This window comes from Megalobrama amblycephala, linkage group LG1, assembly GCF_018812025.1.
Source record: "Megalobrama amblycephala isolate DHTTF-2021 linkage group LG1, ASM1881202v1, whole genome shotgun sequence".
In the NCBI taxonomy this organism is placed as follows: domain Eukaryota; kingdom Metazoa; phylum Chordata; class Actinopteri; order Cypriniformes; family Xenocyprididae; genus Megalobrama; species Megalobrama amblycephala.
Genome location: NC_063044.1, coordinates 25,611,801 through 25,683,889, shown reverse-complemented (window position 1 = coordinate 25,683,889; position 72,089 = coordinate 25,611,801). Strand labels below are relative to the sequence as shown.

Here is a 72,089-nt window from a genome sequence, read left to right as displayed (position 1 = left end):
TGAATATTATAGTGGAAAAGCCCATTGAAATGCTTGTGAATGGGGATTAATACAAACTGAACATGCACAAAACTACACATAAATATGTATTCGTAGTAGGCCTATAATTTGTTCTTATCAAAGAAGTGAATGGCAGGAGGTTTGCGTTATTTGAATCAGAATGCGATGCAGTAATGTTTTTTTTTTTTATTAAATGCTTAAAAGAAAAGGAAAAAACAGTAAAAACAATTAGCATCATATAACAAATCATAATAACAGCAAAATAACAAATCATATAACAGCGATGCAGTAATGTGGTTCTGAGAGAATTAAGCTTCAGACGTCACAGATCACATGGTTATGGCAAAACCAACGAATCCAGCACCATTACCGAATGTCATCTCTCTGTCATAATGCTCTACACAGAATACAGTGATAACACACTAATACAATGAAGCAATTTAACGTTACTTCATTAGTAGTTCTGAGGTAATGTTTTAGAATTAGTAACGCATCTGTTAAACTGTAAACTTGAATGTGTGGCGGAAGGAAATAGGCCTAGTTCTGCACAAAAGAGGGTATTAAAGACACTCCGTTGTTATTTCTTATTTATTTACACACTCGTGCCGTCAAAATGTTGAATCACAATATCAAATATCAGCACTCTGTGATTCACGTCAGCACGTAAACATGGTTTATGAGGACAGTTCCTGTATCGTAAACTGAGTGGCTTAAAAAACATACTAAAGAGTGTTTTGAAATTCAAAAACGCATACATTTTCCTGTGATGGATAGGTTTAGGGGTTGTGTAGGGCGATATAATGTACAGTTTTTACAGTATAAAAACCATTACGCCTATGGAGAGTCCCCGTAAACCACATATACAAGTATATGTGTGTCATGGTGTGGTTTGAGGACAAAAACACACACTCACCTCTGAATACCAGCTCTGCTCACAGTCATCACTGGTTTGATTCAGTATATTAGACTGAAGTCTGTATTCAAACCCTTCTTCAGTCTGAATCTCTCCACATGTTTTATTGATTGTGTTCATGTTTTAGTGCTGAAAACAGAATAGAAATGTTTTAACCAAAGAACCAAATGACTGCAGTATATTAATATTGAATGACAAATGTTGAAGAACAAACATTTAAACAAATGTGGATAAGCTGTAGTGATGTCCATTTAAACCAGTGAAAATAACTCTTAAAATATGATGTTTTCAACAAATAACCTCAATTTTAATCTTTTCCTTACAAAGCATCACATTTTAGATTAAAGTACGTTTATATGTTTGACACAAGAGGGCGCTGTAACTATGAAATAATGAAAGTTAAAGTATAGATCTCTACTGCAAAATCTGGAAAACTTTAACAACAACAACAACAAACAAACAATAAAAATACAAATCCATTTGTGCTACAAATGAGTCAACCTTAATTATTCTAAACAGAACCTTCATAATAGTCAGCAAAAAAAAAAAAAAAAATGGATACAGTAGAAAAATTAGTTTGGGAGGAAACGAGGATGTTAAAATGTAAAATGTTTCAGAAAAACAATGTGTGAGTAAATCAGCTCAGATCTCACTGACTGACTGAAACTCGATTTATTCACATCGTTATTAGAATATTTCCATACTAACTTCCAAATATCATAATCCATTTAAACAATTCTTAAGTCTTGTAATATCCTATCCTTTATGGCGCAAAACTATCAAAGTGTGAAAAACTAATGCTGAGCATAAAAGTGCAAAAACTTTATAACAGTTATAACTTTGCTAAAACTTTATAACTTCACGACTATCGTATCACCATTTGAATAGACTGAATCGATGGATCCTTAGTCAAAATAAGTAACGAGAGCAGAAAACTGAAATATTTTCTTCCGGAAACACGCTGGACTTCAGCTCGTGTTTTCATTTTGGCACAGGGGAGACCTAAAGCGCCGCTGCACAGACCGATCGTAGTATGACATCAAAGTACCGCGAGAGTGATTACAGAACAGACGCTCCGTATGCTTTTGCTCTCGCGGTACTTTGATGTCATACACCGATCAGTCTGTGCAGCGCTGGATCAAGTCCAACAATTACGTAGCATTTCTGGAAATGATATGCTCGATGACGTCTGCTTGAAATGAAACGCATAAACACAATCTGCGAACACACTTCACTGTGATTGGTTGAAGTAAATCGAAAGTTTACGCTGCACACACACACACACACACACACACACACACACACACACACACACACACGGGTAAAGCGCTGAGTGTTAACCCTTTGACTGTCAGTGTTGGCACGGGTATCTGCCGATCCCAATAAAAAAATCACAATAAAAAACTTACTTTAAAAACATAACATTTTTGCATAAAAGTGTGTAAACGTTTCGTTTAATGTAAAGCATATTGTGCCCAGACTTTGATGTAAATAATACAATTTTATTTGCACGAAACCACGAGATTATGAATTATTTGAGAGGATACGGAAATTTCAAACGTTTTGAACCATTTAAGATATTTTAGACTTTTACGTCCTCGCGCTTTAAAAAATTTAAAGTCATTATTTTAAGGACAGATCTACAGATCCTGGTTTACAGCAGACAAAAATACTGACACATATATTACTCTAATAAAAACCATGATTTTCTGACAGAGGAGTTAAATATTGCGCATAATCAGAGCCGCATCGAGTCAAAGAAGGCACACGAAAACATTTTACACGTGAACTTAAGAAATATAATCATTTGACAATATAACAAGTCATAAAACAGTTGACAATGAAACTGTTGCCTATTAAAACGGATATCAGCTACTGAACATGTGTCATACCTTAAGCGAACTGCTGGGACAAATTTGATAAGAGCAGAAAGAAATTCCTCTTGCACCGCTTGTTTGGTATATGAGCCAATGTGGGCAAAGAGAGGGGAACCCAAACACACGAGAAACATTGCGTAATAAGCTGATAGCCAATGAGAAGAGACACACGAGAAACAACGTAAGCTGATAGCCAATGAGAAGAGACACACGAGAAACAACGTAATAAACTGATAGCCAATGAGAAGAGAGGAGCGCTGTGTGTGACTGTCCCTGCGTTCCATTCGGAAGGGCTCATCCCTATGCCCTAATCCCTTCAAAGGGTTTACCCTCCGGAGTGAGAGCTTCGAAGGGATGAAGGGTGTAGGGGTAAAAAAACTCTTCTTTTGGAACGCACTTCTGCGTCATCTTAACGAGGCAATCAAGGAGGAGTAGATTGTGCAAGCTGCGCCGTTTGTTTAACGTCAGTTTATTTATTTATTTATTTTAGGTTTATCGCATGTAGGCTATATTGTATCTATGTATTTTAAACATTTGAATGGACTGATAAAGGGAGCTGTAAAGTATTTTTGTTGAAGTACAATGTCGTTTTGACCATAATAATGTACCAAATCTAACTCGTATAAATATTCAGTAGTATAGAAAAATACTATACATACATAGTTAAACTCTGAGTTACATAGTTAAACTCTGAGCCTCCTGTACCCATTCTGTGATGTCAAACTTCCCTGTGCAAAGGATCATGGGTGCCCGAAGTGTCCATCAGTTGTTCCCTTCGAAATCCTTCATTCCGAAGGGCCCTTTGAAGTGGCCAGTTTTGAGCACTTCGGTTTGGAACGACCCTTCAATATGGCGGCCATGATTATTTTCACTCCGAAGTGCCCTTTGGAGGGCGATATATCCCGTTTGGAACGCACCGTTTGATCGTGTTGTGCTTTCACTTCACACTGTTTCCTGGTTTCACATGATCTAGTCAGCTAGCTATTTTAATCTTACTGAAAATATTCTTGATCATCGTCATAACAACACGGGCTGTTTAAAGTGACTCCATGACTGACCCATCAGATCCACAATACTTGAATACTTGCACTAAATGCAGTGTGACATTATTTCTCAATTTATTTTATCAGAAGCAACTTTAAAGAACGTCATTGGTCAACTCCACCATGTGCTGGAGTTTTTAATCAAGAAGATCAAATTAAACAAAGCTGTATCAGGACAGATGTGTAAAAATAATTCCGCTCCATCTCGCGCACAGTTGGGCGCGCGAGCCTAACAAAGTAGCCTTTATATTAAACGTGCGCGCTGTCTAGTGGATTTTCAAGCGCTCGAGTCACTTGCGCATGCGCTGTTGTACGCGCACCCTCTGCGGTCTCAAAAATTGGGCTTATACTTTGTATAGTATCAGCATTTGTAAAGTATACTTGGGCTTTACACCATCATTCACCAGCTCTACTGATAGTTAGCGAAGGATGAACAAACTATATATGTTTCAGTATTGCAATAGTAACTTTGAAACTTTCTCACATCTGTCGGCTAATACACCTGATGTTGTTGTGGTTAATGAGGAGTAGGGCTGCACGATTAATCGCATGCTATTCTCACGCGCATTTCGTCAGTAAAGCCGGTTCCCTGATTACCGCTAAATCGCCATCACCTGTTTTTAAACGCAGCGCCTTTTAATAGACGGAGCCGTAGTTCACGGACAAGCCACGCAATATCGCGTTCATTATCGCAGGCGATTCATCTGCGATATGAACGCGATATTGCGTGGCTTTTCAGTGACCTACGGCTCTGTCTATTAAATGCCGCTTCATTTGAAAGCAGGTGATGGCGATTTAGCGGTAATCAGGGAACCGGCTTTACTGACGAAATGCGCGTGAGAATAGCATGCGATTAATCGTGCAGCCCTAATGAGGAGTCTAGAGAAGTGTTCATTTCGGAGGTTGCTTGCACTTTTGACTCCAGTATGGAGGAAGCCTTTATGACTAAAGCTGTTAAATACCAACCACTTTTAAACATCATTTCAGAGATAGGTTATCGGGCTCGATTTCTTGTTTTCATATTTGGCAGCTTAGGACATACACAGAGGCTGGTAGTAAAGGGGCTTCAACAGCTTGGGATGCCCAAAAAAGGGCTAAACGGTTAGCAAGGTATTGTGCTCTGTCTGCTATTATAGGTGTTGCTATTTATACCCATAAAAACTGAGAGTTATGCTTAATATTGTGATGATCTTTGGAATTCACTGGTTTTCTGCATTAATTGTCAGGAAATGTCATCTGATCAAAGTCACACAATCATAATCATATTGTCTTTATTGAACACACACATATATTCGCAGAGCTGCAGGAAAGGGAAGTGATATCTGTGAATGACGTAACTGCTGTTGTTATTGTGACAAACTGTTTTGTTATGAGTGTTCATGAGTGAGTTAAACTGATCACTGTTCTTCAGAAAAATACTATCCTCAGATTTCCCAGCATCAACATTGACTGTGAAAGTCCTTGATAATGTCTGTGAAATCATAGTTTTGGAGAATGTTGTCCTCAATAATACACATTAAGAGTGACAGTCACTAAATCAACGGTGACGTAGATTCACATGTGAAACCACGTTTAACCAGTCACACTCAGACCACCAAAGTTCACACCTTCAGATGTGAGTTAAGTGTTTTGTGTGATTGTGAAACATGGGTTATTCCTGAAATCCAGTGTCTCCTGTCTTAGTCATAAATATCCTCATTTGAACTCTACGCATATTGAAGTTGATTTAGAAAACATTTGAAGCACCATATATCAGATTTCCCCCTGTTCTCCATTATGTGTCTGTATGTGTGAATCCACAGAGACTTGCTGCTTCTAGAGAGACGATCTGAGATGAGCTTCAACAGAACAGAGTCTTGTTTTACTTGTTCAGCTGTTAGCATCACTGCTAGTGCTAATGAAGGATTGACTCGTGATTGTGTTTATTGTCCTGATGAACTGCAGCTCAAATTATTCATATTTAAACACAGCCTGAGCAAATGAAAGACAATCATGTTTTGAGGACAGAAACACACTCGCCTCTGAAAGAAAACAACAGAGAAAACAGGAAGCCTCTTAAACCAATTACTGCATGAGAAGTGTTTTCTAAAAATAAACATTCACTCATTTTCTCAAAGCCACATTTTTAGACTACATTCACAAAACCCCTGACACCATACATCCCAAACCATATCAGCTGTTCTCAAAATCAATCGAAGCTTTCAGATCATACACACATCAGTCAATATCAGCACTATACAGATCATTCTTTAGACTTTCTAGTCCTCCTCCTACACAAACCTGAGTTCACTGTCAGATTATAAATGTTTAAATCTGTCACTGGGACTGGGATCCTTTATAAAGGTATTAATATGTGCACTTTTGGTACCATCTAACATGCACTCTTAATGTACCTTTAGAAAGAGTATCAGTGACATAATCAATGTGAAAGAGCATGAATCTGCACTGCTGTTATAGCTATAAGATGGGTGTGTCTACGGAAGTTCAGTTCATATATGGTCATTCAGGGTTTCCCTGCAGAAAAGCTTCTGTGTCTGTAATAATATCATCTGTCATGATTCTTGAAACAATATATGTCCAGGTTTGCAAACGTGTTACTGCTTTCTTTTGAGAGACAATAACTTTATTGTACACTTTCAACTGAATGTTTTTATTCACAGACATCAATATACATTATATTATCATATATCACACACTGCATGAAAGGGAATATTAAAAAAACAAAATGAGGCACTTTATGGGGTCGTCCACCTGCATTGGCTTTTCATCATTTTTGCATTGAAGATTTCTTAAAAAAAGTTAAAATCTCATCTCATGAATTCATTATCTTGAATATATTTTAGAGACCAGTGAAATATTCACAATTCCCATTTCCATTTCTGTTACTACAGCGTAAACTACTATCCTAGGAAGTTCAGACATGGTAACCTATATTAGTCAATGGTTACCGTCAACTGTCTGCTTACTGACATTCTTCAACATCTTCTCATTTTTGGGGTGAACTATCCCTTTAATTTAAAACAACAAATCTAATGTGGTCAGTTGGTTCTTTTCTATTATTTTGACAGTAAATGATAAAAAAGTACAAATGTTAAAAGAGTGCATTCATACGACAACAACAATATATTAAAGACAGAAAAGTTTTCTCGTGTACAGTTATCAGATGATTCCTGCTCACACAGATCCGCAGAAACGACTAAAAGCGCTGTATTATGTTGCCAGACAAGTAATGACAGGATGATCCTCTGGACACGAGCCGTTGATCTGCTCAGATTCAGAATGATTCAGTGAATCAGATTCATCAGATCTGAGCTTCATTTGGACAGCAGATTCAGGATCAGATTCAGGATCCCTGAGGCCGAGAACAGACTCTGGCTCCAGAACATGAACCATTCTGGTGGAAAAGAGCCACCTGAAGAGCCAGTCTGAAACCTGAATGATCATGTGATTCAGTCAAACCCACTTTCTTTCTCTCACTTTGATTCACTCACCTGATTTCTGAATCACTCCGCTGAATGTTCTAAGCCTCATTAGAGTACACGCTGAAAAAGGACAAAAAGCATACAGCACAATTACACATAATGCCACGCATATGTCCCATGACATCCAGAACCAATTCATATCTCTAATGAGTAAGATTGTCACAGAGCACATTGTGAAGGAGATTGGTGATTCGTGGTACACCCTTAAAGTAGATGGAACGAAAGTCCCAACTGGGTGTGAAAACATTTAGTTTATACTGAGATTTGTTGATGACAGTTGTCGTGTGTGATTGCTGAAAATGACTACAAGCAAACAATGTGACATCTTGACCATAACTGAACTAGTTATCTCTGAAATATCTAATGTTGTCCTTAGCCTTGAAGAGATTTTAAGTCAGTGTTACGACGGTGCCAATGATATGTCTGGAAAACATGGTGGAAAGCAAAAATTACTTCAAGACAAATTAAATTGTGAAGTGCCATATGTGCACTGCTTTAATCACCAGTTGCATTTAGTGGAGCTTAATGCACTGTCGTCTGAGAGGCGATAGAGGACTTTTTCAATGAGTGCAATTCCCTTTACACATTTTTTTTCAGAAACCCACTGTGTCAGCACAATACACTGGTGAAAAACTGAAAAGACTGCTTGTTCAGAGATGGACTGGGCACCTCGCTACAGTGTCAGTCATTGTGAAATCGAGATCGAATCCACTCACTCATAACCGGATGTGAGACTTGAGCAACAGGCTTACTTAAAGCCACAACCGAGCCAAGCTTCAGGTTCATAGCTTATATGAGCCATAAAATCCTGGGCCTCCTCGATCCTTCAAATAAACTGTTGCAATCTGAGGCTGCTGATCTGTACACCAGTGTCCAGCTAGTCCGCAGCACCTTTGAGTGTATTGAACATCTACGATGTGATGCAGAGTTTGAAAACCTGTGGAGTGAATGTGAATATCACCAGGTTTCAAGCACTCTTGCCACACCAACACGCGAACGACAAAGACTCAAATGAACAAATTAACAAAACCATGCAGGATTATGTGGTTGAAAGCACAGTGGGTCTACATGATGGAGACAAAAGAGAGTGCAAACGCATATTCTTTAGCACTTTGGATGTCGTGCTGAAGGAAATCTCATCACCATTAGCGAAAGAAATACCCAGCTGGTAGAGGCTCTGTGTGTCATGAATGCTGACAGCTCCATTTCTCTGGACGTGAACAAGATCAAGCCGCTGTTGCAATTAACCAAAACTGAACCGGTGGAATCGGAGTTCACTGTAGCTCGCAAATTTTTCCTGAATGGGTGTAAAGGTGTAAATCCGCAATCTTTATCAGGAAACTCAGGCTTGCAGAGACATCCCAAGGCCACAGGCACCACAGGCCATAAAGAAACAACCTCCAGGAAGATAAAAAATGATTAGTGTAAGATGTACCATATTTGAACTAGGGAAATTAATTTCTTTAAAGTGCCGACCAAAAGCCATAACGTTTGAGAACAAAGGACCAGGTGGACATGCTAATCACACGCGAGACACCAGAGAGTTGGGCGTAGGACCCGCCCAAAACCATATCTGATTGGTTAAAACACTCGGAAGGGTGGAGCTAACAGACCTGTTTAAAAACAAATGTCATGTATTTTAGCATTGCCTTGACGTGTGCGGACAGACCATCATCCTGCCTGCACATGAGACCTCTTCAAGAGCTCACTAAAACCCATCAACTTCCCTGCAAGAACCTTCACTGAACTTCACTGACTCGATCAAAGTCCTTTGTTTCCAGCATCGAGACGCAGAGAAACAAAGCGTAACCGGAAACGGACTATATGGTTGAATTGCTAGTATATTAATTTCTCTTAGGTTGTGGTTAAAGAATATTGTTTAAAGCTACAATTGGGGACTCCATTCACCTTCCAATAACAATCTCACAAATTTCCCTTTAACTGTATGAATGTGTGTGTGTTTTCTTTAGATTAGTTTGTGTGTATTAGAGTAGTTCAATAAAGTCTTGTTTTGATTTTTCACATATATCAGTGTCTTGTGCTGTGCTTACCAAATTACTGCCTTAAACTTCGATTTTGTTACCTGCTCATATCAGTAATCAGAACTTTATTCAATTCAATTCACATTTATTTGTATAGCGCTTTCTATGATACATATCGTTTCAAAGCAGCTTTACAGAGAATGCATGTCAGCATTACAATTTAAAGACTGCAGTTAGCTAATAATGTAATAATTTAGGCAATTAATTTACAATCACTGTTAGCAATTTAACTGAAGGTAGACGCAATGAGCTCCTGGAAATAATGAATTACATATTAACAATAATTGGGATATATAGAAATTTGGGAATGTGCATGTTGATCCAGAAATTGCATTTAATTCGGTTTAATTCGGTTCTTATTAACTGTAATTTAATTACCTTTGAGTTTTCTATTGATCCGAGTTCCCTTACACACTCTGGAAAGATATTACGAGGTTTTGACTGACTCTCTCTCTCTCTGCCCTGCTGGAGTTGTTGGCCTGGCCCTCTGATCTGATCTGATCTTCTGTTTCATTAATAAAGTTTGATTTGCTGCTATTTATCCCCGCTTTTGGGTCTTTTCCTGACAAAGTTATAGGCCACGATGATATAGTGATTGACATTTCAGCACAGTGAAAAGACAGCAATATTAATAGCTCTTAGCGCATACTTGCACACGCTTAGAGCTTGTGTGAAATGCACTAAGAAAAGGAAGTTAAGGTTAAGGAAGTTAACCCCCTTGGTGCTGAGCCTGATGTGTGTGTGTGTGTGTGTGTGTGTGTGTGTGTAACAGTCACCTCTGTATACCAGCTCTGCTCACAGTCAGGATCATTGAGTGTTTGATTCAGAATCACAGGCAGAATCACGAACACAAACCCCACAGCGCTCTCAATCTCTCCACACGACACACTGATGTTGTACATCTTTCAACTCAATGAAGAACCTGTTTTAAAATCACAGAACAAATTACTACATTATATTTCTATTGCATTACAAGGGTTTTCACTGAATAAACATTTAAACGTTTCTGGAAAGGGTAATTTAACAGTGAAAATGTTAAGAGAATCACCTTCTATAATTTATCATTACATTGACATTTGGGGCATCGACTGCAATATGCAAAAATTCTTTGTCCAAGCTGAACCAAGTTTTCAGTGGACACAGACACAGTATGCTATACGAGAAGAAAACTCATCTGGAAGGCGGTCTAGCGGACGCTAGATATTTTACTTCATAATATTTTTTTACACAAACTCATCGCTTCGCTTCAGAAGTCCTTTATTAACCCCCGGAGCTGTGTGGAGCACGTTTATGATGGATGAATGTGGATGGAGACACTTTCTTCAGCTCATACTCTTTGGTCACACTCACTGCCATTATAAAGCTCGGATGCGTCAGGATATTTATTAATATATCTCAGATTGTGTTCATCAAAAAGAAAAAAAGTCATATACACCTAGGATGGCTTGAGGGCGAGTAAAGCTTGGGCTAATTTTCATTAATTTTCAAGTGAACTAACCCCTTAAGTGGATTAACTACATCAAATGTTGTGAAGACTGTAGCAGATATATATATATATATATATATATGCTACAGTCTTCACAACATTTGATTATATATAAAGTCTAGTTAAGTAGCTGTTGATAAGAAATAGTTAAATGGCCACTTTCTGTTGAGATGATTAAGTACGGGATAATGTACATCCAGCCAATTGTTATCTCAGAATAAACTCCTCAGGAGGGATCAGTCTTTCATCAGGGGTTTATTCTGCAATAACAACCGGCTGGATGTACATTATCACCGCTAATTACACGGCTACTTGCCACTTGAGTAAATAATTAGACACAAAATACTTGATCTGAGTCTAAATATTTTATTAGCTCTTTAAACGCAAAGCTTCCGCGGAGAGAGCAGTTGCTAGTGCGGCAAGTTCAAACTAGACGGACATTTAACGGGAGACGGTACAGTCACACCACTTATTAAACAACATTTGACCACATGAATAGTTATGGGGATAAGAGATATTGATCTGAGATTAAACATTTTAAAAATCATACCTGAAATCGAACCTGTTTGTTTTCTTATAATCCAACAGTGTACAAAACAATAGTTGCAAAATGTCAGCAGCTGCGTTTTGTATGAAACGAGAGAGAGAGAGATCCACGACACTACTGGATGACATAATTAAATAACTGAACACAAAATATGGATTTGACAGAGTTTTAATATTTTATTAGCTCACCTAACACAAAACTTTGATGAAGAACAACCTATCAGGCATATAGCACTGCTGACTTCAGTTACCCGGATGAGCCTGTGATTATCTGTTTTCAGCGGAGGTTATCAGGGAATAACACACTGCTGGATGAACCGATAGATGTCTGGCAGGACTGAATAAAGCGCTTTACAAATCAACTTTATCAATAATCATTTATCTTTACCATTTAGTGAAAAATATAAGAAGAGAAAGAACAATCTTTGCAGAGAACCAGGCTCTTATTTTTCAATAAATCTTGAAATAACTGATCAAAGGAAGGACCTCATGGAAAAATAAGACATTAGTTCTGTAACGTTTTTTTTCTGTAAAGCTGCTTAGGGCAGGTGTTGTGCCGAATTTCGAAATGCCTTGCCAAATTTCATTACATGGCCCTCGTTTATAGTCGCTTGACTGATTGCCTCATCCTAACCCCACCCCTATTCCTAACCCCTCCCCACTGGGTAATCCTAAACCTAGTCCGATACTTGAGGCAGGGTAATAACAGTTGGCTCAATAAATAGGAAGTTCGGCACCATCACTTGTCGGCATAGGCGTAAAACTGAATTTTATGGCAGTTGCCTATAGGGCATTAAATGACTAGGCTATTTCAACAGATAAAAAGGACTGGATTGTTTGACACAAAGCAAGTAAATAGGCTTCTGTCTCGGATAGAGCGCCCTCATTGTGATTAATCGTGTGCTCGATTACAGCCAATATATTACGGCAAATTACTGACAATTAACAATTTTAGTACTGAATCAGTTATCAAGAAAACTGATTAAAATGCTATTAGCACGTGACACATTACCACGGACACTGTGATGTTTATACAGTATTTGCAGGTTATGGCCGGTTGATCATGATAGAAGCATCTGTAGAATGTGTAGAAACAGGGGCGATACCCTTTAAACATGCTGCGCGCGCTCCGGCGGACGGCAGTCAATTCAATTTTCGGCACGACACCTCTGGTGCTCATTTATGCGCCTTTCACACAGGACGCGGCATGCGCTGCTGCTCGCCGCTGGGTTCAGCGCAGCCCTTCAGATACAAAGCACTGCTAGGCGGGGTTTTCACCAAACATGTAGGCCCTAGCGGAATGTCTTTATGACATAGTCATTTGATTGGTTCCACCTTTCGGTCAGCAGTAAAGTATATATCCTGGGCATTCGTGAATTAAGAAGTGAATTTAAGTATGCCAATTTTCCACTGCTATGTACAGAAGAGAGCAGCTCTTGACAGTGTCTGTCATGTCTCCATGACACTAGCTTTTCTCCCGATGTCACTATACGAATCTAGCAAACTTGTATTGTACTAGCTCTGGATATGTACAACACAGTAAATAGCTGTTCATCCATTTGTTGTCTGTTCCAGACTATGTTTAGGCATGCCCCGTTGCTATTGGTCGCGCGGGTAATCGTCACAGAGCGCAGCGGCAAAAGTTGAACCTGATGGTCTGCTTTGGTCCCACGCAGTCCTCGCGCGGCTTTCAAGCCATTAGAAACAAATGGGTATTTATAGCGCAGCGCATACCGCGTCCTGTGTGAAAGGGCTCATTATAGAAAGATAGTAGCAGAAGAGTAGTAGCGGGAGCGCGCACAGGGAAGCGGCGATTTTCATCAAAATAAAAACGCACTCTTGACTAATAAATAAACTCATACACTCCTCGTTGTTTTGGGGTCTTAAACTAATCAAACTTCTTAAAGATTTAAACTCGACATATTTTACTGTAATTCTGTCTATGTTAGATCTGTTTCTTAAATATTAGTTCATTTTTGTCTATTTCATCGCTTAATTGTGATCGTTTTGTTTTACAGTTATGTGTCTGAAGTTGAATCCGTCAATTCAAACAGCGACGAGATAAAAACACTTTTTTTTTTAGTTATACTTTCATTAGATTAAACTGACAAGTGAAGTTTCTATTTCTGTTATATTTGTCCTTTCTGAAATTCCTCATTCATCAGCCTAAATCCTCCCCGGATAATAAAAAAAAATGATTCAACTTAATAACTATAACCATGCTAATCATAAAAACATTAATCTACAAAAAACGGTTCACGGTCAACCGTAATTAAATGTATTTTTTTTTTTTAAATGTCATACCTTAAATCGGGTCCTCCCTCAAAGTAAGTGCAGGAATCCTACGACAGGTCTGTTTTTGCACAAGCCATTTATCCCAGACGTTCGTGTGACGTGACGTCATCTTGCTTCAGGTTCCGCGGGCGCGCACACTTCTGAAAGCAGAATGCTTCACGATCACGCGCACGCGGAGGCCATTGTTGTCTACCAGTTCGCAGGTGTATAATGAAATATGCCATTTTCATTTATCAGCTCGCCACGGTGACTTCTCGATGTTCTCCAGGTGTTTCTGGCATGATCCTGTATTGATCCAAGCAGAGATCGAGCGCCTCCTCGGTCCAGTCCACTATTCCAGTCCAGTTACATTCAGTGTAAGATGTCGAACCAATTAGGCCCTACTGTGAAAGTTCTGGTCCTTCTGTTCCTCTGCTACTCAATCCCATTGGAGATCAGGGTTTTTCAAAGTGTGAGGTGCACTTCTTTAAGTTTCTCCAGTTTTCTTTCATCTTCATCAGTGACTCGATCCACAAGCATCGGTTCCGGAGTCGAGTACATTAGATCAGAATCAGTCCTAAGATACGCCAGCTTCACGATTGTTCATCACATAAATCCATTTTCTCCCAGTACAGTGTTTCCAGATGAGCGTTTCGGTCCATCAGAAGAATCAGGATCGCTGGATCATCTGGACTGGAGCGGATCGCAGAAGTGTTTCAGATCTCACGGCCATTTTCACTGAATCTGAACGAGCCTATAAAGATGAAAACAAACACATTCAGAACATAAAACTAAACCAAGCCTCTACTTAATGATTTATTTGATCTAAAAAGAAACATAAGTGCATAAAACAGAGGAAATATGATCTCACCAGGAGTGGAGCTGCTGTTCAGATGGACTTTCACTTTCGGTTCCACGTGATCGAATCCTCTGCGCGGCAGTGACACTAAAAATCTCAATATAGTGGACATCTGGCGCCTCCTGCTGGACACTCAGAAAACAACATCAACACACACCAGGACTGAGAAACTGGAGAAACTTTACTGAGGATATCTCTGTGAATCCCAGAATCAATCACCAGAAGAGAGGTTCCACTGCAGTCCGAGTCTGAAGTTTTCAGGAAGACTGTCCCGTCACCACAGTCAACAATTTAACAGTCGGAGGAAGCAGCAAGACAGATAAATGAATGTCCTGACCTTGATTATATTTGTTCTTCTGTGTGGAGACACAGTCAACAGCAGCAGGAGGAACGAAACGCCTGCTGAAAACCAGCGCTGGAAGAGGTTATGATGAGACGCTGAAGGAGGAGCAGATGTGTCCGTGGAAATCCATTTACTCAATAATGGGAACTTGACCCACTGCTTCATTTCTCAAAGCAGCTTCACAGAGATCTGTGTGTCTCAGTGTCAGTCAGAAATTATTATTATGGTCTGTTGTTTTATTTTTGCTATAATTCACTGAACATGGAGCATCAGACATTTTGATCATAGTATTGTGTAATAAACATTATTAGTGAAGTTTTATCAACATTTAAGTGATGAATTTGATCAAAGACTGAAATCAAAAATAGATTGCACATGGTTTATTGTTAAGGTTACTCTTGAAATCATTAGCAATGATGAATTTGTTATCAGGATATTGAACAATGATTATTTAATATCACATAGTTTAGCAGATTTACTGTTTATTATCATAGCTACATCATATTACACAAAATACAGAACCACAAACTACTGAAATATCAACTTGTTCAGATGAATTAAAAGCTAAATCAGTTAGTTTAGCAAATGATATATTCTGTTATTTTTCTCAGTAATCCTCCTCTTTCCTGCAGTCAGTTTTCTTCAGAAAGACATGTACAGTCAGATCCAGTCATCAACACACACACACACACTTCTCACATCGAGGGCAGTGAAATGACAACACCCGTCCGGCAGATTTCTGCTGCAGTCAAAACACACTGGATTTTACTCAAAATGTCTCTAAAACACTCAACTTTATGCAGATTTGCAAACATGTATTAATAATCAAATACAAATGTAGTTAGGTTATGGGCTTAATGTTTTTCCTGCCGACCAATGATTAAATTATGCCATAGCATTAAATAAATAAATATCAACATACAGTCAAAGATATTTATCTCACCTGTAGGAGCAGAAGGTCCTGCTACTATATTAGTGAATTTCAGATAATTCAGATGACAATCCAATAATGTTTCTTAGAAATTCAGCATAAAACATTAATGAATCACACGGTTTAAACATTTGAACAAAACATATCTACTATTGAAAAAAATGGGAGAACAACATATGTGTAAACGTGTGGTAACAAACTGTACAAATTGTTACGTTCCATGATTGTGTCATAAGTAGTGTGTATTCTGTTCTGTGTACTGGGTTTTTTCCCCCCCTTTTCTCTGTGTGTCTGTCTGCTGCTCTACCAGGTGCTGGAGAGAGAGAGTGATGATTGGTTACACCTGATGCTCATAGTGTCTGCACACTCAAAAGAAGCTCCCAGAATCTTTCAGACTGAAGCCTGCCTTTCAGAGTGTTGTGTCCCTCTTCTGCTCTGAGTTGTGTGAGATGGTGTAGCTTTTCTACAAAGCTAATAGGCTTATTGTAGCCTGAGTTTTGTCATTTAGTCATTGTTGCTGTCATCTACATGCTCAAACGTGTTGGAAGCTGTAGGGAGGTGGGTGCCAATTTGATTTTTGTATTAAGTTTTCTCCTGTTTTTGGCTATAGTTAGGGAGTTGGTGTACATTTCTGTTGTTTATTTGTTTTCTTTTGGTAGTCTCAGTAGTTTTACTCCTTAACTAGTCAGAGGGTACTTTTGTTTGTTATTTTGGCAATACCCCTCCTGAAGTCTCTTTTGTTTCCTTTTGATTTACTTTGTCTAAAATATCTTTTGTTAATAAACCTTTTTTGTTGAGCTTCTGTCGTGCAGGGCAGGGGACGGGCACACTCACTCACTCACCCCAACATCCCATTTATCTTCTTTTCACTGTTAATCCCTTTCCCTAGACAAACTTTAAGATGCGCTTATGTTTTAGTGATGCCAAGGTGACCAGACAGGGGGTGCTCATGCGCCAACTTCAGCACCTGAGGGTGGTAAACAGAAGGCAGAACAAGCTGATGCACCGCTAACACATCACCATTCACTTGCGGTTGCCAACGTCTCATGAGTATGCCATCATCCCAATAGTAAGTAACTGGACCACCAGGGGCTTTTTCCAGATTGACAGCAGCATCTAGACAGAATGACAAAGATGGATCAGCCTTTTGTGCAGCAGTTGAACCTCTCCTTTCCAGCTTCTATGGATGTTGTGGCCGGTTCAAAGGGGAAATAGTTAATAATTATTCATAACTCATTATGATTATTAATTATGATTATTATGAATACGTAAATCCGTTAATTGGATTAACTGGATGTAGCTACATTAAGATTAATATTACAGTCAATTAACCTGTTGTCCAGGCAACACTCAGTGTTGATTGTTTATTAATTCTAAGAAATGTTCATTTCCAGGTTATGGAAAAATAACATTCTTATTGTACCATATCTAAATCGGGATCTGAATCACTTAAGAGGCAGTTTATTAGCAGACGGAGTCAGAACCAAACATGTATTGTGCACAATCTTTATTAACTAACTCACAAACACATAACTAAACTAACAAACAAACACGTAACATAACATACACAAAGGGTCACACACATATGTGGGTCAGAATGAGTAATGATAGAGTTGAACCGGAAGAGATGCTGTTATTAGAGCTATAGGAAAGTCAAAGACAATCTGGAAAGGAATCATTTTCTTCAGCAATAGCAAAGGTAAGTCTTACAAATCAATACTAAATCGCTGTTTAGTGTTAAAATGTAAGATATTGCACGATGCCTTTAGGCTGAGGAGCGTTGGATCTGCAGGTTGAGGAGAGATCTTGAGGAATTCGTCTGAGGTTGTTTCCAGTCTTTTCTATGTTGGATGTCGAGCACATGGCTGGTTTATAGGCCTAGGCCTAACAGGCCTTGGCCTGAAGAGGCCTTTGGCCAAAAAGGGTTCTGTTCAGTGTCCACGAGGCAAGGAAAGAGGGGGAGTGGCATTGTTCTCTAGCTTTTAACCTCTGGTCAAATTCCAACCTCTTAAGGTTGATGCAGCCAATGAAGGTGTTGTATTTCCGGGTGACCACACACCCCCTTGTCGGGGCTTTATGACCAAGCAAGATTATGAGTGAGTCTTGAATAAGAACTATTAAAGATTCTTGTAATACTTATGTGTTGCGCAGGTATGGACATACCGCATACACAAGCATTTAAATCTTCCCGATACGAACGCATAGACACTAAACATGGCATGATTGAAGTTACCTTAAATGTATCATAAAACATACACATACATACGTGAATACAATGATTGTAATACAGCAACAGTAATAATGGATAATATTTCATTTCCTGGGATTGTGTCTGTTCATTTATAGAACAGTCTGTATATACATTAATGCAAGAGAGTCTGTTTTATGTGTGGATAATGCAGGAAAAATGCACATTTTTGTGTGTCTCTTCTCTGCTCTCCATGCGGCATTTATTGGTGCAATAAAACTTGTAACTGAGAACTTCTCGGGGGATGGGGACAGTCGGATCCCAGAGTGAGCTTAAAACTATTGGTGAACTAACAAATAATTGTGTCTGATTTGTCTCAGTCATTACAAGAGCTAGCATTTTCAACAGAGGAAAACAATTCAGGTTTAATGAACAGTGTGCACTCCGAAACATCTGACACAGGGTTCATAAATAAATCCGTGAGGTTCACAACATCATCCCACTTTCGAGCTTGTGCAGACAGTATGTAACGGTACTTTAACACAGCCTAGTTCAATCCCTCGAACTAGAACATCTGCACCAGAGTACGTTTGGGTGAGAAAGGTAAGGTGTCAGGACTGAGGACTGAATAAAGGACTGAGCTGCCCCAGTATCTTGCAGGATGGATACAGGTCGGCCAGGTAAGTCAGCTGAAAGAGACACAGAGCCAGTTAAGAGGAAGGGTTGGTAACCAGAATTCTGGAGCTGTGGAAATGAGTGGTCAGAGACAGAACCAGCTTGAGCAAAAGATACACTCTTGGATTTTTCAGCAGCAAACTTCCGTTTCCACGCTTTGCAGTCAGATATCAGGTGACCTGGATCTAGGCAATAAAAACAGACTCGTTTGGCATCAGAGCGTTTCAGCATGTAGATGACAGCAACAATGACTAAATGACAAAACTCAGGCTACAATAAGCCTATTTCTCATTTATTTTCTTTTCACTGTTACTCCCTTTCCCTAGACAAACTTTAAGCTTGGGACGTAACAAAATATACAGTTAAAATGATCACAGTTTTTACAGTGGCAGATATATGGACATTTTTATTAACACTGTTTGTAGTTTTACAGACACAAACGTCCGACTTCACATTTCAGACTTTATATATGATAATATATTCTAGATATTTTTATCCCAGTTGTTTAGTTTTCAGAATGATTGTTTTCATTATCTTCTTGTGCTCCTGACTCCATTTCTCATCCAGTTTCCTCTTAATGTGTTTCTCTGCTTTATCAACATTATATTTCTCTCTCTCAGTCTCTCTAAGATCTGTGGAAACTGGCAGACTTCTTGTTGCAGAAGAATCAGTTTCTCAGCTCTGTATGAGGGACTGAAGATCTGCTCGATGGTTTTATTTTCTTTCTCTCAGTGATTTTTGTGGGTAAAGTGAATCTGCAGTTTTCCATCTGTTCTCAAACACTTCTTTCATTGTGTTTTTCTCCTCCTCAGTGAACCTACTGTAATCACAATGATTAAAGCGTGCGGTCCAGGAGAAGTGAATGTTGTGTCAGTATTTCAGTTATTATGACCCTCTTTACTGAGGTGTGTCGATCATTGACATCTTTCTGTTGTTCTTCTCACTGGTTTCTGATCTCCACTGCTTTGAGCATTTGAACAGGTTTCTGTCCATGATGGTGTTTCCAGTGGTACTTTTCCCAGATCCAGTTTTTCCCAGCAGAACCAGCCTGATCAGGGGCCTGTACCATGATGGTAGATGAACAAACTCAGGGTTATAGGATTAGTTTCGAGTTAACAAAACCAAACCACTCCACTCCAGCTTTGTTGGTACCATGATGCTGATCATAAACTTTCTCTGTCAACTCAGGCTTTGATCCTGAGTTTGTGGAGCGCGTGCACATGAATCCGTGATATCAGTGGCGAACAGCCAATCACATGCCTTACAACAGAAATAAACTGTGATTCACTTCTCGCGAGAGAGCCAGCGCGATTCAAAACTCTTTTGCTGAAAATGAAGAATTTAAACGCATTTACACTAAAGAAAATACTTGTCCATGAAAGAGGACAAATAAAAGAAATGATCTTTCTCTATCAGTGCAAGTGAAAGTTGTGATGGTAGTTTATATAGTTGATAATATATAGCGATAGAGACTTAAACATACAAGGTCACATGTAGTCATATTTAAAGAGTATTTTACACCTTATTTATATTACATATGATCTGTATATATTAATATTAATTGAAACTAAATACTTAATAACAACTGTTAAACTAAACTTGCGTGTGTGTAATGGATTAATAAAAATATAGATCATATAATTATACAAATCATTTATAAATCATTAAATAATTCTAAGTAATTATCATTAAAACCAGACAATTTCATCATTAAATATTTGTTTTTACTATATGGTGACCTTTAATTTGGAGGAAGAGAAACTGGGGGAGTGACTTTGTGTTGGGTGTGTCAGTGTCACTTTGCTCACATCTGATTGGTCCAGTTTCAGTTTGAAAAATAGAATTTGAGAAATTAAGAATTTCTCAGTTTGGGAAATTGAAATCAGTTTGAGAAATTGAAACTCTAATCCAGAACATAACCTGCCCCGGAGCAGGTTAGCCGTGGAGCGTAAGTTACCATGGTGATGAACACCGGTAAAAGTCAAGTCACTTTCATGGTACCTAAAACCCAGTATTGGCGCAAACTAATCTGAAACTTACCTGGCTAGCCTGATAATCCAGCTTCATGGTACAGGCCCCTGGTCTTTCCTCTCAGGAATATGATGATCTCATCTGGATCTTCTGCTGGAGACTCCCTTGAAACTACAAAAGAAACATGAAAACACAAAGGCTAATGAAATCTCATTATGGTCTGTCTAAATACTCGATTATAACTGACTTGTGTTAAAACAAACAGCAACAGTTTTTGAACTGAATTTTGTGTGTAATCATTTTCAGAAATTAAAAACTAAGCAAAAATACTTTAAAAACATAAAAAGTCCACTCAACCACACACAAATAAAAATCAGTATCAGGAGAATCAAAAACAAATTTGCTTTTCCTTTATAAACAGCTAAGCGAAAAGGTGTTAGTGGCAATATTCAATAAATATTACTTATTAACCTTTGATTCATAAAGACCTTTACAATTTGCAGAAGAAATGATTGCCACATTAAAAGGATAATTCCCCCAAAATGAAAACTATCCCATCCTAGGTGTATATGACTCTTTCAGATGAACACAACCAGAGATATATTTAAAAATATAATTAGTCCTCCAAGGTTTATAATATTTGTGAATGGCAGCCCAGATTTTAAAACAAAAATAATGCACCAGTGTTTTTACTTGTAATTGAGTATTATTTCATCAATGTAACAGTAGTTGTACTTGAGTACAAATTTTCAGCACTCTTTCCACCACTGTTTAATTGTATCTTAATTAAGATTAAGTACAAATGTAATTGTATTCAGTTGTGTTGCAGGCACTAAAACAGTCCAGTACTTTATAGTCAAACTCATTGTTCCCTTTATTTGAAAACATCTTGGCTCCACCACTATAGTAGTGAATTAGATCAAGTAATACTGAGTGAATCTGACAATCTTTGTATTTTTCCTCATCTCCTAAAGCTTTATTGCTCAGCTTTGGTTCTGGTTCTCAAACCCCCAAAAGCTTGTTCTCCATCTTTGCATCCTCTGAAACACTGAATTTTATAATGAACCCTTCAGGAATTCTGAGTTAGACTGTAAGGTCTGTTGGACCGAAGTTAACAAATCATTTTGTCGTATACAGAATATTTTTTCACAGTATACATTTTATAAAATCTAATAAAAGTATACAGCCAGGTAAACAACAACAATATAGGCAGAGATGTAAACATGGTCATAACAGGCAGGAGTCGAAGCAGGCAGCAGACAAACACAATAAACTCTAATACAAAGCACAGGGTCAAGGGCAGATGGCAATCCAAACGAAGTCAGTAACAGATCAGACAAACAAGGGGGAAAATGCTCAGAATTGCAGGCCGTGGCACTACAATGCTTCGCACTGAACTGTTCACTCGTGGGACTATAAATAGTCTGTGAGATGGCTACCAGGGGCCTATACTATTAAGTGGATTAGCTGGCTAGCCAGGTAAGTTTCAGATTAGTTTGCTCCAATCCTGGGTTTTAGGTACCATGAAAGTGACTTGGCTTTTAGCGGTGTTCATCACCATAGTAACTTGCGCTCTACAGCTAACCTGCTCCAGGGCAGGTTATGTTCTGGATTAGAGATCATCCAACGCAATGAAGTCACTCCCCCAGTTTCTCTTTCTCCAAATTAAAGGTCACTATATAGTAAAAAAAAAAAAAAACTTAATGAAATTGTCTGGCTTTAATGACAATTACTTGGATAATTACGCTATATTATCAACTAAATAAACTAACTTCACAAGTTTCACTTGCACTGATAGAGCAAGATCATTTATTTTATTTTATTCAGTGTAAATGAGTTTAAATTCTTCATTTTCTTCAATCTCTTAATCTTCAGTAAAAGAGTTTTGAATCGCGCTGGCTCTCTCGCGAGAAGTGAATCAGAGTTACTCTCTGTTGTAAGGCATGTGATTGGCTGTTTGCCACTGATGTCACGCATTCATGTGCACTCACTTCACAAACTCAGGATCAAAGCCTGAGTTGACAGAGAAAGTTGATGATCAGCGTCATGGTACCAGCAAAGCCGGATTGGAGTGGTTTGGTTTTGTCAAATCAAAACTAATCCTATAACCCTGAGTTTGTTCAACTACCATCATGGTACAGGCTCCTGGTGATGTGCAATCAAGCCAGGTATGAAGATTGTGAAAAATGGAGTCCGGGATTCAAAACTCAGTGTAGGGTGACCTGCGGTGGCCGATGGAGAGAACTACATGGGTGGCACTCGTAACAAGCTTAATGTTTACAGTCATACAGTACAAAGTCTTGTAAGAAAGACAAACACTACACAAAAAGCACAGTGCAACCAAAAGTGAGTCACAATAAGACCAAACTTTTCATGGTGAGTACAATCACATGTTTGGATAAACTTATTTAGATAAGAATATAAGATGGTGGTTTGTATTTATAATCATAAAATGTCTTGACAAATTAATGCAGACTTACGTTTTTAATCCAAGAAAATATATTTGGGGGGATGTTTTGTAGTTTGCTGCTTTACAACCTTGTTTGAAATAAACCATGTGCATGAAAAAATAAAAATAAGATAAAACAAACGTATTGACAATTTATATGTGCCAGAATTAGGGGTAACACTTTATAATAATTTTCAATAATAAATCATTAAAAAATTATTATGTAATGCTTAACAGATCATTAGTTAATATATAGGTTCATATAACTAGAAACATGAGATAATGTGCTTGTTAATGTTTAGTAATTAACTTATTAACTAATGTTTAACAGATCATTATTTCATGTAAATAAAAATGCTTACAAATGTCAGAAAATCTACAAATGATTTTAACAGATGTTATACAATGATTAATAGCTTTTGTTAATGCACAGCACATTTGCTTGCATTGAGGTATGATGCGATTAAGGTTAGGGACAGGTTTGGTATGGGTAAGTTTAGGGTTGGTTATAACAAATCATTAATTAATGATTTGTTAATGTGTAAATAGTAGAAGTCTACAAAACAAACAAAGACCAAATATGTCACCTTTACAGACTGTGGTTATGAATGTTAATATGAAAATATTGTGAAGTGCTTAAAATTACTTAAGATATATATTTTTTTTTTTCACATTTGTAAATGTAAAAAAAAAAAAAAGCATTAGGTAAATATATGAACTGAAGTGTATTAAAATGTGTTAGCATTCAAAAGTACATTAACAAATAAGTTTTTAATGTTTGCATAATTTCTATTGAAATCATTTGTAGATTAAAAAAAATGCATGATCATATGAACTGAGAATTTACTGACATTTGTAGGCATTTCAATTTACATTAAATAACGATCTGTTAATCTTTAGGTAATGTTTAGTAAGTTCTTTAGTAAACATTAACAAGCATATTATCTATTTCTAGGTATGTGAATATATATTAACTAATGATCTGTTAAGTGTTATATAATGTTTGTTTATGATTTATTAATGAATGTTATTATAAAGTGTTACATACATGCCTAAATGTAAACGAGTACATCCTGTTTCATAGTTTGAATAATGAACATATTTCTTAAATAAATTAGTAACAGCTAAAAAGTAGATCGTTTCAAAAACAGCAGAAAACAAACTAAAGGTTGGCAGCTTTTGATAAAACAGAATACCGAACCTCGACCCAACCTTAAGACTATAAACAATACTGTTTGCACTGTAAACTGACAAAACACGAGGAGACACACTGGATAAAGAATGCGAATTTGCCACAGCATTTATAGGTAACACTTTAGAATACTGATCCTTCATTAATGAATAACTCCACAGGAACAAATGAATAATGCAGTATTAACACTCTAGTAACTACTATTAACTAACAATAAACTCTGATGAATGAATTAGTAAGTAATAGTGCTCAATTGTAGGTGATAGTTCACTATTAACTACTCAGTAACTACTGTTTTTCATTCCTCCCAGAGAACTACTAAGAAATACTATATACATGTTCATAATTAACATGAATAATGCATAATGTATAATTAATTCTAGAGTAAAGGCCTTGGTAACCCACTAGTAATGACTGAAGTATTACTAAATACTTAAGAAGGAATTACTAATTATTTGGATCAGTATTCTAAAGTGAGAAACATGATAACTCTCTAGTAACTACTGAAGCATTAATTAATACGGATTAATGCTTACCATTAAAGTTATAAAACATATTCTGTCAAGAGCAGAAAGTGATTTTATTTGTCTTTTGTTCTTTAAATAACATGACAGACAGCAGTATGAATATTGGACTGCTGTCCCTTTAAGAGTTTAAGAACGGACACAATATTACACAAATGCGTTCTCTTTCTCCACTGTTTAATGATCCAAAACTGATCGTGTTTAACTGAATACTCACCATGACAGCCTTTTTGACATAATTTTGTATGTATTTGACCGTTTTAGTGCAGTAAGCCACTCATTTTGGTACTTGTGACTCGCAAGCTGTTTGAGACTGAGCGTGGCTTGTTCGATCCACTATGCTCAGAACAAGCAATATTCAACCAGAGTAAATTAAACGAATGAGAGCGAGGAGGCGGCTGTGTGTCACTTCGTAGTCGGAGAGAAGAGAGTGAGAACGCTCAGCTTACGTTATTCCCGAGTGCAATTGCATTTCGGCCAAGTGGTGAAACAAGTTTTCTTGCAAATTTTGCAAAATATTGTGCTTAATTGTTGGAGGTCTGACCACTTGTAACCAAACCACTTCCATACTATTGAAGTAGCTACCTTTTCAGTTACTAAATTGCCATCGGAGGCTGACATGCTGCTCTTACTCTCATACCCCTTTTCCACCAAAGCAGTTTGAGTGCTGGTTCGGAGCCAGAGCCTAGTTTCAAATCAGTTCTTTGTCTTTCGACACACAAAGCACCAGCTCCGAACCAGGAAAAGTGGTTCGTAAGTAACACCAAAACATTGCTGGGCTAGAAGTAAGAACCGCTTGCGTCAGGGGCTGGGGGCGGGGTTACCGTGACCAACAAGAAACTTGTGACCGCCATTTTTAAAATAGCAGCTAATCGAAGCTAATGCAGCTCGATCGTGAATCTCCGCTATATACAAATTACGGCAAGCCGTGTTTGGATGCCGATGTAGGTTCGCAAAGCCATGAGCATCAATAGTAGTGAAACATCCGCAATTGTTGATGGAAGGCTTGTTCGAGATGTATCGGAGCAGCGCGGACCGATTCGGCGGGTGACATCGGAGTGCTGCACGGGTGTGTTTGTAAAGAGCATACGACTCCTTGTGCTTTGGATCGTTCTCGCGGTGCTTTGAAGTAATGCGCCGATCGCTCTGCGGGAAGCCGATGCATCTCGAACAAGCCTGGTGTGTTTGTGTTTGGCGCTGCGGCGCTAGCTTTGCTGTGAAATATGAGACGTATACAGTGACGCAAGACCTGGCTCTGTGCTGCTCTCTAGCCTGTGGAAAGGCAAACCAGTTCTTAGAAGACTCCTCAGTTGAACCAACTCTGAACTGGCACTAGCACTAGCTCTGAACTAGCACCCGGTTCATGCTGGTGGAAAGGGGGTATCAGACAGGTGTTGTTGTTCTGCGTGCCAGGGAACGTAAATGGGCCATACGTCATTGCTTCGATATATCATTGACATCGCAATATGACACTTTTTTATCATGTAAAAATTTATACCATTATTATCATGGACGGTATGATATGGCACACCCCTAATCCAGATAAATTAATAGGTCTCTATGCGCCTCTGCTGGATGTATATGGTAATTACACTTGTTTCTAAAACTGCAGAGAACACCTAGATTAATATTCAAACAACTCATATTTATTTTTGATCATCATGACAGTTTTTTTTTTCCATAAAAATGTATTATTTCATATGCATGCTAATGGTGTAGTTGAGGAATTTGACAGTAAATAGGTCAAAAGTACTTCATATCCCCCAAAACACAGCATAATCTGAATTTCAATATATGATACATGTAGTAGACCATTTTTGTGCCATGGGTAACAAGGATTTTTCATCCAGCTATCACCGCAAGTATATTTTAAACCTGTGGGAAGCACTGAAAACTCACTGACTATTTAAGGAAGGAACACACCAAGTTGACAGTCGGCTGTCAGGCAGTTGTTCTTCATCAACCGACTAACTTTTCTCAGTGTGTTTCACACTGCCGGCTGAAGTTGGTCCTCGTCTGCTATTTTTCGGCTGATTTGACCTGTTGAATTGGCGTTGGAGCTCGTCGGTCTGTTGGGCCATCTGATCATTCTGATTGGCTGTTCAACTTCTGCCACCTGCTGGTACGGAAAGGCATTTCATCCCACGCAGGCGCAAAACGGACATGCTACATGGCCGTCGGCTGTTGAGCATCGGTTTGGTGTGTCAGGGCAACTTTGGACACAGACGCTGCCAACGTGAACCAACCCCGCAGTCTGCTTTCAGCGCCACTAGTTCGTCGGTGTCGGCTTGGTGTGTTCCTGCCTTTAAACACACAGAAACAAGATGTGCACAAGTGTGTAGTGGATTCATACCCATCATAACCATTTCAACCAGTGTGCAAACTTGAATGGATATGATCAGGCCAAACATTTAAGGTTATATAAACTTATGCCATACACTTATTGGTTAAATGTGGTTGAATGATCACAGCTGAAGATGCTTATTACTCTTCACTTCATTTTTCTCTTCACAGAAAGAATGGAACAACTACACACCTCTCTTGTTTTGTTCCTTCTCTTCTGTTCACCATGGGTGAGTGACGGGAAGACTTTCTTGACTTATCTTGGGACACAGTGTATAGAAGACTGCAAGTCCAACTGGGGCGAGTACAAGTGCAAGACTATTGATGATGGAAAATGCCAAGAAATGTACTGTTCACCTCAGGAAAACATGGACTACAGGGGCAAGCAGTGCAGAGCTGATAGTATGTGTGGGAAGCATGGAGGAGACTACTATTGGTGCAGAATTAGTACCCTGGACTGGGGATACTGTGGGCTCATCATGGACGTCAAGAACTACTATGGATCTACGACAGGTGCACTGTGTTATGATCACTGTGACCGAAGAGAACAAGACTACTATTGGTGCAATACTGCACAGGGATGGGATTACTGCTCGCCATCTGAAAACACAGATTACAAGAACAAGCAGTGTAAAGAAGACAGTCCATGTGAGAAGCAGGGTGAGAACTACTACTGGTGCTGGCTGAAGGAGGGAAGCTGGGGTTACTGTGGACTCGTGGAACCAAAGATGTTGATCCACCGGTCTATGTATCATTATATCTGCATTGACGAGTGCCAGTATTATGAGAGTAAAGATTACTACTGGTGCCACACTGCCAAAGGCTGGGACTACTGCTCTCCAAATATAGATGTAACCTATAAAGGCAAACCATGTCGCTCAGACCATACCTGTGGCTTACATGGCTATAGTTACAACTGGTGCTGGACCTCAGAGTCAAAATATGATTACTGTGGGCTCATTGAATCCACTGGAGAGTGTTCTTACATCAGTTCTCAACATCGCAAAAGGAGAGCCCCTAACAATAACAAAATATTGATATGCAAAAAGGACGACAAAGGCACCAACACAAGAACCACCTTCACTGCTGTGCCAACTCTTGATGACATCGCTGATGGCAGTCGATGGAGAAATGAGGCTGAAAACTTAATCAGCCGTTGGAACAATCAGTACCTGGTGGACCAATCCCGCTCAAATCTGATCCGATCTGATAATCTCCGTATCGACATGCAGGGCACCTTCAACCGCAACAATCAGCGCTACTACAACCTGCAGATCCAGGTGAATGAGAATCGGAGGTCTGGTCAAAGCACCACCGTGTCTCAGATCATTGTGCCTCGGGGAATCCCAGACCGCTACATCCGCAGAGCCTTTGTGGAGAGCTTTGAGCGCCGAGCTCGGGTTTTTATTGAAATTTCAAGTATAAATCAGTGTTAGAGCCAAGGGGTGGAAATGTGCAAAGTATGGCAGTTGAAATACAGTTGTTATGCTTTTAGATTTTTGCTGTACAACACAAATATTGAGCAAAATAAACAAGCCTAAACAAGCTATTTTTTCCATGAGAAATCTCTTGATATGTAGAACTATATAAAGTTTATTTGTAACTAGTGTTATCGGATATGGTTTTTTTTTTGGCGGATATTGATTATGAAATCTAGAGAGTAGAATGGTTGATTATTATAAATACAGATATAACATTTTTGCTTAAATTTCTTAAAGTTATAAAAATGATGATGACAACAATAACAACAATTAAAACATAAGTTTACCTTTTTTTTACATACCTGTTGTTAGATTTTGGAAATCTAACAATTTGTTCTTGTTCTTTATATTTAAAAGTTTACAAATATTGTTCAATTAATCAGCCTATTGCTTTATTAATAATGTGCTAAATTATTCATCAGACTGTTTAGTCAAGAAACTACAGGCAAAAACACAGTTTTTTTCATGCGTCTGTCAATTTTAGCTTTTGATAAAGTGTTTTTTGTTTTGTTTTGTTTTTCTCAGATTAGTGGAAGGAAAACATTCAAAATTATGGAAGAACAATAATGCCAAATATTTTTGAAAGAAAAAGTTTGTTGAATTGTAATAATTGAAAGAAATGTGCATTGCATTAACCATGCTTGCATTTAAATGCATTGTATTTTTAGGGCTTGCATTTTTATATGATGAAATGCAACATGGTCGTATATTTAAGCTGTGAATATTTCAATTCAAAACAGTTCACATACATTTTCATTATTAAAAATCCAATGGTCCATATTCACCTTTCAGATTTCACTTCCAACATATTCATTCTGTTTAAAAATACAACCTATAATATTCGACAGGCAATTTTCGGTCGATTTTATTTTGTTTTATAAATTCAATTCCATAAATTCAGTGGCTCAAATGTGACAGAATATTCAACAAAGTACATCCAGGAACTACAGGAATAGCAGTAGAGTGCCGAGCATGATCTCCATCTGCTGTTGGTCATGAGGACCAGCAGGTGGTGCAACTGTGTGTTGATGAAGACCAGAGCAACAGTTAGAGCAAGTCATTCATTCACAAAATCTGGTTTACAGAAATGGAGCAAGTATATTTGATGAATATTTAAAAACTGTGTTTACGTTTAATTCTATGTCTTCATGGTTTCCCTGTGTACCTTAAAAAGCTTGAGGCTTTTTAAGGTTTTTCTTTACTTTTGTCTCCGGTCCGACCGAGCCCTAGACGGCCGGATCGTGACAATTAGGGGCTCGTCCGCTCGTTTTTTTTTTTTTTTTTTTTCTCCCGTATATTAGGAACGTTGCTTGGCTGCTTTGAATTTTCGGTGGGGAAGGAAGTGTAGGATTTAAGATGGAGTTCGATTTAATTAAATTTACTCTTTCGCCCACGCTAGAGGAATTCGACCGCTGCAGAAAAAAAGACTTGATCGTGATAGCTGAGTTTTTTAATATCTTGGTTTCTAAAGAGCAAAGGAAGCATGTCATAAAAGACGAGTTGTATGCCAAGTTAGTCGAAATGGGTATTTTGCCTGAACGTGTAGCAGGAGGTTCCGAGGCGGAAACTGAGGGTGAAGTCGCGTCTGATGGTGCAGATTCGGTAAGTGATAGAAAGTCTTCTCAGTTTGTAGATCCGGTGGTGACTGTTCGTCTAAAGGAATTAGATCTTGCGTTAAAAAAACAGGAGCACGAAAACGCAAATACTCCGACTGAAAGAGCTAGAATTAAAAACTGATCGGGATGTTAAATTACGTAAACTGGAGTTGGAGGTCCAAAGGCTGCGTAACCAGCCAGTTCCATCACCGCGCGTCAGACCCCCTTCCAGTACTTCTGAGGTTGGGCAACCTGACTTCGATGTAGGTAAGTACATTAAGTTGGTACCTCCTTTTCGTGAAACCGAAGTTGACTCATACTTCGTAGCCTTTGAACGCGTCGCTGCTAAATTAAAATGGCCTAGAGACATGTGGGCATTATTGTTGCAATGTAATCTCGTTGGCAAAGCCCAGGAGGTGTGCGCGGCTTTGCCAGTGGAGGATTCATTGAATTATGACATTGTTAAATTGGCTGTTTTGCGAGCTTACGAATTAGTACCGGAGGCGTATAGGCAAAGGTTTAGGACTTGTTCAAAGACAGCCAAGCAAACGTTCGTGGAGTTTGCGCGTGAAAAGAGAGCGCTGTTTGAAAATGGTGTCTTTCTACCAAAATTACTACGTTTGAGGAATTGCAAGAACAAATTTTGCTCGAAGATTTTAAGAACTCGCTACCGGAAGGTATTGTGGTGCATTTGAATGAGCAAAAAGTTTCCAAATTATCAGATGCTGCAATCCTAGCAGACGAATTTGTGCTCACGCACAAAACCGTATTTTCTCCCATACGCGCGCCTAAATTATTCCCTGCCGCGGATTTAGGGAAGGAAAAGGATAACCATTCTCCCCGGTCTTCTAATGCGTCTAGAAACGCTCCAAAACGGTCCGATCAAAAGAGAGTATGTTTCTATTGTCTTGACCCTGGCCACTTAATTTCAAATTGCAAAGCGTGGCAGCAGAAAGCGAAGTCAAAAGGAGTAGCGCTTACGTCGGTTTCTGAGTGCGTGAATTTAAAATCCGATTCACCTTTTAAATCGTTCCTGCAAATGGGAACAATAGCACTTGTTGATGATGCTAATCCTAAACCGGTCGTAATGTTACGAGACACGGGGTCTGCTCAATCATTGATTCTAGATGGTACGCTGCCGTTCTCGTCAAAGTCTTATACGGGTACTAACGTGCTCATCCGTGGTGTGGGAATGGGCTGTACTTCAGTGCCGTTGCACACGATTTATCTGGAGTCTGAACTGATTTCTGGTCCTGTCAGCGTTGGTGTTTATTCACAATTGCCAGTGGAAGGTGTGAGTCTGATCTTAGGGAATGATCTGGCTGGAACCAAAGTTTTCCCGTATCCGATTGTCTCAGCAGAGCCTGCTGCTGACGACCAAAATGACCCCCTTGTAAATCTATCCTCTGTTTTCCCGTCATGCGCTGTGACGCGCGCGCAAGAAAAGAAATTCAGAGATGTAGTTGATCTTTCTAGTTCATTCCTAGTGTCGTCGCCGGAGAACACCGAATGTAAATTGCTTGTTCAGCCGAAACCACACTCAAATGACGCTGAAAATGAAACTTCCTTGAAAGTAGGCCGAGAACAATTAATAATTGCGCAAAAACTTGACGTAACATTGAATAAGTGTATTAATGCTGCAGTTGACAAGGCACAGGTTTTAAAATCGACGGTAGGTTATTTTGGGACGAGGGTGTGCTGATGCGCTGGTGGAAACCGTTAGATTCTGAACTTGATGGGGTTTATCAGATCGTTCTTCCCTCCGGTTATAGAACCCAAATAATGAAGCTGGCCCACGAGCATATTTGTTCGGGACATCTTGGTGTTACGAAAACTTATGACCGTATTGCTAGACACTTTTTCTGGCCCAACATGAAGTCCTCCGTGTCTGCATTTATTCGATCTTGTCACATCTGCCAACTTGCTGGTAAACCTAATCAGGTGATTCCCCAAGCGCCACTGCAACCCATTCCAGTGATGGGAGAGCCTTTTGAAAGACTCATACTCGATTGTGTAGGTCCCTTGCCTAAGGCAAAATCGGGTCATCAATATATTTTCACTATAATGTGTGCAGCTACACGCTACCCAGAAGCCGTGCCCTTGCGTTCTATCACGACGAAGGTGATCGTTAAAGAACTAGTAAAGTTCTGTTCCAGGTTCGGTCTGCCAAAAACGATTCAAACGGATCGGGGTACAAATTTCACATCGCATCTGTTCGAACAGCTTGTTAAAGAACTACGAGTTGAACATCAGTTATCAAGCACCTCACATCCCGAGTCCCAGGGAGTTTGCCATGTGAATATGCTCAAAGCATACTTTGCCAGAGATGAGTGTAACAGAAAAACAGAAATTCTGTGATCAAAGATGTGTCTCTTGTAACTTCTGACAATCTGCCCTCTAGTGATGTGTCTGAAGATGATATGATCGACAAAGATGTTCAAATATCTTGCGGAAGGCTTTTAAATTCTGCCATTCTGTCCACCCTGTCATCTCATCTCTCATACTTGTCTGAGGAGCAACGCAATGATATCACTGCTCTGATCAGAAAATACCCAGCATTATTCAACGATGTTCCCTCACAAACTAATGTGCTGGTACACGACATCGATGTAGGTCAAAGCACGCCCGTTAAACAGCACGCTTATCGAGTTAACCCATACAAACGCCAAGTTATGAAAGATGAAGTTGAATATCTGGTGCGTAACGGTTTTGCTGTAGACAGTCAAAGCCCATGGAGTTCGCCCTGTATACTTGTGCCCAAGTCTGACGGCTCACTCCGATTCTGTACTGATTTTCGCAAGGTAAATAGTTTGACTAAACCTGACTCCTTTCCGCTTCCTAGGATAGAAGATTGCGTTGACCGAGTGGGTTCTTCACGTTATGTTACCAAATTAGATCTTCTGAAAGGATATTGGCAGGTGCCGTTGACACCGCGCGCATCTGAGATCTCTGCCTTTGTGACACCTGATGCGTTTATGCAATATTCAGTAATGGCCTTCGGGATGCGCAACGCACCTGCCACATTCCAAAGATTGATGCGAACAGTATTGTCTGGAGTACAGAATTGTGAAGTGTATCTTGATGACGTGGTGGTGTACTCCATGTCGTGGGAGGACCACTTACATACCCTTGAGCTTGTCCTTCAACGTTTGGCTGACGCGTCTTTAACGCTGAACCTAAGTAAATGTGAATTCGCCAAGGCTGTTGTTACTTACCTTGGAAAACTGGTTGGGCGGGGGCAAGTTAAGCCGATAAATGCAAAAATCGAAGCCATTGTCGAATTTCCTGCGCCTACCAATAAACGTGAATTACAACGTTTTTTGGGAATGGCCGGATATTACAGAGGGTTCTGTAAGAACTTTGCCATGGTGGTCGCCCCGCTTACTGATCTTTTAAGAACGGAACGAAAATTTACATGGAGTGATGAATGTGAATCCGCTTTTTGTTCTGCAAAAGATCTGCTGTGTAACGCTCCAATCCTGTCTGCCCCAAACTTTGATTTGCCATTCAGTGTACAGGTTGACGCAAGTGCTCGTGGTGCCGGTGCGGTCCTGCTGCAAACTGATGATGCTGGTATTGAACATCCCGTCAGTTACTTCTCGAAGAAGTTCACCAGATGTCAGCAGAAATATAGTACCATCGAAAAAGAAGCATTGGCACTACTATTAGCTCTTCAACACTTTGAAGTCTACCTAAACTCTGGTGATCGAGTAATGGTGTACACCGATCATAATCCCCTTATCTTTCTGTCTCGCATGTCAAACTCCAATCAGCGATTAATGAGGTGGGCGCTGACCTTGCAAGAATTTAACGTAGACATACGGTACAAAAAGGGTGCAGAAAATATGGTAGCCGATGCGTTATCCAGGGCGTATGCTGGTGATGACTAAACTGTTGTTGTATCTTAACTAAAGTTGTTACAAATTAGTTTTTGTAACTAAGGGTGGGGGTGTTACGTCTGTATAAGTGTATACATTAGCCTATTGTAATGTAGAATGTGATCTTGTAACTGTGCACGCTGTTGCTTTGTCTTTCTCTCTTTCTCTCTCTCCCCTCTCTCTCTCTCGCTCTCTGGTAGCGCCGCTTGATTGGGACCAGGTGTTGCGAGTCAGGTGGAAGAGCGGGAGCGCTTAAAGGCAGCAAACAAGGACGGTGGAGTGAGCCGTATTGCCGCGTCGTGAAGCTCCACGCGTGTTTTATATCCTGTTCCCTGCCCCAGACAACTAAAAGAGTTATTGTGCTGCTGTGTGACCAGCGTTGTTATTGTCAGTTACGTAAGCATTATCTCCTAAAATTGTTGTGTGACGGAGATCACTTACTTAATTTATCACTTAAGAGTTGAGACCTTCTGCTGTTTTTCCTTTGTTTAATCCATTCTGAAAAAGCGTAGTTTTGTTATTCATTATTTGGTTACGTTTGGGTCGGGGAGTGCCACTTTTACTTTGTGCAATCTAGTTTTCTCCTGTTTACGTTTAGTTAGGGAGCCAGGGTAAATTCTTTGTATTTTATTTGTTGTTTTCTTTGGTCAGGTAAGTTAGTATTTTCTAAACCCTTAGTTAGCCCTCCTTTTGTTTGTTGTTTTGGCCTGTAACCCCTTCCGATGAAACCCTGAAAATGTTATCGTTTCATACAAAATAATCATAATAAAAAGAACTGTGATTTTGAGAAATTTGTGGTTATTGTGAGCTGGGACAGGAGACCAGGAACCGTTGCCCGCTTGAGGCTTTTTAAGGTTTTTCTTTACTTTTGTCTCCGGTCCGACCGAGCCCTAGACGGCTGGATCGTGACATAATGCGATAGAGATTATAATGCTTTTCCCACCCGATGCTGATAGATTAGATCATACATTACATTTGAGGAATGCTGAGGAATTACATCTTGGCTGTTTAGATTTCTTAGCTTACATTATATCCACTTACTACTATACTTACAACTATATCCAGGTAAGCAGATACAGTAAGAATATGAGCTTAATATGCAAAGTTTCCTATAAAAACATTTTAAAAAGAAAACACTTAACATGGTATACTAATACAATAATAAAAGATCAAACTAAGTATAAGATACACTAAATTGATATACAATCACAACACTATATAGCCCACATAACAAACAAGCAGTTCTGAAAATGCATTGCCATTGAAAATCATTAAATTCACTGTTTAAAAAACATAATTCATATAGGCTATAAAAAGACCAAACTCACTGACACTCACTAGAGGAATGCAACACGTTACACTGCACACTATGCAGTTTCTTTATAATGGTTATCTATGGGAGAAAAATGCTTAATGTGAAACTTTGTTAATATTAATAAAGCATACAATGTATAGACAAGCAGATGAACCCATAATATGAATGAAACACATTTAATTAGACTTTTGCGTTAAGCATTTAGAAAACTCTTAAGGAAAATGTTTAATGTGGCTTAATGCATTAAGAAATTATATTAAATTGCTCCTATGATGGATTTTTGTTAAATGATGGGTTTAACAGCTCTAAGTGAATGAAAACATCTTGCAAAGTTTTAAATCCGAAAGTCCACCGTATATAAAGTTATTGTCTCTCAAAAGTAAGAGTCCACTCAGGGTCAATTAAATGAGTAATTTTTAAAATGAATCCCAAGCCGTTTCATTATGAGGTCAAAATGAAACATTAGAATATTGCCCGCCCACTGGCGCAGACGCCAGAGAAAACTTGAAACCCCAATCTTGTGCTGGGTTCCCGCCATTATACTGACGTCTGCTTCTTCAACCTAAATGCATTCAACAAGTGATTTTCAAGCCGGTTGTTATTTAAGGATGGGTCAGTACCCAGTTTATGTGGACCAGCTTCTTGCTCATCTGAATCACAATCTGTAAGTATGATTTGTTACATCTCTGTCTAAATTAAATGAACACACCAATGTGAAGCTCCTCCCACTGCAATCACATCATCAGTGAAGCTCCTCCCACTGCAGTTCGTCAATAAATGCTGGAATATTCCCATCAGAGCATCAGGAAGAGCTGAAATCTGCAAAGACTGAGTTTATTAAAGAGGACAGTGAGAACATGAGTGATCCAGAACCCTGCAGAATGAAACACACTGAAGATACTGAAGAACAAAGAGGTTGGTGTTTATTCTTCATTCATTCATGATGCTGAACAACATTCATGATAGAAAGATTCAAGCTCTTCTGCACATTTAGAGAAACAGTTACTATGAAACTGTGAAAAATAGTTAAAGTACAGGTAATTTTTTTAATTAAATTGAGCATTTTTTTAAATGATTTGATTGTCAACATCAAGTCAAACTAAATATTATTTTTACTGTTTTATTTTACATGTATTTAATATATGGTTTCCAATTTGCAACAATGTTACTATAATTTTAGACATTTTTCAATATAGTTTACATTATGTTTTTGTTTTTAGGAGTAAACAGTAATGAAGTAAATTAACTTTCCAGAATGGCTCACAGGGTTGTACGCATAATTCAAGCGAAATCAGATTTATAGTTACTGTTACGTCCCCTGGTGGCGTAGAGGTATGGGGGAGACGCACATAATAAATATTTAAAACAACCTATAAACTTGGTCTCTGGGAAGTACTGTGGGTGAGTGACACAAGGACAAACAATGTAACAAAAAGTGGTTCGCTTTATTTACAACAGAATATAAGTTTACACAAATGAAAACACCAACCAAAAATCCCTATTTACAGCTATATACAAAGCAAAGAAATTATAATAAATTGAAACAAGCCACGGAGAAAAAGAAAATGAGCGGCGCTAAACAAACGAAAAGAACAAAACAAAACATTCAATAACTAATTCCCTCTAAACTAACTAAAAACAAAACCAGAAAATAAAGAAATCTTCGGCGTTCACGCCATAACTAAAGCTTCACTAACTATTAAACAAAACTTACATAAGGTTGCTCCCGCTCCTTCCCTAATGTGTCTAGACAGAGTCAATCCTGCGTGTTTGTAAGATGTAAGTCACGTGACATTCTTTCCTTTTCTTGATCTCCGGGCTGATGAAGTTTTCAGTTCAGATAAGACATGCTCTGTAACAAATATTCAAGGAAGCAAACAAGCAAGCGAAAAAAAGGGAGGGGGCAATAATCTGAACACGTAACAGTTACTGATGTATTTATTATAAATTATAGAAGTTATTCATACTCAGAGCTCAACCTTAAGCCATGTCATGTGCTTGTATAAAAATCATAATGAGTAGAGATGCACTGTTTTCTGTGCTTTCTTGGCTGAAATCAAATATAACGAAACACTTGGCCGAATACCGAACATGATTTTTCCGTATTTTTTTCCGATTTATTTTGCCAATTTTTTCATCAAAAAATTTTTATAAATTAAATAGTCAGAATGTGCTTTTTATTATTTTGTCTTGCTTTTCAAATAAAAAATCAATTACATACTGTCACAGACACATCAGGTTCCACCTCACTCCCTTACCCACGCACTCAATCACCAGCTTACTGATCACCGCCACCTGTGACTCATCAGCACTGCAATCACCACCACTACAAAGACACCACACTCACACACACTCACTGTCCGGTCTCGTTTGCACTACAACATATGTATGCTTACCTTAAGGACTCCAAACGCCATACTTACCTGCTCCAGTCGTCTCCTCCATCTCCTTCGTCTCCTGTTCTCCTTGTGTGCCTACCTGCCTGTGTGTGTGAGTGTCTCTGCCAGCTCCTTCCATCTCATCTCTTCATCCGCATCTGCAAGACAAAATCAGGACAGTATTATATTCCCTTCATCTCTCAAGAACCCATTATCTGCTTACCATCACCCTGTGCTCTGCTTAATGTAAATAAACTTACCTGGATTGTTTATACCTCTGCCTCCGTGTCTCTGTTGTAACAGAAGACCGGACCATAACAACTTCACAGCATGAGCACCAACGACCCGTTTCAAGAGCTCGTGGACGCACTGCGCCGAGCACTCACACCACAACCATCGTCATCATCACCCTCCAACGCTGCAACTTCCGCACCCTCCATCACCGCTCCTTCATCATCATTCACCGCCAGTCCCATGGCCAAACCGGCGCCCTACTCAGGATCGGCGGAGGAATGCAGCGGATTCCTTCTCCAATGCGAACTGGTCCTGGAGATGCAGCCGCACCTCTACACCACCGACACGGCTAAAATAGCGTTCATCATTTCGCAACTGCAAGGTAAGGCCCTGCAATGGGCAGATTCCCCGTGGACCCAGAAAGGCCCTGTTGTCCAGTCATATTCGGCGTTCGTCTCTCACTTCCGTGAGGTCTTCGGGAGACCTCTGACGGATTCTTCCACTGGTGAGAAACTCTATAATCTAAAGCAAAGAAATCTCTCTGTTAATGAATATGCCTTGCAGTTCCGAACGCTAGCCGCCACCAGCGGATGGAATGAACAAGCCCTCATCACCACTTTCCGTCAGGGATTGGAACCCAACGTGCGGCTGCATCTCGCTGCATACGAGGACTCAATGGGACTCGAACGCTTCATCCAACTCGCCATCCGCGTGGGTTCTCGTATGCAGTCGTGTCTCCTCGAGCACCAGGGCCAGTCATCTACCACCAACCTCCTCCGCCGGTCCGAACCCGTCAGCTCCCCAGAACCAGCCACCGAACCAATGCAAATTGACCATTCACGTCTCACCTCAAGTGAAAGACAAAGAAGGCTGACCCTGAACTTATGCTTATATTGTGGATCTCCGGGGCATGTCATCTCCACATGCCCAACCCGTCCTCCTCGGCCCGTGGTGAGTGCTATTTTTCCCTCCATTCAGAAAATGAAACCACTCACTACTATTGTAATCCTTACTGCTGCAAATACCTCTGTTCCAGTGGTGGCGCTCCTCGACTCAGGGTCAGCAGGAAATTTCATCTCAGGCGCCCTCTGTCGACAACTCAAGCTCAAAGTCTCCCCATCTCCAATTAACTATCAAATCCACTCCATCACGGGCAAACCCCTGAGCCGTAGAAACATCCGTCATTGTGTGGGACCACTTCAACTCTGTGTTGGCATCCTGCATTCAGAGAAGATACATCTGCTGGTTCTGGAGGAGTCCACCGCTGACGTGGTTCTAGGGCGCCCGTGGCTTGAACAACACAATCCCACCATCTCCTGGCGCACGGGCGAAGTCCTGAAGTGGGGCGACCACTGCTTTCCAGATTGCTTCCCGGCGCTTCCTGTTCCGAAGTCTCCACTCTCCAAGTCTCTCTCCATCAACGCCACCTCTATCGAAAGCCCTGTAGAGAAGCGCTCCGTGGATGTTCCCCCGGACTACGCCCTCTTCAGTGACGTTTTCTGCCCGCAACGCGCCTCCAAGCTTCCTCCACACCGGCCATGGGACTGTGCCATCGATCTGCTACCGGGTGAACCAGTGCCCAGGGGACGTATTTACCCCCTGTCAATACCGGAGGAGAAGGCCATGGAGGAATACATCAAAGAGGCCCTCAACCAAGGTTACATCCGCCCGTCTACTTCCCCTGCTGCTTCAAGCTTCTTTTTTGTGGCGAAGAAGGACGGAGGCTTGAGGCCCTGCATTGATGACCGTGCCCTCAACAAAATCACTGTCAAGTTCCGCTACCCACTTCCCCTCGTCCCAGCGGCCCTGGAACATCTCCGTGGTGCCACTGTGTTCACTAAGCTGGACCTCCGCAGCACGTACAACCTCATCCGGATACGCGAGGGGGACGAGTGGAAGACCGCCTTTGTCACGCCCACCGGACACTACGAGTATCTCGTCATGCCGTATGGCCTGGTCAACGCCCCCTCCGTATTCCAGGATTTCATACACGAGGTGCTCCGGGAGTTTCTCCACAAGTTCGTTCTGGTGTATATTGACGACATCCTCATCTACTCCTGGAGCTTGGCCGAACATCGCCACCACGTTGCGGAGGTCCTCCAACGCTTACGGCAATTCCATCTCTTCCTCAAAGCTGAAAAGTGCTCCTTTCACCAGCCCTCTGTCCAATTCCTGGGATACATGATAGATCACAGTGGCATCCGGATGGACGAGGGGAAGGTCTCCGCCATCCAGTCCTGGCCCACTCCATCCAAAATCAAAGAACTCCAACGCTTCCTAGGTTTCTCCAACTTCTACCGCCGTTTTATCAAGAACTACAGTACCATCGTCAGTCCACTCACCAACTTACTCCGTAATCAGCCCAAGTCTCTGTCCTGGTCCCAACAAGCCACCAACGCCTTCGAGACCCTCAAAAGAACCTTCACCACCGCTCCCCTCCTCGTCCACCCTAACCCAGATCTCCCATTCATCGTGGAAGTGGACGCCTCCACCACCGGAGTGGGAGCGGTCCTATCGCAGCAGCAGGGGACACCAAGTAGACTCCATCCATGCGCCTTCTTCTCCCGCAAGCTCAACCCGGCGGAGGTCAATTACGACATCGGTGACCGCGAACTCCTGGCCGTCAAGCTTGCCCTCGAGGAGTGGAGGCATTGGTTGGAGGGGGCTACTCATCCATTCCAAGTTCTCACTGATCATAAAAACCTTGAATATCTGAAGGCTGCCAAAAGACTCAACCCTCGCCAAGCTCGCTGGGCCATGTTTTTCTCAAGGTTCAATTTCTCCATCTCTTACCGTCCTGGTTCAAAGAACACAAAAGCTGACGCCCTTTCTCGCCTCCATTCCCCTGAGGAAAAGCCTGAAGTTCCTGAAACTACCCTGCCAGAGTCCATCTTTGTGAACCCCATCCGTTCCTGAGAGACCCTGGTCACACCTGGGAGTGGACTTCGTCACCGATCTCCCTGAGTCTGACGGTCACACGTGCATCCTGGTGGTGGTAGACCGCTTCTCAAAGTCCTGCCGCCTGATACCCCTGGAGGGTCTACCTACCGCCATGGCCACTGCTGAGTTGATGTTTAATCATGTTTTTCGTCATTATGGAATACCTGAAGATATAGTCTCCGACAGAGGACCCCAGTTCGTCTCCCACGTCTGGAAAGCCTTCTTCTCCCTCCTGGGTGTGACCGTCAGCCTGTCATCTGGATACCATCCTCAGTCGAACGGGCAGACGGAACGCAAGATCCAGGAGATAGGCCACTTCCTGCGTACCTTCTGTCACGGCCACCAGAACTCCTGGAACCAGTACCTGGGTTGGGCCGAGTACGCACAGAACTCCCTCCGCCAAGCCACAACTGGACTGACACCCTTCCAGTGCGTACTCGGCTACCAACCCCCACTGTTCCCCTGGGATGGGGAACCTTCCAACGTCCCCGCAGTCGACTACTGGTTCCAGGAGAGCGAGAGGGTTTGGGACTCAGCTCATCACCAACTGCAGAGAGCCCTGCGCAGACGCAAGATGACAGCCGACCTTCGGCGCTCCGAAGCTCCTGTCTACCAACCGGGGCAGAAGGTCTGGCTGTCCACCAGGGACATCAGGATGCGTCTGCCCTGCAAGAAGCTGAGTCCCCGCTTCATTGGCCCGTTCACCATCGTCCGGCAGATCAACCCCGTCACCTACCGTCTCCAACTCCCAGCACAGTACAGTAGAATCCATCCAACTTTCCACGTATCACTGCTTAAGCCTCACCACCCTTCTGTTGTTCCCTCCACAGAACCTGACGTGGCAGCTGCCGAGCCCCCCCTTCCACTCATCCTGGAGGACGGCACAGCTTACGTGGTTCACGAAATCCTGGATTCCCGGCGCCGTGGTGGTCAGCTTGAATATCTCGTCGACTGGGAAGGCTATGGCCCCGAAGAACGCTCATGGGTTCCCAAGAAAGATATCCTTGATCCTATCCTGTTACAGACCTTCCACGCCAACCACCCAGACAGACCTGCCCCACGCCCTAGAGGAAGACCACCACGACGTCGGGGTCCGCGGCCCTCAGGAGCGGGCCGTGGGAGGGGGGGTACTGTCACAGACACGTCAGGTTCCACCTCACTCCCTTACCCACGCACTCAATCACCAGCTTACTGATCACTGCCACCTGTGACTCATCAGCACTGCAATCACCACCACTACAAAGACACCACACTCACACACACTCACTGTCCGGTCTTGTTTGCACTACAACATATGTATGCTTACCTTAAGGACTCCAAACGCCATACTTACCTGCTCCAGTCGTCTCCTCCATCTCCTTCGTCTCCTGTTCTCCTTGTGTGCCTACCTGCCTGTGTGTGTGAGTGTCTCCGCCAGCTCCTTCCATCTCATCTCTTCATCCGCATCTGCAAGACAAAATCAGGACAGTATTATATTCCCTTCATCTCTCAAGAACCCATTATCTGCTTACCATCACCCTGTGCTCTGCTTTATGTGAATAAAACTTACCTGGATTGTTTATACCTCTGCCTCCGTGTCTCTGTTGTAACACATACTACATTTTAAAAATATTTATTTAACACTGAACATTTTTTTAACATTCCAGCAGACAATAATGAGATACTTTCTCGTAATGATACTTCATTGTGATAATGAGATACTTTCTAATAATAATGACATAAGTATCATTTATTGTAATACTTTGTAATAATAATGAGATACTTTTTTTAAATAATGAGATAATGAGATACTTTCTCAAAATACTTTCTTGTGATGAGATACCTTATAATGAGATACTTAAGAGTTGTTTTGACTAAATATATTACCTACTAAACCTACTAACCATCAAAATGGATTACTGTCAAACTGCATTTAAACAGAATCATATTCAAGCATTTTTTTGTATGCATGCATATGTATTAAACAGAGCTATTTCATACCTTAAGCAGATGAATGATAGAGAGAACAGAATGAAAGTGCTGGAGCTGCTGGATTTGGATGAACAATCAGCCGCACTGAGCAGCTTTTATATAGAGGGTATGTGAGTGACGTCACCGCCGGCCGGACTGATTGTGGTTACACCCACTGAGTGGCAAAAAGACTGAGCGTCAGCATTGAGAAAGAGCTCAGAGATGGACTGTGAGTGAAGGCATGAAGGTCCAATAAGGGAACAGGGGCGAATCACGTGTGACGCATTGATGCAAGAAACTTTACTGCATACTTTGGTTTCATACTTTTGTTCTTATATTTACTTAGCTGAAGACAGATGATCAGAAAACTTACAAAGATTGAGCCAAACCTCATTAAAAGCCATAGAATCTGCTGAAGTCTAACATGGACATAAAGACTGCATTATTTTACTTCCTGAAAAACACCACCCAGTAACAAAAGCACATATTTGAAACGTCATTCAATAATGTTTTTTTGTTTTTATTGTATGTATTGATGCTTTGGAAATTAAACAATCATGCCACAAAGTATTTTGATACTTTCATTTATTTCACAGGACTCAATGGTTCTATTTCAAAGTCTAGTGATGTTCGTCACTCCCTACATAGACATCTTGTGTTTAAATGCTGACTATAAAGATCTGAGAAACTGAAGACACATTAAACCACCTTCATCTGTCTGCAGAAAGACATTCACTAAATACATCACAACAAAACACACTGAACAAACATACGGTGGGCAAAAGGGTTCTTAAATATCACAATAAATGTTTTATAAAATATCATCTTAATAAGAAACCAATGACAGCAACACTAGTATACTGTCATAGTGCCTTATATTATTGAGAAATGCAGTTTGAATTGTGAGATCATTATTAGAGTGTCATTATATTGAATTTGGATGTTATTACTGAATCAAAACTTGATTGCACATAGTTTATTATTGAAAGGGTTAATGTTACTCTTGAAATCATTAACAATGATGAATTTGTTATCAGGATATTGAACAATGATTCTTTAATATCACATAATGTAGCAGATTTACTGGAATGAACCCAGAACATCCAAATCTCAAACCTTTTATCCTGTTACAGTTTACCACTCTTCATGTAAATGTAGTTTCAACAATATACCAGTTGACTTTCTTCTTCTCTATGATAATTAATCCATTTTGGGGATGAGCTCATTCTAAAATATACCTTGGAGCGGAGTCTGGGTTGAGGCAGACTACAATTTCTCACAGTCTGGAGCTTTGCATTGGATCCTGCTTGTTGAAAATGTAATTATCTTTATTTCTCTTTATCTTTATGTAATTATCTAATCAATCACCATGTTGTAATCACACTGTCTAAGCAGAATAAACACAAAAGAATGTACTGACTTTGGGAATGCTCTCTCTCTCTCTTCATAGTGTCTTAATGTTTTTGTGTAAACACTGATACAGTTTTTTTCAAGATTATTTGATGAATACAACGTTCAAAAAAGTTTAATCTTAAACTTTAACTGCTCCACCAAGAAAAAAAGGCATTTCATTTTTTTTTTGGCTTTTTTTTTTATCTCATTATGTCACTAGTTACCACACTCAATGTATTTTTTTTTTTCAACACATCCCATGATTTTTAAAATATCAGTCTCTACCAAATGGTTGATATGTCACTTAATGGTAAAATAATGAAATTCATATTATGAAAATCAGAAAATATGAAATATAATACTACTTTATTTAAAACAATCAAAATAAAATAGTTTTATATAATGAATCTTGTTTATTTATTGAAGTATTCCATGAAATATTTCAGATTTTGATTTTAACACAGGAAATTATGTTTTCTTGTTTTTTAACAATAAACTAAAATAAATAACACAAATTACTAAAAGTAACAAAACTAAAGACATTACATTTTTTCTGCGTTCAAAAACTAAAAACAAAATAGCAAAATATAGTAATATAATGGCATTTTAGGCTTTTATAATTCAAGAGAAAAGCAACAGCAGAAACTAGCTTAAAATGTCACTAAAAATCATAAGTAGCCTACATGAATATATTCATCAGCTCAGTGTAAAGCTGGATTGGATTGATACAAACTCAAACAAATGCATTAGTGTTTATTATTTAAAGCGTGTAAACTGAGTTTCAGAAGGTGCATCTCCGGTCTTCATCTCCACTGTAATCTGAACACAAAAGCTCATAAAGACGGTTTCTAGAAAACAGATAAACGAAAACTATCTCAGTATTTTCTCGAAATGATTCATAAAAACACAGCGCTGTGTGGAATATAATCTCACAGGAGTCGAGCTGCTGTTCAAATTGGTTCACTTTCACTTTCGGTTCATCGTCATTTAATCCTCTCAGCTGCAGTGACGTCATCAGCACAGCATCACGTGATCCTATAGAGGAGACGCCTGATATTCTGGATGTGCCTTTATGACTAAAATCTCGTCATCAATTTGGAGATTTGGCGCCATCTGCTGGACACTCAAACATCAACTGGTTAAGTGTACCGTTTTTATTGGTGTAATTGTGGCCCAATGCTGGCAGTTTTGGCATCATTTCTTTTTTCAGTAGGTCTGAAATAAAATTAAACCCATGATATTTTTTTTAGTTTGTGACGTTTTTTTCATTTAGGGTCATGAACATGCATGCAAAGTTTCAACACGCTGATGTGTTGTGAGATGTGCACAGAAATGTTAAACACTCTCATGTTGTATGTCAGAACTCCTCAACTCTAGTACTGAAGTGTAGTAGTGAGCTCTATATTACTTAAAGTTTCTGAAAATAAAAAAAAAAGTTGTTTTACCTGTTAACTGTCTGTCCCATTTTTTGAGTATTTTTGAGCAAAAAAAAAAGAAAAAAAGGTTTAGTATATTTTTTAAAGGCAAAACGTCACAGATTATTGCAGGTGTAAAAAAAAAAAAAGTTGTAAAATTAAAATAAAAAAAGTTATAAAAGTTTAAATTGATTACAATTGTAAATATTAAAAAAAATATATATTATATAAAATATATATTTAACAAAACACATTCAGCTCTAAAACTTAAAGAAATTCAGTGCTAAAAATAAAAGAATTTAGGTTGATATCTCAAAAAAGAACTTTCAGTAAGGTTTTTTTGTGCGCAGTACCAAACCTTTCCACTAGATGATATCCAGACTCCACCGGTGACCATATAAGGACGCTTTGATCTCCATATATGGTTTGAGTGATCTGAACCATATATTTCCATAGTTTTCAACATATTTAGGAACTAGTAATTCATAAGTAGTTTGGTAATGTTAATATTTGATTTGAATTCAGTCCCTAAAACACATAAAAACTTTATTGCTTTGGGTTTAGACTAAGATGTTGTTGTTATAAATGCATAATAGCAAATGTCCCACAGATGCGTGGAGGGTCTTAAAAATAAAAGAAAACATTTTTATACATCATAAATTCAGAAATCTATTATTTATATTGTTTTAAATGTATTGATATTAAAAGTTAGTTATTTGTACTTGACTGAATGTTTTTTTTTTTTTCATAGTGTGATTTTTATATAATCAATTTGACCCAAACCATACAGGCTGTAACCAGAAATCGAACAGTGCATGAGGGTTAAGTGACACTGTAATAGTGACATTAAGTTTTCTGTTTATTCTCAGTACATCTTGCTGATCTCTTTCTATCGCTATGATGAATTAACCAATCAGAAGCTTCTAGAAGAATGTGCTTGGAGCTTTAGCCCTGCCTTTCTGTGTGAGGAGCAAACACAACGAAGCATTATCATCAGTTTTCAGCATATCAGACATCAGGCGAGAGTAAATGTTTGTATGTTGTGAATCATTCCAGACTTTTCACTTATCTGTGAAAATGATAGACTTACACTAGAACATGGTCAAACTTTTGACTCTCACATCATTCCAAACCCATGTGACGCAGTGTTTTAATAATCATACAAATTTCAGCTCCACAATTTATTGAAATTTATTCCATAAAATGACAGGAGTTAGTGAGTCAGAGGTCACTACAAATTACTTATGGCTTATATAATATTTTTGATTTGATTTAAACTTTGTAAACCACCTTACAAGAATCAACCAACAAGCAACGCTGAATCTGCAGACACGGACATCCAAGACCATGACCAATCATAGGTGTGGTCAAGAAAGACCATTAAAGAGCCACCCAGCAAAACCCTCAGTGTTAAAAGTACTGGTCCTTTTGTTATGTCCTCACTACAGATTGTTAAATAACACCACCTGAAGCAGAGTTGCAGTTAATAAGATACAGAAATTAAGTGATTAATTAAGTGATGATTGAGCATTAGTTATGAACACCTGCTGTTAACAAGCAGAATCACTGAAGGAAAGAGAAACAAGAACAGAAAAAAGAGAAACACAGAAACTATAACTTTCTTCAGCCACAGCATTAGATGAAATCATCTGAAGATAAAATACATTAAATCTCTCAAGATCTCAGCAGAGGAGGATTGAACAACTCCACAAACAGCATTACATCTTTACTTATTACTAACCAGACTGATTATTTCATAATCAAACCCTACACCTCATATTTAATAGAAAACACTTGTGTATAATGGATGTATACAGTGTATGTATATATCAGTGATATATAGGTTTTGTGTGTGTGTCCATTCTGTCAGCTGTTTGAGCTCATTGCTGCTGTCTCCTCTGGCTTGCTTGGTCTGGGACACTTAATCTTCAACAATATTACTGATCCGCCTGCATTGACACTATTGTATGAGATTTGAAATGCGCTGGACAATGACATCACCTTTCTCCAGAGCTGCTGTACTGATGAAATTAACTAAATTAATAATGGATTTTATTAATTTAGTTGACACTATTTTCTTCTAAAGCTGTTCAACTAAAACAAACTTTGTTGCATAATTTTAGTGAAACAATCGGTATTGTGAAAAGCACTATATACACATGAATTCTGGTTGTTTCAGAGCAACATATTAAATATTTAGATTGATTTCTACAAAAACAAATTTTTTCCCTTCACTCATGTTCATGTATAATGTTGCCTGATTCTATGACTGGAATCATGCATGTATGTTTAAACTTTTTAAATCATTGTCTATTTCTCTGTCACCCTGGCCCATTCTATATAGCCTTTTAGTTCCTCTCTTGTTGTTTGTATATCCCTCTGGACATTGAAAAGCTCATTATGTGTTCTCCTCATCTCTGCAATGGATTTAAGCACACTGGATTGGACCTTTTCTGGATCATCTACGTTTCCCTGTCTCATCTGGTGAATGTCTACAGAATCCATCACTATGAAGGCGACATCAAGTAAGACTAACAGTCCACTTAACACTCCTGAGACTGCTTCTGCTACAACTCGCCCTACTCTTGCAGTCTGAGTAGCAATTCTGCTAACATTTGCCAACAGACCCAAATTCATGAGTTGTGCGGCACACAAAACATTCCTTCTGTCTAAATTGCATGACATTTGCACATTGTCAAAAGCTGAGCTGCTGAAAAAAACACTGAACTTTGTGATTTTTCTCAGAACCTTTCTCAGTGTATTCAGTGGTGTGAGAATTGGTTCGCTTACAGATTCATACTTCTGCTGAATTTGTTCAAGACTCTCTCTGAATGATTTTTGCTGTACAGTGTTAGTAATGGTGGATGCAGCACCTGTTACTCCACCTGCAACTCCTATTCCAACACCAACACCAGTAACAATCAGAGACGCCCCAAGAGTGAACGGTGCCAAAATTAAACCAGCTAATGCAGTGATTCCTCCAGCTGCTCCGATCACCGAACCTGACAGACTCCCCGCTGTGGCGCTGTAATGTGCAGACTCCATCGAATCTGTTATTCTTCCCCACTCACTAACTAAAACCTCAAAGTCTTTATAGTGCTTGTTGAAGGCCTCATCAAAGCTGGTGATAGACTTTATAAATCTCTGTAGCAGTGTCTCTGGAGTTCTGCTGTTTCTGTCTACTGTATCTGTCAGGAACGGTTTAGCTAGAATCTCTTCAGCTGAAGGTCTGTCTTTACGATCATGACTGAGCATTTGACTGATTAATTCCCGAAGTTCCTCTGAGTATCTCTCTGAGATGGGAGGGGGGTTTCCTGCCATACTGACAGCATGAAGTATGTGGCGCTGCATGTTATCGGCCTGTGGAGGAAAGACAATAAAATAAGAATCTGCCTTAGTGTCAATTAGGGATTGAAGGAAAAAAAAAGGAAAACAAAAATGCTGCATATGACTAACAAGCAGTTTATAATGAAAAAAAAAAGGAGCGATGTTGCCTACGCCTGATCTGCAATCCTGCTCATGTAGGGCCACTGTCCAGCAGAGCTCAGCACAGCTCCAACCCCAATTAAACACACCTGAACCAGATAATCAAAGACCTTCTTTCATCTTCACAACACAAATTAAGATATTCTCATGAAATCCGTCCATAGCAATTTAACCAAAACTTTCAAGGTCTGGACCTTAAAAGTATTAGTTAAATTACTGCCTATGAACAAGAATAAACCTCTCAGATTTCATCAAAATTACCTTAACTTGTGTTCTGAAGATGAACAAAAGTTTTTTGTATCTCTTCAGTCACTTGTCTCTTTTGTTCTCACCACAATCTGTTGTCATAGACAAAGATTCAATTGTCGCACTAGTCCTAAAGTTTGTTATCTGTGTATTTTGTTCTTCAGATGGATATGAGGATGGGAACATGGAAACAGGCCATCCTACGACACAAACCCCACCATGCAGCCTTGCCTAGAGCCTATCCAGGTGTGGAAGTGACACCAGAGCCCACCGCAGACAGGGAGCTTTCATCTGCTGTGATGAATGTTCCAGAGCCTGTGAGGAGAACAGGGCTGGCCATCTCCCCAGAGTAATCCCAGTGAGTCTGAAGAAGTATGTGATCCGACACTATCTGTTCCTGTGGGAGTTTTGTGCATCTAGACAATGAGCACTGGTTGTTTGATTGGGAAACTAAGGTAATGCTCCCCAGCCTGCCCCTCTCCTGTGCTATCATCACTGCTGGTCCTGCCCAGAATAAAGCCTGTTTCATCACCCTGTATTGAGACTGTGTTGTTGTTGCTAATCCTGACCGGCCTCCCTATCCTTCCTCCTCATCCAGATTCAGCCAGTCCTTCGGCCTCATGTTCGCTGATTCCCTTCAACCCATCATCTCAACTGATGCTAGCCTTGGGTCCTCGGGTTGCCAGCTCGCCCAAGCAAGTGTTCAGGGTCCTGTATGTGTGCACCCTCCCTCAGCTCCACCAGGCTTGTCCCTACGGACCTTCGTCAACCATCACCCTGTCTGCGCCACTCAAGAGCCTTCCACATTTTACTACCTTGGACATTTTTCGGTGGCTATTTGTATCCTGGTCCTATTTCTTTGTCTGTGCCTAGTTATTCAATGAATCTGTCGTCCCCTGGTTGTCAGCCAAGACTCTTGGGCTTGCATTGGCTGTGCTCTGTTGAAGCACCTGGCCACTTCCCATTCTTGCCTCCCTGGTCTCATCCACCATTCACCACACTTCCCTTCCACCAGCCCTTCCTCCTTCACCAGTCCTTCATCCACCTCCAGAACCACCTCATCATCATTGCGGGCTGCACTTCTCGAAAAACTGTCACAGTTACGTGTTTAGTGTCATTTTCACAGACTTTGTATCTCTTCATCACATGTCTCTTTTGTTCTAAGTTCCCACCACAATCTGAACACAATTTTCATCACACCTGTTAGTCCTGTTCATGATCTCTGTGTATTTAGTTCCTCAGTTTGATCTGTTCAGGGTCCTGTATGTGTGCAAACTAGTTTATATTGTTTGGATTTCCTGATTTGAGTTATTTAATCAGTCTTTTATTATTTGACCCTTTTGACATTTCATCATCATCGGACTAAAACATTAAATTAATATGGTGCTTTTTTGAAAAAATAAATAGATACTCACCCACACATCAAGCATGCAGAGATCATGGAGCAACCATCCCAATGACCATATGTCACTAAAACAGACAATGCATGACAATAAAAAATAAAGAAGTATGTGTACACTGAAGAAAATGTTAAGTGATATCTACTTAAAAAATATGATTCCATAATTATTTTTTTCATTTAAGTGTACTGTACATAACTGTTACATTTTTAGACAACTAAAATAATCAACCTTTCTTGGAAAGACCTTCTCATTTTGATTACGATTTTATAATGCTGAACATATCAATATTTTATATACATTCAGTTATCCAAAAGCATACCTCTTGGAATTATATTTCTTCTGATAAACTTCTGGGCTGACGTAGAGCCTTGCACCCACAACTGAACTAGCATAATCATCAGCTCTGCAAAGGAAAAACAATGTAAACTCAAACAGTCTAGGACTTTTGCTTTTGGCCAAGAATTTTTCATTTTGCTCTCATAACTGCTTTTCGTTTACCTTTCCAAAGCTGTTGAGCATCCAAAATCTCCTAGATTGACGTAACCATCTTCAGTCAGAAAGATGTTCTACAATGACAACAGAAATCTCATGAGTCTTACAGATTTGACTTTGTGATATGATTTATTGAGCTTTATCAGTGCGTACCTGAGGCTTAATATCTCTATGAATAATTTTCTTCTCATGGAGATACTTCAGAGCCAGACAAATCTGAACCAGCCAGTCGAGGATCTACACACATGGAGAAATCCCAGTGTGTGAGTTAGTGATTGTGTTTGTGTGGTCCTGGTTTTCCCTACATTATGGGGATCAAATGTCTCCACAAGTACCAATCAGTTTTGACCTTGTGGGGACATTTGTTTTGGTCTCCATGAGGAAACAAGCCTATAAATAATGCATAATTATATTTTTTGAGAACAGATAGATTTGTGTGATGGGTAGGTTTAAGGGGAGGGTTAGTATAATGGGAGAGAATACACAGTTTGCACAGTATAAAAAACATTACATCTAAATGTCCCCATAAGACATGTAAACCTAATGCGTGTTGTATAATGTCCCCACAAAGATTGTATTTTTTGGGTCATATCATACTAAATCATGTTTTTTCAATCTAAAATGTTGTAAAGTTTATGTGAGGGTTGTTTAAAGGATAGAGAATAATGTATATGTCTGCATAAGAAACTCACCTGTTTTTCTTCAAAAAAACATTTTTCTTTCTGTGTTTTCATGATTTTTGAAAGGTCACCTCCTTCACAATACTCCATCACATTATAAATGTGTCCCGCTTCTTTATCTAAAAAAAATTACATCCAGTCAGAGAATAATTTAACTCTGAATGTATTAGAATAGCTTCATTTTCCAAAAGCTATACTGATGTTAATTGTGTAATGAAGTTAATTGTGTTATCCTTCTTCAGTCACTATTTAGAACAAAGGAACTTTAGTGTAAAAAGAAAAAAACCTTCAAATGAATTCACATAAGTGACAATATATCCAAAGTTCAGAGTTTTCAGGATCTCGACTTCCTTTTTGACAGTATCCAGCTCCTCCGCCTAAAAGGAAGAAGAAAAAACCTTCCATTTAAGCGACACTCTTATTGGAGAGAAAAAGATGTCACTTTTGTGCTCAATACTTCAGTAAGATTCAGTAATGCTTACATCTCTGGAATTCATCTGTTTGACCACATAAAGGTCTCCGTCTGTGTCTTCCACCAGAAACGCTATTCCTGAAGCTCCTCGTCCAAGTTCTTTCTTCATGGTGTATCCATGTTTTTTTAGCAACTCTATAATCAAGTTTTAGAAAAATTTCCATCACTAGTGATAAGAGAACCAAAGATTCCCTTTCGAAAGGGAACTCGCACTGCGTCCTAAAACGCATATGGGAAACGCCCTCGCTTGAGAGGTGTCTGAAGTGAAAATGGCATCACACCAATCCTATTGGCCGGCGACAGCCTATGACGTTATACTAGCGTGCCCAGACAGTATAAAAAGGGCGCCTAGGAAACAGGACATCCTCTTTTCTTCTTCAGTGACTGTTTTGTCTGTTGTGATTGTTGTAAGGTAAGAACCTTTTTGCATCATGTCTGATAAATGTTTCAAGCGTTGTGCCGATCCATGTCCGAGATATCTGACACCTGATGACACACACGACTTGTGCGTTCACTGTCTGGGCGAAGAGCACGAGCGTTCAGTTCTCGAGGGAGCTGTTTGCATTCATTGATGCTCCGCTCTCGCCTGTCTATCTTCTCGAGGAAAGAGGGACAGGCATCTGCTCCTGGTGGCTCGAGTCCTGCTCGTGCTGAGGCTGAGAGGAGACTCAAGTCGTGGGGTTTTCTCCTTGATGCGCTGGTCTCGCCTATTGAACTTTCAGGACTTACGTCGAGACGGTGGTCGGGAAGTTTAGGGAGGCGAGGGCACGCTCAGCAGCTTTTAAATCCTGTATTCCACGCCGGTCCGAATCTGCACCCAGGCTGCCAGGGAGACCTGGCCCGTCATGGTCTGAGGATCATAGGCAGGGCCAGAGGTCCAGTGTCGCCACTCGAGCCCCTCCTCCTCAGAGGAGCAAGTCTCAGAAGAGGCGCGAGTCCAGGAAGAAAAAGCAGGATCTGAGAGAAGTAATACAATGCGGCGCACTGTGCACTGCTGTGTGTGTCCTCTCTCTTGAGGGTTTTCCATCTCCCTCTCCTTCTTTTTCTCCTGTCCCCCTGTACACTTCCCTCTTCCCTGCACACGCTCTGAAGCCTGGCCCGATGATGAGTTGGTACACAATTTGTAACGCTTTCTGAGGGCTCGGCTTAGTGCTTCGTTTGACGGATATTTTTTAGACCACTGGGGTATGGCAGGCCCAATTTACATTTGGCCTCTTCTCTGGTTGTTTTTTTGGTGAGTGTAGCTGGTCACTGCCCCGCTATGGGAGTTTCTTTTAGGTTTCCGTGACCAAGGCTTACTGCCTTAGGCTGGCAGGGCTTTTTATTTTTATTTTTGTGCAAAAATTAAGGGCCCCGGAACTTAATGGAAGTCCCCTTCCTTAGGTGTAGTGATGCGGTCACTCATAACTATTGGGTAGTGGCTGTTACGTCAGTCCAGCTGGGTATTGTTGTAGCGTCGCCCTTCTCTCAGGCCACCTTGACATATCTGAGTTTGTTGGCCCTCTTTATTATGTGGGGGCCGCCGCTCGTTGAGCTTCGGGCTATTTTCCCTGTTGTGCTGGCCCTTTGGCTACCTTGGGGTTTGTTTTTTCTACCAGCCTCCCAGCCCGAGTTCTGTTTTTTTCTGCTCGGGTTTTAGCCTTCATTGAGCCTCAGTGATGTCATGAGCAGAGGTCGGCCCGCCGTTGGGGCCGCCTCTGTCCCGACCAAGGCAGACGTTTCTCTTGTTCTGGCTAGTTCAGCAGTGTTGGCTGCCGTAAAAGTGGTTGGCCTCTCCTGCTAATCGATCATTTCTGCCTCCCCGCTCATCAGGGTTGCTTCTGGTTAGGGGCCCCTTATCTTTGTTTCTTTGTTTCAAAGGTGTTTGGCATTGGCTCAGTGACAAAGCAGAGAGCTTTTGCTATTAGCTTTCCTGTTGGTTCATATGCATTGCAGGCTTGCTCTCACTTTTGAGAGTGCGCTTTTACTGCGCTTTTACCTCCGCTCCCTGAGCTTGGTATCCCTTAATGGTCCTTTGACTTTTTAATGACGGCCTCCTTTTGTTGTACTATCGCCTTCTATGTTGAGCAAGCTCCTTTGAGTCTTGAATCCTTTGAACCCTTTTTTAACCCTCTGGAGTCTGAGGCTGATTTGGGGCCTGGAGAGGTTTTGACATGACCTGACATTTGTGCTTTTTTCAGTTGTTCATAAACATATTAATGACACAAGTGTCATTACACTGTATTCAGCACAAACTAGGCTACCATAATATGTGAGGAACATGTATGTACATGTTTGTGTTTTTGAAGGAATAACGTTTATGCGTGGTTATTGAAAAAACAAAAAACTTAAGTCACTGAAATAAGGCCAATAAAAGTATATTAAATCTGTGTCTACAATACTTTAGGGTATTGGAGGTTGTAGAGTAGAGTTTTTGCTTCAAAATTATGTAAAAATTATGCTGACTACTCTTTCATTTATAACAATATATTGATTTAGTTTTTGTAAGACACTTTTTGCCAAGAAACACAGTATGCGTGGAGGCGTGAATCATCATGAATAATGGGTCATTTACACCTGAGAAGACAAAAGAATCGCATAAAGAAGCTCTAATAAGCTGCATAATAATGAGGCCTTTCAGTCAGGTAGGCTGTGAAAAAAACCTTCTGTGATGTCTCAAGCTCATCATGGTGTATATGAAACATACAGAAAAATATTATTACAATATAAAATAATGGTTTTATATTATATACTTTAAAATATAATGTATTTCCGTAATGCAAAGAGTCTGAATATAAGTTTTTAGTTTAAAAGCATGCACATTTGGAGAAATATTGGATTCTCATATGTTTATGTCAATTTTCTATACAGAGGAGTTATATTTATTTAATATTCATTGTCATTACTATGAGCGCTGGTGTTTTCAATTCATACTTGCAGCCGGAGGGCGCTCTGTACACCTTTAGTCCACAAATTATTCTAAAGAAGAAGAGGACATTTCAGGAATGGTGTTTTCAATTCATACTTGCAGCCGGAGGGCGCTCTGTACACCTTTAGGCCACAAATTCATATAAAGAAGAAAAGGAACCAGGAACTAACGGCATGTCTTCTAGAGATCGCTATCCATGGCTTTAACATCCAAATAAACACTTTTCAAGACAATAAATACACGATTGAGACAATGCATACAAGTATTGCCTCAGAATTTGCCTCTGAATAGCGCTCCCTCCGTACAGTTCATTTTCAGAGAACTATCAGATTGGAGTTCGTTCAGAGGGAGACGAGAGATCACGCATCATGTTAGTTTTCTTTATTTTACAAAAAGCACAACATTGTGTTTTTACTCTGAGTGTACACAAATAAAAAGAAGACATTCTATAGTTTCAATTGATATATTACTTCTGTCTCTATGACAAGAAATGACGGAGTATTTTAAGTCTGTTTTGCTGCAATGTGAAAAAAAACCTGAAAACGCACCGGCGCGTTTTCGGACCTCAGAGAGTTAAAGCTTTATTTCAAGCTCTACATCACAGGTATGCTTTACACCTACAGTGCTCTGGTTGAATAAATTTTTTTCCTCATGGGTTCGATAAATCTACTGCCCTAGAACTCTAGCATCGGCAACTCAGGCCCGCGGCCGGTTTCCTGCGAGTAGTAGGCCCTTCTGGTTAGGACACCTCGCCATTCTGGTAGCATTATGTTGTGCTCCCCTCATTGTAGGGTTGCTAGCGATATGCTGAGCACATGGCCCGTGGTTGCTATACAAACGAGTATCCCAAGCCTACAATTCTTTTCTCACATTTAAGTGTTGGCTCTAAAGAGGCTCTTTGTAGGTCTCTCTTTCTGTTACTGTATTTTCTGAGCTGTTCGGTTTCCCTTGGTTCATAGGGGAATCCTCACCTACTTTGGATACTTTTGCAGCTTTTTATATGCTATGCTTGATTCCTACTCGTTCCAGTTGAGATTGTTCTCCCCTTACACCTGGGTCGATAGAATTGGCTCCCGAAGACCGATTGGAGGCTTTAAGGCCTTCGCAGGCTGCCCTGTATGGTTGGTTGATTAGGCTGTTGTTACTCTCTGGCCGTTTAGTCCAGTTTATGTTAGGAGGACATCCTGTCTCCCTTCTTACTCCAGTCTCTGTTAATCTTCCCAAGACTGGCCTAGTGAGATTACCCAGCCTCCAGAGTGCCTTCCTTCACTCTGTAGATCCTAGGTTGAGTAGTCTGCTCCCCTCCTTCAGGGATTCTGGCTATTTGCTGAGCTCTACTCCCAGGGATGCCTGGGATCTCTGGCCTGGTGAGTTGATACTGCCCTTTTGCAGTTCTTCGCACAAGGTTTCTTCCTTGGTGGTAGTTTCTAGAGATTCTGTTTAATCAGACAGGTTGTAGGTCTGACCGTCCTTTACTTGGGCCGGTTCGGCCTCCCTGGTGAGATTCTAGTGATCGGCTGGAGTCCAGATGGCGCTCTGGCCATTCTCCCTTAAAAGGACTCCTTCTTTGGAAGTGTTAGTCACAAGCCTTCAGTGGCTTTGGTAGGCCTTCACACTGTGAGGCCTCTTTAAGGCTTTTAGCTCAGGCAATGGCCGAAGTGAGTTATGTCACTGACAGCCTGTGACCCAGGGGTTGAGTGCTTGGTTTTTCTCAGCCATGTTTGGCATGCACTCCCCTCAGCATGGCGGCGTGGGTATTTCGTTCCCCATATGTGTTCTAGAACACAGTGTGAGTTCCCTTTCGAAAGGGAGCGTCTCAGGTTACGCATGTAACCATGGTTCCCTGAGAACAGGGAATGAGACAATGCGTCTCCCTGCCATGCTTCCGGGTTGCCTGCTACAGTCACTTCAGACGAATAGCGGATGTCCTGTTTCCTAGGCATCCTTTTTTATACTGTCTGGGCGTGCTAGTATGACGTCATAGGCTGTCGCCGGCCAATAGGTTTGGTGTGATGCCATTTTCACTTCAGACACCGAAGGCGTTCCCCATATGCATTCTAGGACGCAGTGTCAGAGACGTTTTCCAAACTTTGAATCAACTGCACCAATTGCTTTGCAAAATTATTATTATTATTATTATTATTATTATTATTTTGAAGCGCTCAAAACACCTGCTGATCAGAACTGTGTGAATGCAATGAAAACTCAGTCCAAACATGCAAAAAGTAAATAAATAAATAAAAAAAAATAAAAAAATAAAAAAATAATAATTGCAAATATTTTCTTGAATGTGTAATATATTAAATGCAATCGACACAAAATGCTATTACTATATGTATCCAGATTGAATCTGATCTAAATGATTGACCTTCCACTTCAGTTTGTCCTGAGGCACTTTTTCATTTTCTGGAATATCCACATTGGTTTCTATGGCATTACAATAAACAACAACAAAAAGATTCTGTGTCACAACATAAATGTGTAGCCACCACACTGAACTGTGTGTCTAATGAGGCAGAAACATACAAGTATTGTCAGACCTGTAAGTTATCAGAAATTTGTTGAAATATATTCCAATTTTCAACTTAATAAAGAAAACATGAAAAAAGAGAGGCATTTTCAGTCCTCTGACTCTGGTCCACTCTGGTCTATCATTGCCATCAGACTGTGGTTTCTATGGGAGATTTGATGCTTTATGCTGCTAACATTAAACTGATGTTGTTCAAATTGAGAGTGAAGTTTATACTCACTGATCACACCAGGAGAAACGTTCATGCTGGGATCTGAGATACTGCTGTCAGCACTGGCGTCTGAGAGTCTGTGATACTGAGCCATCTTTAGAGGAAAAATACTACGTCTTAATGAAGTAGCCATGATATTTACATTTGAAATATTATTGATTGAAACATTCATTATGAATCCTATAAGATCTCTTTATGAATTTTAATTCTGTCATATCTTGTTATTGAATTGCCAAACACTAAAGACAGAACTTGAAGAGTGTTTTGTCCTCCTGAAAATCTTGGAAGTTTATAAGACAGGTCAGGGAATGTTGTAGCATTCAGGTTAACCCATTACTACCCAATACTATTACAAACATAAATCTGAAACATGTGGTCTTCATATCTGGTGTGATATTTGTGTCTTAACAGCCGATCCCATCAGATTTCACATCATCAGCACACTCTACTCATTTCAGATCGATTCTGCCGCAGGAGCTGCTTCTGTCCTCTGCACTTCTCTTATTGTCTGATTTGGCTCACATATCAAATCAAACCTCAGAAGACTACAGCTGACAGTCTGGACTACTGAGAGAATCATCACTACTGCCTTTCCCACCCTTCAGAAACAAGGAACAGGGCTGGAAAAACACTCTGGACCTCACATCTAAACCAGTATCTCTAAAACCAATCTCTTGTGTGTTTAATTGACAATAAATCCTCATTCTGACACATCAGCTCCTGCAGTTACAAACAAAACCAGTCATAAGTCACAAGGGTATATTTGTAGCAATAGCCAACAATATGTAGTATAGGTCAAAATTATAAATTTTTCTTTTATGAAAAAAAACAACAACAACAAAAAAAAAAACTATTAAGTAATGATCGTGTTCCATGAAGATATTTTGTAAATTTCCTACAATAAATATATATTAAAAATGTATTTTAGTGAGTGAATATGCATTGTTATGGACTTCATTTGTACAACTCTAAAAGCGATTTTCTCTATTTTGATTTTTGATCTGTATAAATTTCTTTGTTCTGTTGAACACAAAGGAAGATATTTTGAAGAATGTGTTAAACTAAACAGTTCTGTGGCACCATTGACTTCCATAATATTTTTTTTTTCCTACTATGGAAGTCAATGGTGCCCCAAAGTGGCCTGGTTACAAACTTTCTTCAAAATATCTTCTTTTGTGTTCAACAGAACAAAGAAATTTATACAGATTTGGAACAACTTGAAGGTGAGTAAATGATGACAGAATTTTCATTGTTGGGTGAACTATCCCTTTAACACACAGGCTTACCAATATTAAAATGACTGATCTTTCTTGTTGTTCTTGTTTACAAAAATGAAGACCTAATATTTCAGATCTAAATGTGACCATTGACCACAAAACCAGTCATAAGAGATTTGAAAAGAAAATTGAGATTTATACATCATCTGAGTGCTGAATAAATAAGCTTTCCATTGATAGGACAATATTTAGCCGAAATACAATTTGAAAATCTGGAATCTGAGGGTGCAAAAAAATAAAATAAATAAAAATATTGAGAAAATCGCCTTTAAAGTTGTCCAAATGAAGTCCTTAACAATACATATTCACACACAAAAATACATTATTGATATATTTATTGTAGGAAATTTACAAAATATCTTCATGGAACAAGATCTTTACTTAATAGTTTTTTTTTTTTTTGTCATAAAAGAAAAATTGATCATTTTGACCTATACTACGTATTGTTGGCTATTGCTATATACCCGTGTGACTTATGACTGGTTTTGTGCTCCAGGGTCACAAATAGCAAAAAGCCTTTGCTTCATTTGCTTGTAACTGCAGCAGCTGATGTGTCAGAATGAGGATTTATTGTCAATTATGCTACAATTATACAATATTGATATTATATTTAAAACATTAGAGCATGTTTCTGTAGTGAGAACTATTAAATATATTTGATCAGTGACAAAATTATCTAATGTGATATTAACAGTCATATTTTGACATCAACTTTTAGACTGATATTTCATTTATTTTCCTAAAACTGTGTAATTATTAAGGGCCGGTCACACTAGACTTTTCCTTCCACTGACTTCCATTCATACACATGTGAATGTGGGACACCAGAAACACAAGATCAAGTGAAGTTTGCAGTAAAGTCGAGTAGATTGTACATTTTTACATTTTTAAAATGATTATTATTTGTTATTTATGTTTTAAAAGAGATTCACGGAGTGTGACATCATAGCGTCTGTAGGAAGTTCACATGCTCAAGTCTAGACTGACTGCATCTTTAAATGTGTTATTATCAGTGTCCTTCATGATTCACTCAACCCTGTTACTTCTGACATGATTTTCCTCCTTTCAAAAACACCCAGGAAGTGACATCATCTGGGCTATTTCTACAGCATGATGGGAGGACAAGAAAATAATCTCAATCCATAGTCTCAGTTTTTACACAAATGAATGACTGCATTCATCAACCCTGTTACCAAAGTTACTGTAAGAAGAGATTTTGCTCAAGTTACACTTACAACCCTGTCAGCCATTCTGGAAAGTTTTTATTAACTTCATACATTTTGGAAGATCTTACCTGCTATGCAGAGAAGTATGATTCCAGCAACAGCCAAAACGGTGTTAAACTTCAATTGAATGCTGCTTCCTTGACTGTCAGCTTTCTAATGGAAAGAAAAGCAAGTGCCACTGCTTTTATCAAGAGTTCCCTGCCCCACCCCACCACTACGTTCATCTCTGACTCATATTTAAAAAAAAAAAAAAAAAAAGCTCAATGCTCTTATAGTACATTCACATAATTGAGACACTAAAAGATAAAAGATAAAATGGTAAAAGAACACTGACTTATATGACATCTACTAGGGGTGTATAACATGTATTCGTCCCAAACTGCTGAATTTAAAAACAACAACAACAACAAAAACAGATTGTATTTCCCTGTTTATGAAACAGTTGCTGGTTTACCTTGACAGAGAAAAGACCCGCATGTCACAATTCAAATGTACTTTCATGGGAACCCACAGTATATTTGGCCACAATGTGAGAAACTCAGTATGTACAGTCAACATTATTCATCCTTATATAATAGAAGAACAGTCAATCATCTTTACAGATTATTCTGTTATCAGGATTTCAACCTATATGCAGAGCCATAAGTGAAACTGAAAATAACTACATTATGACCCTATAAAAAAAATCATAAGTATGAAACGTCTAGGTTACTACTGTAACCCCCGTTCCCAGAAGGAGGGAACGGAGACGTTACGTCGATACTGACGTAATGGGGTATCGCCAGGGAGCCCAATCACCTCCAAAGATACAAAACAAGCCAATGGGAATTGGCCTGTGAGATTTACATGCCAGGCCCCTCCCCTGGCATCCGGGTATAAATAGGGCCGGCATACTCACCTTCATTCATATTTTTGCTGAGGAGCCGAGATAGGTATCCGGCCACTCAGCGGTGACTCAAAGCTATGGCAGGGGAGCGTAACGTCTCCGTTCCCTCCTTCTGGGAACGGGGGTTACAGTAGTAACCTAGACGTTCCCATTCAGTCAGTCACGTTCGACGTTACGTCGATACTGACGTAATGGGGTCCCGTGGAGAGCGCCATAGCAACTGAACCACGTTACGAGTGTTAGGGAGGCAGATGCTGGCAAGCCGTAGCGTGCCAAATGCAAGTGCGGCCCATACTCGCAACCCTCCAGCGCCCAGAGTAAGCCCAGGAATGTCTTCCATACCAGTGGGATGGAGAGGACAGGGCGTTACAATGGAACGGTCGAAGCTGCTGTTCCTTACCCACGGGGAAGAGTGCTTCGGAACTCAATTCCCTCGTTTTTCAGCAATGACCAAAACGCCAGGAAAGCGTTCCCCGAGGAGGGGAAAGCTACAGAGACCACACAAAGGGAGGTAATGTGTGGAAGACACATATGGACTGGTCTGAGAACAGTAACGCATATGGAAGATCTCTGATGTAGGTCCTACCTTCCGGGAGGAACAACTAGCAATCAGGGACAGGGCAAAACGAAGCCGCCCAGGGAAAGACAAGGGTTTACCATCAGGGAAACTGTACCGTAGACAAACACATATGGGATTACCCGCGGGGAATCACAGCATATGGGCATCTAGCCCAGTACAAGGGCAGACCAACCGGGCATACACGCGAGTACTGGACCTAGCGCCGGACGCCTCCGCCGCGTCTGGCTGCCACAGAATGCAGGAGGAACTCCACAGGGTTCACCGTTACGGGGAACTGAACTGAGGAGCGGGAAAAGTGCTCGCATTCCCTCTCCCGAGGGAAATGGCACAGCAAGCGAACACCTGTGGCTATCTACGAGTAGACAGCACATGGGTGGACACCGGTTCCACTCGGAGATTGTAATATCTCGCGAATGTGTTTGGTGTCGCCCAGCCTGCAGCTCTGCATATGTCTGCAACAGAGGCGCCATGCGCCAATGCCCAGGAAGAAGCAACACACCGAGTGGAGTGAGCTCGCAACCCAAGGGGGCACGGCTCGCCTTGCGACTGGTACGTCAAGGCGATAGCATCCACTATCCAGTGGGCCAACCTCTGTTTGGAGACAGCCTTTCCCTTCTGCTGACCTCCAAAACAGACAAAGAGCTGCTCAGAGCTTCTGAAGCTCTGCGTGCGGTCCACGTAAACGCGCAGAGCGCGAACGGGACACAGCCACGCGAGGGCTGGGTCTGCCTCCTCCGGGGGCAGTGCTTGCAAGTTCACCACCTGGTCCCTGAAGGGAGTGGTGGGAACTTTGGGCACATATCCAGGCCGGGGTCTCAAGATAACGTGAGAGTAGTCCGGCCCGAATTCCAGGCACGAATCGCTGACCGAGAATGCCTGCAGGTCCCCAACCCTCTTGAAGGAGGCGAGCGCGGTCAGGAGCACTGTCTTGAAAGACAGATGTTTCAGCTCAGCTGACTCAAGGGGCTCGAAGGGAGCTCTCCGTAGGCCCGAGAGGGCAACAGAGAGGCGAGAAAGGAGGTCCTTCCTCAGGGGGATGCACCAGGGATGGGCTGTCACGAGGAGCATGAGTTCCGGGAACCAGATCCGGTTGGGCCAGTACGGCGCAACTAGCAAGACCTGCTCCTCGTCCTCCCTGACCTTGCACAGTGTCTGTGCAAGGAGGCTCACTGGGGGAAACGCATATTTGCGTAGGCCCCGGGGCCAGCTGTGTGCCAGTGCATCCGTGCCGAGGGTCCCCTCGGTCAGCGAATAAAACATCTGGCAATGGGCCGACTCCAGAGAGGCGAACAGGTCTACCTGTGCCTCCCCGAAACGGCTCCAGATCAGCTGAACCGCCTGGGGGTGGAGTCTCCATTCCCCCGGGAGCGTGAGCTGTCGTGAGAGCGCATCGGCCGCACGATTGAGCTCGCCCGGGATGTAGGAGGCGCGCAGCGACCTGAGTCGGCGCTGACTCCACAGGAGGAGATGGCGGGCGAGTTGCGACATGCGACGGGAGCGTAGACCACCCTGGTGGTTGATGTACGCTACAGTCGATGTGTTGTCCGTCCGGACCAGTACATGCTTGCCCTGCAGCAATGGTCGAAACTGGCGCAGCGCAAGGAGTACTGCCAGCAACTCGAGGCAGTTGATATGCCAATGGCGATGGGGTCCTGTCCAGGAGCCCGACGCCGACTGGCCACTGCATACGGCACCCCTGCCGGTGGTGGAGGCATCTGTTGTGACAACAACATGCCTGGACACTTGTACTAGGGGCACACTGGCCCGTAGAAAAGCAAGGTCTGACCACGGGCTGAATGTGCGGCGACAACTCTGTGTGATGACCACACAGAGTGAGCCGCGGTGCCATGCCCACCTCGGGACTCGGTCGTGAAGCCAGTGCTGAAGCGGTCTCATATGGAGCAATCCGAGCGGCGTGACCGCGGCTGCGGATGCAATATGCCCCAGGAGCCTCTGAAATTGTTTCAGTGGGACCGCTGTTTTCCGCGAGAACGAGTTCAGGCAGTTCAGCACCGACTGTGCACGCTCGTTGGTGAGACGTGCTGTCATGTTGACCGAATCCAGCTCCACACCGAGAAAAGAGATGCTCTGCACGGGGCAAAGCTTGCTCTTTTCCCAGTTGACCCGAAGCCCCAACTGGCTGAGGTGACTGAGCACCAGGTCCCTGTGTTCGCACAACTGCTCCCGGGACTGGGCCAGAATGAGCCAGTTGTCGAGGTAGTTGAGGATGCGAACACCCACTTCCCTGAGCGGGGCAAGGGCCCCCTCTGCGACTTTGGTAAAGACGCGAGGAGACAGGGACAGCCCGAAGGGTAGGACCTTGTACTGATATGCCCGCCCCTCGAACGCAAACCGTAGGAACGGTCTGTGTCGAGGAAGGATTGAGACATGAAAGTACGCGTCCTTCAGGTCGATTGCTGCAAACCAATCCAAAGCGAACGCACGTGAGAATGCGTTTCAGCGTGAGCATCTTGAACGGGAGCTTGTGAAGGGCCCGATTCAAGACGCAGATCCAGGATTGGTCGTAACCCCCCGCCTTTCTTGGGTACTATGAAGTAAGGGCTGTAAAACCCAGACTTCATCTCGGCTTGAGGGACAGGCTCTATTGCGTCCTTCGCCAAAAGAACCGCAATCTCTGCCCGCAGGACAGAGGCGTTGGGACCTGTCACCGAGGTGAACAGAACGCCGCTGAACCTGGGGGGACACCTGGCGAACTGAATCGCGTAGCCGAGTCTGATTGTCTGAATGAGCCAACGGGACGGGTTGGGAAGGCATAGCCACGCCCCCAAGCACCGTACGAGTGGAACCATCCGGACAACAGAAGTACCCACGGGGGGGCAGCATGGAGCACTGAGCGCTGACTCACTGAGGCTGTGAGTGGGGTCCACTCACATGGCTCCGAGTGGGTAGGGTGGCGTGGGAAGGCGGTGCGTTCCCGGAGCGCCAAGACCCTGCCCGTGGCGAAGGAAGGAGTGGCTGAGAGAGAGGGAGCGAAGGCTCGCTCACCCCCAGCACAGACCTTCTTATATGACCCAGAGATTTTGGAAATTGCTCTTTTATTGACAAAGTGGGTACCAAGTGGGAACAAAAAGAAAAGGAAACACAGGATTCTCCCCCGGGCCTTCTCCCGGGGGAAGGAGCGGTGCGGTCACCGTCTTCCGTGGAGCAGCTTCCGAAACGACCGGGACTCCCGTCTCAGGGCCGCTTCTTGGCCTTCTTCTTTTTCTTAGAAGGAGGCTTGGCGGACTGGGCGGGGGGCGTGGCCTTCCTGCGGGTGGCTCGAGGAGGATGGGAGGGTTCCGATCTCACAGGAGCCTGAGCCGCAGGAGGACGCCCTCGGCGAGGAGCAGACAAAGGCACGGCCCGTGGCGGATTGGTGGCATCATCACGCCGGGGCAGGATGTGCTTGATGGCCTCCGTCTGCTTTTGCACTGCCGAGAACTGCTGAGCGAAGTCCTCGACAGTGTCGCCGAAGAGGCCGGCCTGGGAGATGGGGGCGTCAAGAAAGCGAGCTTTGTCAACATCCCTCATCTCAGCCAGGTCCAACCAAAGATGCCGTTCCTGGACCACCAGGGTGGACATCGTTTGACCCAGGGCGCGCGCCGTGACCTTCGTCGCCCGGAGGGCGAGGTCGGTCGCCGTGCGTAGCTCTTGCAGCAACCCTGGCTCAGAACTACCCTCGTGCAACTCTTTCAGAGCTTTCGCCTGATGGACCTGCAAGATGGCCATGGCGTGCAGGGCAGAAGCCGCCTGTTCGTGGGGACGGACCCGACGAAGTGGCTCCCACTGTAATCCTCAGATCTCCCAGAGGGTAGTGACAGAGGGGACCCTCGCTTCTGTGTTAAAGAAGGAGAGTCGCGATCTCAACACCAACATGGACATGCCCTCACAATGAGGGCATGTACCATCCACGAGCGTTGACTCAGCGTGCGGTCTACCCAGACACGTGAGACAGTGGTCGTGGCCGTCAGAGGAGGTCAGGAAACGACCGCATCCAGAAACACACGGACGAAAAGACATCTTGAAAAAAAAGACGCTGATCGCCCGTGCTTGCTCTTTCAGTAAACCTCACCAGCCGAAGCACCCAAGGATGAGCGTAGCACCGTCCTGTGGGCAGCGCGCCGTCACACCCACCGCTGAGCGTGCCTTCCCAACCAGCTGGAGAGACTCGAGCAGTCACCGGAACAAACAGGAGATAGCAATTAAAATTGCTGTTTTTCAGGAGGTTCCTGTAGCAATTATAATTGCTGTTTGCTCTTTCTAGAGAAATTCGCTCTCTTTTAGAGGTGAAAGATGACCGATCTGATCGGCTCTGAAGCAAAAAAGTATGAATGAAGGTGAGTATGCCGGCCCTATTTATACCCGGATGCTGGGGGAGGGGCCCGGCATGTAAATCTCACAGGCCAGTTCCCATTGGCTTGTTTTGTATCCTTGGAGGTGATTGGGCTCCCTGGCGAGACCCCATTACGTCAGTATCGACGTAACGTCGAACGTGACTGACTGAATGGGAACTGGAATTTTTCACATTAGAAATTTCACAACTAGAAATCACATTATAAAATAAATGTTTTTCTCCAATACATGTTGGCCACAATTACTGGCACCCCTAGAATATTTTTTGAGTAAAATATCTCTTAAGTATATTCCCATTTATATTTAAATTTTTTTGCACACCAGGGTGATCATGAACATGAAATTGTCCAACCATGACTTCCTGTTCCACAGGAGTATAAACATGAGGAAACACAAAGGCCAATCATTCCCTTAATCATTCATCACAATGAGAAAAACCAAATAATATAGTTCTGATGTGCAGCAAAAGATTGTTGAGCTTCACAAATTAGAAAGTGGCTGTAAGAAAATAGCTAAAGGATTGAAAATCCCCATTTCCACCATCAGGGCAATAATTAAGAAGTTCCAATCAACTAAAGATGTTACAAATCTGCCTGGAAGAGGATTTGTGTCTAAATCGTCCTGGAGCTGAGGAGGAGAGTTTAAATGGACAAAGACTCTCCAAGGATCACAGCTGGAGAATTGCAGAGATTAGTTCAGTCTTGAGTCTCAGAAAGCCTAAAAAAAATGATCAAACAGCACCTTCATCCCCACAGGTTGTTTGGGAGGTTTCAAGAGAAATCCTCTGCTCTCATCCAGAAACAATCTCCAGCATATTCAGTTGTCAGACAAGACTGAAACTTCACACGGGACCGGCTTCAGGGGCATGTTCAGGTTATAGGGGGCCCCGTGATCGGGAGAAATCGGACTCGGGTTTGGTCCAGGCAATCGAACCATGTGTGAAAACACCCTAAGAGTGCAGGTTGCAACAATTATTAACAATAATGGAAAGATGAGGCTTGTCAATATGTCACAATATCACCCTGTTGGGACTCTGTTTGTTTTGCATCATTTCCTGCCAGTCTATCATCACAGTTATGCATTTTGATTCACAAGTTTGCAATTCGAGTCAATATCAGTTATTTTAGATATGGTACAGGTACAGTATATGGCAAATTTTCTCAAGAAAAAAAATCTCTCAACTAACGCTGTAAAATATACATGGATCACTTGGTACTACATTAATATTGTAGGTTAAAATTAACTTATTTGTATACGAACTAAAATTAGACAAGGAAATAATAATAAAGTTTATAATAATAAAGTTAAAACTGTTACACCCATGGACTTTTGGTTATGTTTGCATTTAGTTCTGTCATGTCTTGTTCTGTTCATTTGCCCTCATTGTGTCTTGATTAGTTAACTATCCTCACCTGTTCCTGTTCTCCCTCATTAGCTCTCCTATATAATTTCCCTGTTCTGTTCAGTGTTTGTCGGATCTCGTTGTAATGTGAGTTTTGAACCTTCCTGTCGGTGTTGGATTAAAGATAACCTGTGATTCTGATCTTCTTCGTCTTGTTCTCGTTTGTACATACCACAACTGTAACAATAATAGGCCTACTAACTTTAAATTTATTTCTACTCCAATTCGTTTTTAGAAATATAAACATTTGAATGGTGGCTATCAACATGATGGATTTTTTCAAACATGCATTATGTAGGCTATTAACCCTTTAAGACCTGAAGGCTTTTTTAGAGTTTTTTATTTTTTATTTTTCTGAGCGACACACACAAAAGTAAAGACTCATAACTCAAACTGTAGCAAGGAGAGTCAAAAGGTAGGTATCATTTGATAGAACACTTTTTAAATTAAGAAAATATAAATTACATTACAATTGGACATTTTCTTGCTGAGAAACAGCTGATAAAAGACAAAAAAATATATATAATTTTTTAATTTTTCTTTTTTTTTTTTTTATTTGGCATGGAATAACTCAGGAACGCAATAAGATCGGATAAAAATAATTTTTTTGGTGATACTCTCCTACATGTAAGCTGCATCTGGTTCAAATTTCGTGTTGATAACAAAGTATAGTTTAATAAATTGTTATTCGTTTTTACCGCAGCCAGGTGGCGCCAATGGGTGGTAAACTCCGGTTTAGAGGCACTTCTCAGCACTCGTTAGGAGTTTTTCTATGGAGTCAAAATAATGCCGCATATATACGCAAAAAAAAAAAGTTTTGCAAAAGAAAATAAAGTTTTGCAAACGAAAAGGGTTAGGAATTGAGGAAAACAACGTCAAACGTAACATAACAGTAACGTTACGTAACAGTCGGTATTATGTTGAGATTCGCCTGTTCTTCGGAGGTCTTTTAAACAAATGAGATTTATATAAGAAGGAGGAAACAATGTGAGACTCACTGTATGTCATTTCCATGTACTGAACTCTTGTTATTTAACTATGCCAAGGTAAATTAAATTTTTAATTCTAGGGCACCTTTAATATGAACATTTCCCATTATCACACAATGAAAACCTTCTCTCCGCTGAACTTTCGGAGAGAGTTCCGTAACAAGTTATACACATATAAGGAAATAGACACAAACTGGAGTCCACTTATGAAAATCAATGAAGTCTAAGTTGCATGGCCACTAAATGTTGTTTTATTAACAAAATTCGGGAGGAGCAATGTTCAAATAATCTGACTAATCTTCACGTCATTTCATCCAGCTGTCAGCAATCAGTAATCAACAAATCTACTCAATCAGCATGAGTGAAAGCATACAGTATATATAGACACGGTCGACTCACCCATATTCCTCGACAGTTTGACGGCATCTGACTCGCCCTAAGTTCCCTACAAGTCCAAAATTAATCTCTTTGCCTACGATGAAGAATATTTCGTCCTCAAGGTATCTTTGCCACAATCCTCTGGCCTAACTAGAAGCAATTACACCGATTAACACCGCCGATCCATCTCGGGGGGCGTCAGCCCAAACAAACGGGTCCCTGCATGCCAAGGCGCCGAGGCCTACTCTCGTCACTGCGGTCGAAACATCCGCAATCTCCTTCCGTGTATTTTCCTAGTCCTGCCCATTCTATCATTCCTGCCATAAAGAAATGGACAACAAGGCAGTCGAGCACCAAGCTCAAGTCTCGGTCAATGCCGCCTCTTCCCATGAAGGAACGGGCCTTCCTCCAGTATCAGGCCACCACAGCAGGCTTTCAGCAAGCCAGAGCCACGCTGCAGCGCAGATTCAGTCCCAGCCAACTTACACTTTCCACCCCATCGGCTCAACCCCGCAAGAGCACAGTTAAAATTCTTCTCGTTTTCTGTCCCTGAATTAACTTCCACAGTTATGCCATCTGTATCAATGTTGATCGGGGGAATTCACGTTTTAAACTGTTTTGTCTAAAAGTTTGTTTCTAAATGAACGTGACGCTTGTGGTTTAAACACGCAAACAGCTGTTATGCCGGTATATCAAGTTCAGATTGCACGCACGGTCGCATACAGAATCATTGAAACTCGGAACTTATTGTCATCGCTGTCCTGCGGTTTAGAAACTTAGTCATAATATGTATTTCTGTTTTGAAATAACTTCAACCACAGCTTCACTATTGGTAAAGAGACACAGAGACTGGTAGGACAAATTCTTACAATCGTTCTTTTGCTGATGCATTTAAATAAATCTTACCGTTCCCTTTTCATCTGTATCTGTTTTATAATGAGCAGAATCTGTAAGTAACTTAATGAACCATAGACAGATAACAAATGAATAACTATTACGTTGACAGAGTTTTGAAAAGTATGGAATTTGAGTAATTTCGAGGTCTGGATAGAAAAGAAACCAACATAAATAAATAAATATAAATAAACAATATCATACAAGCAGCGTGTTCATGGTAAAAAATGTTGTGAATAAATTCAAGGTGCACATTTTTATTATGCAAAGCTCTGTCTTTACAAATTAGTCTCTTTTGATTACTAAATAAAGGTGCTTGTGACTCTAACCAGCAACAGTTAAAAGAACAAACGATCCTCTAAATCATATTGTTCTTTTCTGTTTGATGATCATTCAACATCAAACAATGACAGTACAAACAGTACTGTCATTTACAATATCACACCATTGTGTCAGAGGGGAATATATGCAGGTTTAAAGGATTTCAGGCTGCTTACGAGAAAATAAGTATGTACAAATTTTAATAATCGATCTCTCTGCCCTGCACTATTTTGCTGAGCTCAGGTTTCTAATCGCCCCGGATAAAATGATTTAACTCGAATACAGTTCACTTCCAGGCCTCACGGCATAAGGAATCAATAGGATATTTATGTTCGCTTCCACCTTCCTAAACAGTCCAAACTGTTCTAAACAGGAATTACTTTCTTCGCTCAGCTACTTAAACTTCATGATGCAAGTAATTCCACAAGGCCACTCTTTCATCTTACATCTCCTTACTCTTGTATCTTCAATTCATGCACTAGAAACGAGCGTCAGGCCACAGCAGCAGCAAGCCTGGGCCGTGCCCCAGATTCCCCACTTTCCTCCCTCTGCTTAGCCACACACTGCGACTTTCACCGGCATCGCACTCCATCCAACGATGCCTGCCCCTCATGGTGAATGCCTTCCCTCCTAACGTGAGGATGCCTCTACTAGCGGAGCAAGCTCAGCTGTCTCAGCCATTTCATCCCGCCATCTCTCACCCTACCTCTCTTTTTTCTGTGGTCTACAGTTCAACTATGGACCCTCAGTCCTGGCTAATTCCTCCACTGCCGCAGCAGTGATGTCGCCTCGGCTCCCGCAGGAGCTCAGTTCTTCAGGCCAATTTCTCCACTGCCGCAGCAGTGATGTCGCCTCAGCTCCCTCAGGAGCTCAGTTCCTCCGGCTATTCTCTCCACTGCCGCAGCAGTGATGTCGCCTCGGCTCCCTCAGGAGCTCAGTTCCTCCGGCTATTCTCTCCACTGCCACAGCAGTGATGTCGCCTCGGCTCCCGCAGGAGCTCAGTTCTGGCTAATTCCTGCACTGCCGCAGCAGTGATGTCGCCTCAGCTCCCGCAGGAGCTCAGTTCTTCAGGCCAATTTCTCCACTGCCGCAGCAGTGATGTCGCCTCAGGAGCTCAGTTCCTCTGGCTATTCTCTCCACTGCCGCAGCAGTGATGTCACCTCAGCTCCCTCAGGAGCTCAGTTCCTCCGGCTATTCTCTCCACTGCCGCAGCAGTGATGTTGCCTCGGCTCCCTCAGGAGCTCAGTTCCTCCGGCTATTCTCTCCACTGCCGCAGCAGTGATGTCGCCTCGGCTCCCTCAGGAGCTAAGTTCCTCCGGCTATTCTCTCCACTGCCGCAGCAGTGATGTCGCCTCGGCTCCCTCAGGAGCTAAGTTCCTCCGGCTATTCTCTCCACTGCCGCAGCAGTGATGTCGCCTCGGCTCCCACAGGAGCTCAGTTCCTCCGGCTATTCTCTCCACTGCCGCAGCAGTGATGTCGCCTCGGGTCCTGCAGGAGCTCAGTTCTGGCTAATTCCTCCACTGCCGCAGCAGTGATGTCGCCTCTGCTCCTGCAGGAGCTCAGTTCTTCAGGCCAATTTCTCCACTGCCGCAGCAGTGATGTCGCCTCGGCTCCCACAGGAGCTCAGTTCCTCCGGCTA

The 72,089-nt window shown here is 41.2% G+C and overlaps 2 protein-coding genes across 2 annotated transcripts; one reads left to right on the top strand and one right to left on the bottom strand.

The window, feature by feature from the left end:
• The first annotated feature begins 22,939 nt into the window (after positions 1–22,939).
• On the top strand, positions 22,940–28,685 carry LOC125265739. The gene is made up of 2 exons (XM_048186135.1): positions 22,940–23,006; positions 27,310–28,685. The coding sequence occupies exon 2, from the start codon at positions 27,315–27,317 to the stop codon at positions 28,572–28,574; it is 1,260 nt and encodes a 419-aa protein (XP_048042092.1). The 5' UTR covers positions 22,940–23,006; positions 27,310–27,314; the 3' UTR covers positions 28,575–28,685.
• Positions 28,686–48,026: 19,341 nt separating this feature from the next.
• Positions 48,027–58,226, bottom strand: LOC125263745 (calcium/calmodulin-dependent protein kinase type 1-like). Its single transcript, XM_048182944.1, has 9 exons — positions 58,154–58,226; positions 52,506–52,630; positions 52,310–52,400; positions 52,036–52,142; positions 51,497–51,580; positions 51,350–51,417; positions 51,171–51,254; positions 50,864–50,918; positions 48,027–49,076 (listed from the first exon to the last, which is right to left on the bottom strand). The coding sequence occupies exons 1-9, from the start codon at positions 58,176–58,178 to the stop codon at positions 48,027–48,029; spliced, it is 1,689 nt and encodes a 562-aa protein (XP_048038901.1). The 5' UTR covers positions 58,179–58,226.
• Between the last annotated feature and the right edge of the window lie 13,863 nt (positions 58,227–72,089).

Bases quoted from the DNA above. Each gene is read 5' to 3' on its own strand.
- LOC125265739 (XM_048186135.1), top strand. From the start codon at position 27,315: ATGGAACAACTACACACCTCTCTTGTTTTGTTCCTTCTCTTCTGTTCA.
- LOC125263745 (XM_048182944.1), bottom strand. From the start codon at position 58,178: ATGAACGTTTCTCCTGGTGTGATCA. The intron at 51,581-52,035 runs GTGAGTTTCTTA...CCATGTGTGTAG, and splicing joins GTTTTTTTGAAGAAAAACAG to ATCCTCGACTGGCTGGTTCA. The intron at 49,077-50,863 runs GTGAGTATCTAT...TTTCCTCCACAG, and splicing joins TCTGCATGCTTGATGTGTGG to GCCGATAACATGCAGCGCCA.